At 33.8% G+C, this 72,089-nt stretch overlaps 3 protein-coding genes across 3 annotated transcripts in view; 1 reads left to right on the top strand and 2 right to left on the bottom strand.

The window, feature by feature from the left end:
• The window catches only part of LOC134276707 (RYamide receptor-like), an 11,209-nt gene extending 5,140 nt beyond the window's left edge, over positions 1-6,069 (bottom strand). Inside the window, exons 1-3 of the mRNA XM_062758967.1 lie at positions 6,015-6,069; positions 4,233-4,331; positions 1,873-2,670 (exon numbers count right to left, since the gene is read on the bottom strand). Of these exons, the coding sequence (XP_062614951.1) occupies positions 1,873-2,637 (765 nt within the window). The 5' untranslated portion in view covers positions 2,638-2,670; positions 4,233-4,331; positions 6,015-6,069. The remainder of the gene's footprint in view (positions 1-1,872; positions 2,671-4,232; positions 4,332-6,014) is intronic.
• Positions 6,070-35,219: 29,150 nt separating this feature from the next.
• LOC134276717 (ubiquitin domain-containing protein UBFD1-like) lies at positions 35,220-46,715 on the bottom strand. The gene is made up of 8 exons (XM_062758988.1): positions 46,654-46,715; positions 46,133-46,267; positions 42,178-42,315; positions 42,039-42,074; positions 41,758-41,933; positions 38,268-38,442; positions 36,325-36,407; positions 35,220-35,911 (listed from the first exon to the last, which is right to left on the bottom strand). Exons 1-8 carry the CDS (start codon positions 46,679-46,681, stop codon positions 35,801-35,803), a joined length of 882 nt encoding a protein of 293 aa, XP_062614972.1. The 5' UTR covers positions 46,682-46,715; the 3' UTR covers positions 35,220-35,800.
• A 5,425-nt stretch (positions 46,716-52,140) lies between these two features.
• On the top strand, positions 52,141-67,699 carry LOC134276716 (uncharacterized). The gene is made up of 26 exons (XM_062758987.1): positions 52,141-52,755; positions 52,996-53,013; positions 53,127-53,864; positions 54,004-54,179; positions 54,327-54,461; positions 54,624-54,787; positions 58,321-58,519; positions 58,969-59,081; positions 59,165-59,279; positions 59,689-59,889; positions 59,980-60,027; positions 60,224-60,403; positions 60,543-60,695; positions 64,066-64,269; positions 64,455-64,582; positions 64,704-64,833; positions 64,925-65,118; positions 65,213-65,306; positions 65,391-65,607; positions 65,735-65,916; positions 66,002-66,154; positions 66,227-66,372; positions 66,488-66,627; positions 66,730-66,827; positions 66,943-67,081; positions 67,385-67,699. The coding sequence occupies exons 1-26, from the start codon at positions 52,725-52,727 to the stop codon at positions 67,453-67,455; spliced, it is 4,167 nt and encodes a 1,388-aa protein (XP_062614971.1). The 5' UTR covers positions 52,141-52,724; the 3' UTR covers positions 67,456-67,699.
• The last annotated feature ends 4,390 nt before the right edge of the window (positions 67,700-72,089 follow it).

The raw sequence follows: 72,089 nt of genomic DNA, 5'->3' as shown, positions 1-72,089 counted from the left end.
ATAAACCGTACTGTATCGTTGATATTTTGCAGATACAGTACAGTTTCTGCTCATTTGCATAAGAAACGCCCACAAAAAGTGTTCTGTATCGCAGTTACAGTATGCTTGACTTCAAAGGAAAACTTGCCGGGTCGTGTCACAAATTAAAGTCCAGGCTTTTCGATATCATTGACGAACTGTTCTTTTTTTCAATAAAAATGGAACTTCTAAATTCACTTACCTTGTCATTGGTCATTTGCAAAATTATTTTATTAAAAACATTCTGATTGTACACACAAGTACTCTGAAGTCGACATCAAAAAGAAGCTTGATTTTCTGATTGACAATATCTATGTTGTAACTGGAGACCAGGTCTTCCAACAATCTATTAGAATTCCAATGGGTATCAATTGCACCCCGTTGTTAGCAGACCTTTTTGTATTCATATGAAGCAGAATTTGTGCAAAATCCTATGCGTGAAAAGAAAACACTTGCTATGGCCTTCAACTCGGCATTTAGATATATCGACGACGTATTGTAATTAACAATTGTAATTTCCATTCTTATGTCGATACGCTATAAGATAAAAGACATCACAGAGTCTGACACATCTGTTTCATATTTGGATATTTTACTTGTAAAAGACGTTAATGGCAGTCTTACCACCAAGCTCTGTGGTAGATGTAATGACTTTTACTTTTCAACCGTCAACTTTCCTCGCTTATGCAGCAATATACGAGTACCTTCATTACCTGCATATGGAGTTTATGTATCTCAGTTGATTCGATACGCAAGAACATGCTCTACGTATGAAGAATTTCTAAAACGAGGTAAATTATTGACAAACATCATGATGTAACAAGAATATCAGCAGTATCGTTTAAAGTAATCATATAATTATGTTCTATGGTCGATACAATGACCTTGTGAACAAATACAATTTCAGATGCTGACTGAGGTTTTTCATACTAATTGTTAATCCATTATTTATACATTGAATTGACAACAGATTTTCTCTATATTTTCCGATCATGGCGAGGAGCACACGGCGGATGTGACCGGTCAACAAGGGATGCTCATTCCTCCATGGCACCTGATCCCACCTCTGATGTTTCGGAGGTCCGTGTTTGCTCTGCTCCTATTTTGTATTGTTTTATGGACTTTTGATCTTGAATACTGTTCGTTATCTCCATATGTTTCTCTTTATTATTATTAATTGTATTCTGTCATTTAAACTTGTTATAGGTATTAAAAATTCAACTGCAGAAAATTCCTGTTTCCAGGATTCGGAAAATTAGCTGCATTTTTCAAAGAATAGTTTCAAATAAAGCAGTTACTAATTTCTTCTTTGTAAATCTTGTCTCGAAGTCTGTCGCAGCAGTCACAATGGCCAGATTAAAACAGCACATCAAATTTAATCAATGATTATTGCATCTTTTTTAGAGTGAATATTTGACCCTGTTCCCAGACTTCAAGGGAATATCGATGATCAAAACTGTGAAAGGGAAAATTGATGGACTGGTAATACAGGATGACCATTTGATTAATAGTGGGTCATAAATTTTGCAAATGGCCTTTCTGTTCTTTACTGAACCTAAAATAATAATTTGATTAATTCACGTTCAGGACAAAAAGGATTTAATCCAAAGCTTTGCTTTTATTATCGTCTTTTTTCATTATAGCAATTAAGATATCAATCAATATATATGTTATAAAAGTTTCTGCTCTGTAACGATTCTCACAGCTCTAAACAAAAACGTGTTAGTTCCATATATTTTGTCTGCGGGGTTTGTATCTTGATATGTACTTAGTTGTAATAAATACTTAGGAATTGCAGACAATAATTGTTTGATCTGAAAAGTCTTAGGACAACTACACATCCCTGCTCCTTACCTTTTTCTTTGATTCCGACATCCTCTGATCACGTGACGACATTGCCTCACCAGGGGTCTTTTTAACCCACATTGCGATGATGATTCTACCATATGCACAAATAAAGATAATGAGAGGAATGAAATACTGAAGTAACAATATGGCTACTCCATAAATGTACTCCAAGGTTTGGTCTTGCCAGAGAATTTCCTCACAAAACTCTGGTGCTGTTGATACGTTAAGGTATGTATGCGTCCGAGCTGTCAAGGCAGTCGGCATATTAATCACAAAAGAAAACAACCAAATCACTGATATCACAATAAATGCCTGCATTTTGGTCATCTTAGCTCGGAAGGGGTATATGATGGCGACGTATCGGTCGATGCTAATTGCGACGAGTGTTAGGGAGCTCAGAAACACGGTGACAGATTGTAGGAATGTTACGACGGGACACATCGTCTCCCCGAAGGGCCATTCATTGAGGACAAGGTTGGCGATAAAGGTGAAGGGGATGCAGAAGACCGCCATTAAAATGTCACTGAGAGCGAGGCTGACGATGAAGAAGTTCATGACTGTCCTCATCCGCCGGGCTCGAAATACTATGTAACAAACTGTCCCATTACCGCCCACTGAGAGAAGAATGGTGATGGAATATGCCGTGATGATGATGGCCTGGACATAGCCTGGAACTTTAAGGGGTTCGTACACAAATTCCCCTTCGGTGTCTTTTGTTTTATTTCCAACGATAGTACTGTTTGGTAACGAGGAATTTTCGTATTCCATCATTTAGGTAGATGTGGGATCTTCAGTGTTCATGATCTGAAACAAAATTGGCAATTTAAGATTTAACATTGTTTTCGTTTTAGCTTTTTGGAATATGAACACAACTGGCATCAGATCTGATATCACAGTGTAGAGAATATGTCATCCAGTGTTAACATTCTTATTTAAAATGATGTTAGCAATAGGTAGAAGTCACATGCATGACGTCATATGTGACGTTATAATAATTTTCCTGTCACAAAAATGTCCCTCGACCATTAGGTAAGGGAGTAATAAGAAAAACATATGACGTCACATGATGTGATAGCAACAACAAAAGTGAGCCAATGAACTTGTTTTGTTTCCACATTTCAGATTTCACCTGTTTACAAGTCATTCTTTTAAGATGCAGTATAAGAACACTGAAGTCCATGTCATCAGGATTGCTATTAACTGATATCTTGGCGTATCAGATCTCAAATATTTCAGATTTATGATTAATTGGGAAAATAACTTAATGCCCGATTTACGGAGGATGTCATATAAAAACTAATTACAATGTGGAAGACTACACTTGCCTGAAAGCATTGTACCTATGACCCATTAGGTTTAGTTCAAAAAGTCGCCTTGATGATCAAGAGGTAACTGATTAAGGGGTCGATAGTCGGAAAAAATATAAACTAAATTCTGAATTGGCCGGACAACTACATCTTTTTGTAAAAGGTTAAGCAGTAAAATTAAAAGATTTATTAACTGATATATTTCATAAAAATTCTTACAGCTAAATGAGAAAACCCCATAAATTACTTGAATAAGACAATATTGCTTTGACAGAGCTTAAAGGGAAGAAAGATTTGGTATAGTCGAATTGGAAACCTTTACAACCTTTAATATGGAAAAAAAATTGAATAGATTTGCTTCTAATCCATACGGATGGAGAATGCATTGTTATAACTGTTGTTCATGGGCGCACTCTTACAGACCTTTTTCCGGTACATCTGAGTTCCATTTAGGAAAACGTTTTAGTTCCTATGTTCGAGCGTGTTCCTATTCCGATAATAAAACATAATCATTAAGAAATAATGGGTGTACAAAAAACTTAATTGCATATAATACCACTGCAATGTGCACTGCTTTAAAAAGATTAACTTTAAGCGGATACATTTCTTTATGTTAACGTTCAGGCAAGAAGGTGTTTACGTCAATGAACACTTCCGGTTTAGTTTTATGTTTCCGAAAGTCATTTGGACATTAGCCTTAAATTAAACATCCGAAGTCGCCTGTCACATAATGGAACAAAATATTTCCTAAAGTGATCGTCCTAATTTTCAATTATGTTAACACAGCTCATTAAAAGAACATTTCAATACCCGGTCTGAAAAATACATTGACTTAGCTATTGACTTTGGGAATTAGAAATCGTAAAATTCTCCAGAACAAAATAATTACTTTGAATTCTCCAAAAAGAACAGTACGTCAATCGGGACATTTTTTTTTCTACTGATAACTATAATTTAAAATAAAAAAAACTTGAATCTATAAAAAAAATAAATTCAAATTTAAGGATTTGATTAAATAAAACAGATACATGTAATGCATAAATATATGATATAGTATACCTGTAGTTGTGTGCAGGTATCCAGAGGAGTTTTGAGGGTCTCTTGTCCAGTTTTTGTTGATGTTCGCTCCATAGATGACGTAGTTCATCAAATTCTTCACTGTAACCAATAAATGGCAAACATTTAATGTAAATAATGATTTCCCCCCAGGGTAACTCTTTTTGGTCCGTCCTTTAATTTAAATAGGGTGCATCATTTTCTTTCTCGGAGGGTGTTATGGTAAGGCGGTCAATGTTGACCAGTTTTAGATTAAAATCTTCCTTGGTCGCAGAATGGGGGTAAATTACACGAAGAAGTTAACACGGACGTATTTAAAAAAAATATACATATATTTCAAAACCTTAAAGAAAATCAGCTCGACAATTCTTGAAGTAGAACTTTGTTGATAGAATAGATTTATGTTAATGGTCTTCACTAAGAAACTTATCCTGAATGAACAACAAATGTTAATTTTACAATATAATACTAGTAAATGTTGACGGATTTCTTGATTTCGATATTCAAACAATCTTGTTGTCATCCGTCTGTAAAGAAATAAGCTTATCATTTTTTGTGTCTATATAAGATTAAAGTGATTTTCTGGTCCATCTGCATGAAAATCTTACAATTACATGCATTTATCTTGAAACAGACTTCATAAGCCAAAATCTAGCAATATTTTGACGGATTTCTATTTTTTCCTCGTTGAGGTGCATCATTGAAGTGTCCTTGAACATACAGTATTAACTCGGACGACATCTTCCATGTCACTGCATACGAGAAAGAGAAGGACCAATTTGTACAAAAAAATTAATCCTAACAAGTAGTCAGGTTGCCGTGCTCATTGCAGACTTAAATCTTATTGTAAGTTTAATCATAAATTGTAGGTTTTCGTTCGAGGATAAGACCGTTCAACTGAAAAAGTATTTTTGAGTATTAATGGACCTGTCTGCTTCCAAATAGCCCCAATAGGAAAAAATTTGATTTTGACTTGCTGTACCCGCTGATATCTTGACTGATATGACGTTTTAGTATTGTATTGTTTAGAGATTACATGCTAGCATGCCAAATGTTAAATCTAAAGCTTAAACCTTTGAACTTATCTAAGATAATCGAAGATATATGTTTAAATTTAGAGTTAATACTAGTATCTTGTTTAATGTAACACATTAATAGTGTCTAGTTTTATGCACTTTTTAGATAAGTCTTCTTAGGTTTTCACATAATTGTGTTTTTTTTTTGTTTAACCTATGAAAGTAACTTTTGTCACTCTTGAAAGAAGAAACAAAATGCCATGAATAAAAATTTTCAAATCTTTCGACGTTTATGCCAAGATTCTGTGCCATTTCAGACTTAATGTTTCATAGAATTCGTGTACAGTTAAATCATTCCGCGGACGATTACTATAAAGTACGTGAAAATGAGAACTGCGTATCTTCAAACCTAAATCGCACGTGAAGAGTATGCGACCTGAAAGATACAAACTTATTTTAGGGGTTGTCTTAACCCAGTTATCAAATATCCGGCACGAATCTGAAACAGACCATACTGCCCCGCTAACGAGGTTCGGGTGAAACGGAATCCACGCTTAATCTTAGAGAAATATTTTTTCTTAGAACTAGTTTGTCTATCCCTTCGATTAGATACTCATCAAAAGATAAACACTTAACTCGGGTTCAGGTGTGCAAAATCAACATGTAGCTTCTAAAATACATCGGGATCGGTGTAAAAAATAAATCATTAATTGACATATGTATGTATGAAATTAATATTATATATGTTAATCCTTTGTTCATTTGTTACCTTATCATTGTTGATTTATTTCTAGTTTGTACTTTTATGCCTCATGTGAGGCTCTAGCTAAAGTGAAATAAAATGTTCAAAATGAGTTCTTCACTATTTTTTTATTTACTTATATATTATACGAGTATATTTTTAAAATAAAATTTCATAAACATAGTTAGCTTTTATGGAATCATTTATATGAAATTAGTTAATATAACAATTGACACTAACTTAACTTATCCTTGATCCACACCTGATCGAGTTCTATGGGATCAGTATTAAGGACCAATCTATGCCGACTTTTTAAGACTCAGCTATACTAAATTTGAGGTATCCGGTTTTGGAGAGAAGTCTATAAAATATGTATTTTAAGTAAAGATTTCGTCAAGTATTGCTTTGAAATAGCAATCTAGGATAGGAATTGTTAATAGATATATTGCTTATCAATCATAGGGTGAAAGAAAGGCAGATCATGGAAGTGATAACTCTAAGACAACACTGTCTACAAATTAAACAATTCGCACACGATTAGATACCGTGGCTTAGGATTCCTTTACCTTCAGCTCTGTTAGGATCAGGAAGCTTCAATATTGATAAGACCTCTAATAGACAACATCCCATTCCGATCTTATTGGTGTCGAAAGTGAACAAAAAGAAATCAATGGATAAAAGTAAATAAGTCTCCCATACTCAGGACAAATGAGTAAATAATGAATTGACTGTAAAAGGGCGACGTTGTCTGTGGCGGTTTGATTGCAGACTTTTATGACAATACCCCCTCTCTGTAAGCCGCTCAGAGCTTCTCCGTGGAAAACTTAAGCTTCAATTTATAGGGTTAGAATTGAGCCTTCCTCTAAGTAGAGAGTCTTCAGTATATGATCCAGAACACTTTTAGGGGGAAAATGTTACATTTAGCTCTTTTATTGGAAATTATTTCTAATAAAAGTGTAAAATGAAACACGTTTTATTTCTAAAGAGTGCTTTTATTTTTCTGTTCATGTATTTCCTGAGGTTAAAAACAAACAATCAATGTATGCACAAAGAAAGCAAAGGAGATTTTAAATACGTGTAAAAATAAAAGAATTAACAAATGTTTGATTATGAATTAATCTTTTATATGTAAGGCAATATTGTTGAAAAGACTTTCATAAGTAATTACCTGTAATTTACAAAAGATTCTATACCAGTATAATAAAGAAATGCAAACAGTAATGATTGAATTAGCTCAATGTTATTTTAATTATATAAATTACAAGAAGAATTTTTCTTATGATATTTGAACAAAATTGCTAGAGCCTATATTTGAAAATATCTTTATAATTTAGAAATTTAATTTGACACACCTAAAAGTTAACCTATAAATATCTCTATCTTCCCAATTTTTCTGCAGTATAACACCAATAAAATAATCATATAGGTATCTACCCCAAACAAAGCTAAGAACTGAAACTGACCGATGATCTTACCGTTGAGGCTTGAGTATCCATCACACGAGCTGAAGAAACATGTCAGTACGTAAACAGAGGCTGAAGCAACAGGCCGTCTCCAGTGTTTCATATAGTCTCTTAACCAATTAGAATCTGGTAGGCGGTGGTGTGCTATAGTCGGGAGAAAACATCGGGAATGAAGCAACCGTACGGTGTACTAACATCCTCATATAAATATGTTATCAAAAATGTGCACTTTTACTTATACAAACGGCTCATCAATGGCAGTGTGGCAAATGCTTATTCATATTTCTCAGCGTGCTTTCTGATCAAAGTGAACAATAATGCTCTTGTTCATGTCCCATTCATGTTTTCTGATATCGTACTTATTTCTATGTGTATTATCTTATGAAAATACCATATGTTTAGGGCAATTTATTTACAAAGTGCACAATTTGCAGCATTAGGTATCAAAGAGACATAGGAAAGGTCGAGACAGGTGAAGAGTTTTTTTATATAATTATAGATTTGCAGGTACTCTGAACAATCGTTACGGCATACAGCCTCTATTGACCATTGACTGCAACTTACATCTGCTACTGACGTACATGTATGCTCCATTGTGTCCGCTGTCGGGTCAGATCAAGGAAGTTATCAATGACCGGATCTAATTATCACCGGCTTGTTTTTCTGTATGTTATACTCACTATATGAGTGCTCAAAGGTCCTACAACTAAAAAAAACTAGAACCGAGATACATACCGTAAAATAAATCAGTGCTTTATGAATGCCCTTTGTAAGGATTGTTGTGATAGGATTTGTTAATGATGACCCCAACTCAGGTAAAGGTGACAAGTTCAAGGTCACAGGGATTGGAGAGATCATTCTGACGAGGCACTTCTATTGTGGGAAAATGTTGAAACTTACTGAATACATGTACTTGACTTACAGATAAATTTTTTTCAGAGAATTAACCTTGTCCATAGGTCCATTTGATAAGGTTTTTAATTTACTTTGATTTTTCATTTATCTAAATTAGAGAAAAATAAAATATTGCTTTAAAAAGTTTTATGATGATTGTTTCAATGAAAACATCAGAAGTGTGACGATTGATTAAGTCGTCGACCAAAAGAAAAATCTGTATTATAGAAGCTATATTGGTATGTTCTGGTGTAAGTTTGAACTAGACGCAATAAGAATACATTTCTAATCAAAGTATGGAATGTAATTTTTCTCAAAAATCTTTGAATTAGTGTGTAATGCTTTATTTAATATTTGACTGTATGAGAAGAAAAGAATATTTTCTCATTATGAATGAAAAAAATATTTTCAACTTGAGTATTGTTTCACTAGACTAGACTTGTTTTCTATTTGAGGTAAGAGGTTGGGTGATAAAAAAAAGTCCAAGACTCTCCATTAATTTCATACTCTAAATAAAAAAAGAAGACTTTCATACGCTCGCTTGGCCACTTTTGAGCAAAAAATTAATGCGTAGACAGCCAATTAAAACTAACGACAAAAAATTAGGAAGCGAACATCATTGTACATTGCGCTTTTTGATATTTATTGTAGAGCTTCAGTTTTTCTTCCGTCGTGAAAAAAAAAATCAGAACCAAAATTATACGTCAAAAAGAAGTATTTTATCTTCATAATGTTCTTTACAATTTAGCCTTAATTTCTACTTAAATTCTAATCAGTTTGATCTGGGGGAAACTTTTTTTTTTGTCTTTTCAAAAAAAACGTGATTTTCTGCATTTTCTTTGTATGGAAAAAATGGCTGAAAAAATTGCTAAAAAATCTATTTATCGATGAAAAAATGACGAAACGTTCCTTAACAACAAAATAGAGTCAAACTGGACCATTATAGCTAATCTAGTTATGATTTTTGCTGTAAATGAAGAATATTAGATATGTGTAGGCACCCTTCAATTACTTGAATTATAGGCGAAAATCTAATCAATCACGCTCATTGAAGGAAGGGATGGTGTGTTCAGCTTTAAATGCTATTTTCTCTGTATTAATTTGAAGAATTGCGACAGAGCACATTGGAATCGATTGACTAAGTGAGACTCTGACAGAAAACAAACTCCATACAATTGTTTACAACTTATTAATGCCACATAGTTCTCTACGCAATCTTATCAAAACTGTCTTTCTACATTTATCTTGTCGTTTAAAAAGTACAGAATTCTTCGGAAAATCCCAGGTCACAAGGATTTAGTTTGCAATGCTTTAATTTTCTAGAGTAAATTGACAATAATATATGAGTGAGCAATAACGAATAAAGCCTTAATGACAAGAACATGCAGGGATTATATGACCGGGGTTCTAGCACCAGATCAGGACAGATTGCTTAGCTGAAATAAAAATTGTCACCGACAGACGTGCTTCTTTTCAATTAATCTCAGGATTCCGATTTTATGGAGTCTGTCGTCACTTACAAATAACCATAAGGTTCTGACTGTTCTTATTAAACAGTTAGGCTGCCTTATTTAATGGGAAGCTGATCATCAGCTCATATCTGTTGCTACCTTCAAAGTAGAAAATGGATATTAGCACTACATTGCAAGGGATACTTGCCATATTATGTAAAGCCTCGAACACATCTTCTCTTTATAAACTTTATCAATTTTTTAACCATGTAAGAAATTTACACTGCTTATATTTCCGACTCGACCTTGTTCAAATGAAAGAGTGCGGTTAAGGTCACCGTAATGGAGGAAATAAAATGGAACCAACATCTCCCAATTCATTTGATACTCTGAACTCAAGACCACGCTTCGAGTATGATCAGTTTGTGAACCGAGGCAGGCTACTGACACATGAATTGATGCTGCTGGGATTTCAACAACCTCGTTACGCCTTTATTTTGAATAAGGAATGTTCCATGTACCTGCATGATCAAGACATAGGGCTAATGGCCGGTGTGACCGGTCGACAGAGGATACTTACTCCTGTAGGGTATCTGATCTAACCTCTATAATATACAGGGCTCCGTGTTAATGCCTTCCTTACAGTTTCGTATTGTTTGTATATAGATTTGAGATCGATCACTGCTTGAACTCTTCACCCTTTTAATAATGTACGACACTGGGTGAGTGACAATCATTAATTTTACTTTTAAACATTGTTAGATGGTTTTTTAAACCAGAAGTCTCTGTCGAGTCAGAAGCTCTACAGGTTTGTACTTATAACAAAGGAAGAGAAAAGTACTTAAGCAGTTGGGAATTGAAATTTTACAACAGCAATAAATAGAGTATGATCCTTGATTAAGTCTCTTTATGTTCTTAGTGTAGTCTACTTGTATGCCAAATTATATTATAATCAAACTAAATCTGTATTTGGAGTAGCATTTTGAGAGTATTAATCAGAAATTTGTATTTTTATTAACCATAGCAACACCGATCATCGAAATCAAAAACTGATACACACAACTGAGTATCTTAGTGTAGTGTACTTGTGTGTCAAGTTATATTGAAATCAGACCAAAACTGTAGGAGGAGTAGCATTTTGAAAAATTGTTTACAGACAGACAGACGGACGGACGCCGGACGCATTACTATCGCATAAGCTCTGCTGGTCTCTGACCAGTAGAGCTAAAATGGTTGATTTTATGATTAAGGTGTTTTATTAGACTGTACTAAGGTGAAAAGATATTGAATGAATTTGTCAGGTTTCTGTAATTTGTTACAAACTAAGTTGATAGGGATTGTGTGATTACAATGCACACGAAATTTAATACCTCGATCACGAAATATTTAGTATTAAATAGATTTTGGGATGGTCCTCTGTAACATGATAATGATACAATGTCTTTTGCTTTGAATGAAACATATGGACATAACAGTATTCAAGATCAAAAGTCCATAAAACAATACAAAATAGGAGCAGAGCAAACACGGGCCTCCAAAACATCAGAGGTGGGATCAGGTGCCATGGAGGAGTGGGCATCCCATGCTGACCGGTCACACCCGCCATGTGCTCCTTGTTATGATCGGGAAATAACGGGATAATCCGTCGTCAATTCAGTGCATAAATATTGGACGAACAATTAGTATGACAAGTTGCTGTCCTTTAAAAAAAGGACTGCAATACGTGGACCATATGCATGTTTTTTCTAACTGATATTCAATTAAAAAAATTTCTAGGTGTAGGGAATATTCATGTAGGTTTTTTCACTTTTACTACAATGATCTGCCTGCTTAAAACTGATTGTAGTCTCAAAGCAAAATTGTGAAATTTTATCTCCGATTAGCGACCTTTATTATATAGTTTTGTTAGTTTTGTTAGTTTTGTCAGTTTAAAAAATCGGGTTATTTTGATACGTATAATTCATACTGGCTGGGACTTGACATCTGTTCTGGATTTATACGGAGGAAATTTATCATGGGAAATATAGAGATCTGATGGTTCATGAGTAGCACAGCTCTGTAGTACGCAGATTTTTTTTGTCAAAGCCCCCTCCACCCCCCCCCCACACACACACACACAAATTTAAAGCCCTTGCTACAGACCTTTATCAAACGATATTTAGATTGCTGAAATATTAAATTATTTTGCGAGCCTTGATGCACAAAACTAATTGCCGGTGAAAACTTGCTCTATATTTTAAAAGCTATCTCTATTCGTTGAGTGACGTTTTTCATTCAAGTTGGTAAGTTACATGTATCTATATATCGTAATTTCTTAAAGTGCTTGTACCATAGAATCAATGTTTAGTTTGTATATAAAAGTTTATGTAAAAGAGAGAAAAATGGATCTGCCAGTGAATATGTAAATGCGATGTGCAGATTTAATAAAAGCGCGATTTGCCAATGAATGGCAAAATTTTCATTCGAATAGGGCGAATTATTCTACGGGCAAGTTACCTAAGGTGCGAACTCTCTAGCATTCTCGCGCATGCGTATCCCGTCGTTTGCCCAGGGCATCCGGTTTAACCTCGTTTATATATTTACTGCGTGGACCTCAGGGTCCACGCAAAAAGCGTCAGTCAGCATTTGACTCATTGATAAATTATATTTGCTGACAAGGTCATTGTATCGATCATAGAACTTACTATATGACTTTAAATGAGACGGCTGAAATTTTTGTTTCATCAACTTGTTACAATCTACCTCGTTTTAGAAATTGTTCATACGCAGAGCATGCTCTTGCGTATCGAATCAACTGAGATATATAAACTCCGTATGAAGGTGATGAAGGTATATTGCTGCATAAGTAAGGAAAGTTGACGATAGAAAAGTTAAAGTCATCACGTTTATCAAAGAGCTTGGTTGATAGATTACCATAAACGTCTTTTTCAAGTAAAATATCCAAATATGAAACGGGTGTGTCAGACTAGGTTGTATCTTATCTCAAGCTCACCAGGATATATCGTATCGACATAAGTATGGAAATTACCATTGTTAATTGACAATACGTCGTCGGTGTATCTTAAATGTCGAGTTGAAGGCACAACAATGTTTTCTTCTTTTCAAACATAAGATTTTGGAGAAATTCTGCTTCAGACGAATACAAAAATAGGTCTGCTAATAGGGCGCAATTGGTCCCCATTGGAATTCCAATAGATTGTTGGAAGACCTGGTCTCCAAAAACAACGTAGATATTGTCAATCAGAAACTCAAGCATCTTTTTGATGTCATCTTCAGAGTACTTGTGTGTACAATCATAATGTTTTTTAACAAAATAATTTTGCAAATGACCAATGACAAGGTAAGTAAATTTACGAGATCCATTTTTATTGAAAAAGCAGCTGTCAATGAATTAAAAAGTCTGGACTTAAGTAATTTATATTGGGGATTGGTTGTATATAAAGCTGAAAAGTCGTCAGTGTTTAAGCTGTTGATTTTGGTAAAATCTTGTGATTTCAATTTGTCCAAAAGTTCCTTGGAATTTTTAAGTATCCACATCTGATTTACACTACTTATCCGATTTAAATGATTTTTCAAGATTCGGTTAATACGTGCATCTGGATTAGAAATTTTTAACTTTCTTCTTTTCAAGTCTTTCGAGCTAGCACCAACTGTATGCGGCACGGTACCTCGGTTTTTACGGTCTCATCCAAAGAACCGGTTGCTACGTCCACTGTGGGATCTGAACTCGCGACGTAAGGATAGCACCAACTGTATGCGGCACGGTACCTCGGTTTTTACGGTCTCATCCAAAGAACCGGTTGCTACGTCCCATTGTGGGATCTGAACCCACGACGTAAGGATCATTTCCCAACTCCGCGACGTAAGGATCATTTCCCTACTCCGTGACGTAACGAATAATTCCTTACACCGCGACAACAGAGTAAACGTTCTTAACACTGCGACAAATAAGGTTAGTTATGCAAGTAATGAAAACATGAAAATATGAAGAGTTTTGCAGATTTGAGTTTTGGGGTCGTGGACCGAGGTTCACAGTAGGGAGGAATTAGAATTAATCAATTTAGGTTAAAAGTAAATAAATTTCAAATTAAAGTATATGTATACTATGCAATGGTCTTTTTTTTTTAATTCGAAAAGGAAAAAAAAATGTTTAAATTTTAAAAATACAAATGAAAACGAATAATTTTTTTTTACTAGAACTCTACCCGGAAAAAAGAGCGCGCAGTGAAGAAAGTGTTGTCTATTGAGTTTATATAGAGTACCTTTTAACGAGTGTGCATGTATCTTCAGATATCAGAAGAGGGTGCTTGTCCCCTGAGTCTGATATATCTGAAGATGCACGAGTAAAAAGATACTCTATACGGCCGAGTTATAATAGGACAAAATTTGCAGCTCTCCATCGGCAAGGAGTGGCGTCTCCAAATGAGTGAAAAATTCTCGAGAGGGACGTTAAACAACATACAATCAATCCATCATATGTTTTGAATCATTGTAATGATCTATCACTTTCACGTTAATAGAACGTGATTTAACAATATTCCCAAGCACTGAGTTAGCCAAGATCTATCGAAAATCCATGATCATATGACCATGAAAAAAAGCACCTGATTCGAAATGTATAGCGCTATATTTCTTGAAATTTCTACACGTACCCCACCCATACAAGTCTGAACGCCATGGATGACGGTAGTGATTTTATGCTATAGCAATTATTGTATGATAGTTGCGGTGTTTACCTTTGAAAACAATTTTAATGACCTTAATCAGAATGAATTTAAAAAATGTCGTACAAAAGTTGACATTTTCCCTTGCGGCAACTTTTGAACGTTTAAATTTGCACATTTGGTAATTTTGCGAATGTTAGGATTAACTGACCTGTTGTTGCATCATCTCCACGGTGTGCTCTGTCTTGAAAGAGCATGGTTATTAGAGCACACTGAGTAAGTCGTGATGTATCAAAAATAAAAACACAATGGTCTTCAAAGGAAAAAAACACCACAACATATTAACGAATTCAACGTACGTACTTTAAGTATAGTCTGTGACAATTCAACGTTCACAATGGCTTTACGAAGTACGTGTAAATGTGCTTTCTTAAGAAGTTAAAATAGTTTATTTGTCTCTCTGTCGAGACTGTTGCTCTACAGGTTTGTGTTTAAAACAAAGGAAGACTGTATGTAATTTAACGTCCGATACGAGAATTTTTCATTCATGTAGAGACGTCACCATATACGGTGAAGGGCTTCAAATTTTGACCTTTACTCAGGGCCACTGAGCAGTGAGGGATCTTAATTTATCGTGCCATCGCATGCCGTGACACGGGACCACGGTTTTTAAGGCCCCATCCCATTGAAGGACGCTAAACTGTCACTTCAAGTGCCGAACACATGGCAAAGGAACAGTTGCTACACATTTTTTATCGACTTAGGTCAGTCGCGGCCGAGATTCAAACTTACAACATCCCGATCACGGAGCAAATGCTTTACCGACAGAACTACCGTGGACGGTAAAACAAAGGAAGAGAGAAGTAGCAGTTAGACTTGAAACTGAATAGAACAACGACTGATTGTCTCTTTTTGTGGAGAGATTGCAACCAGACTAAAACTATAGGAAGAGAAGCCTTTTATAAGAATTTTACAGAAATTTCTATTTTTAGCTACCACAGCAACACCCTTCACCGAAATAAAAAAAAAATCAACATGCATGTACATAATTAGGAATCTTAGTGTAGTCTACTTGTATGCCAATTTATATTGAAATCAGATCAAACTGTAGAAGGTACGGAAGCGTATTAGTGCCACTTGCACACTTTACTTTTTTTTTAATTACGACACTTTAATCTGTAAATTTTACAATTTAAAGTGTAAATTTTACAATTTAATCTATTTTACACTTTAATCTGCGGTATTAACTGTAAATTTTACATTTAAAGTGTAAATTTTACAAAATCAAATTTTACTTTGATGAAATTTTAATATTTAATTTAAGTCCTTTAATCAGTAAATTACACATATGCTGTAAAATTTACTTTAATCAAAATTTTACACTTTAATAATTTACACTTTAATCTGTAAATTTTACACATTAATCTGTAAAATTTACATTTATGTACGTAATGAAAATTTACACAAAATTTTACACATGACGTAAATTTCAGTTTTTTTATGAATTTTTTTACACATTAATCTGAAAAATGTACATTTTATTTCGTAAAATTTACACTTTAAAGTGTATTTTACACATTAATAAAATTTACACTTTAATCTGTAAATTATACACTTTAATGTGTGTTTTACACTTTAATCTAAAATTTGATATAATGTGTAGACATAGATAATATCACAAATCCTCAGAACACATTTGTAAGCCAATAAAATGTTAGTTTAAGCAAATTTTCTGAACACACAATTGTGTCATCCATATATTATTTATGTGAAAAAAGTCTAACAGGCCCTTAAATTGTTGAAATTTTGTCCACTTTATATTCAAAGAAAAGTTTTACTTTAATATAAAACATCAGAATTAAATTTTATCATGCAAAAAGGATGTGTTATAAAATCTATGTGAATAAACAAATAAAGTGTAAATTTTATAGTTACGTCACTAAAGTGTAAAATTTACAGAAATTAAAATTTACACTTTAAAGTGAAAATTTACACTTTAAAGTGTAAAATTTACTGGTAAAATTTATAATATTTTCTGTTAAATTTTACAGATTATGTAAATTTTACAGATTAAAGTGTAAAATTTATTGAATTCAGCACATTTCAAGTGAAATTTTCAAAATTTTTACTTTTGTGAAATTAAAAAAAAGTAAAGTGTGCAAGTGGCACTAATACGCTTCCGTAATATACCGTATAAAGTTTTTCTTTTTATTTTTCATATCAACAGCCACACCGTTCATCAAAATCAAAAACCGGTACAAAGAATTATAAATTTTAACGTAATATACTTGTGCCAAATTATATGAAAGCAGACCAAAACTGAAAGTATTTCAAGAGATTCCTAACTATTTATAACCATGGCAACACCGTTCATCGAAATCAAAACAGAATTTAAAATGCATCTTGTGTATCAAGTTATATTAAAATCAAACCAATACCGTAGAAGTAGAAGAGGCATTTTGAAAAATTATTTATAGACAGACAGGCGGACGGACGATAGATACCTTACTATCGCACAAAATCTTCTGGCCTTTGAACAGTAGAAGTTAAATTGAAAATGAATAGAAACACATACCATGTAGTCCTCAATAAAGTTACAATAACAGAAATACATGCAAGATAAATCTCTAAAGGTTGGTTAAATTAAGACCTGATAATGGCGGCTTGTGTACGCATTATTCAAGGACAGAAACCTTCCTTTGACGGAATTGTGAGTCTTGAATTTGCAGGACAATACCTATAAGTGAAGTTCTTGCTTTGTTCATTTCCTGCCATCCGTTTCTGTCTGACACGATTGTTTGCGACGTTTGACATCACCATCAGTATAGGCATGATGACGCACATTAGTACTCTAAATCATCAAAAAACAGAACTTCCTATTTATTTCACCGTTAGAGTTGTTGTCAAAGGTTCAATGAGATAAGAGTTGTCACTTTTTCTGATATACATATATAATCTAGTTTTTGCATGTTTTGGATAGTGGATGATGAAAAACAAAGTGTTTTAAATCTCACTTGAGTCATAAGGATCAAGCATGTTTAACCACCCGGTCTTCTTATGAGTCTGATTTACAAAAAGTGTAAAAATAGAGTGAGCCTTTTTAAATTCTTTTTTTTAATTTATTAGGCCAGGAAAGTCAAAGGATGATGAAAATTCAATAAAATCCTTTAATATTGTTTAAACTTTGGTCTCACTTGACAGACCGTAAAATTTGCGAAATGTTGACTTAAAGCGAGATTATTCATATCCCTTTCTCACCAACTTATTTACCAATACTTTGCCTAGTTCTTTCTAGAAATTTTTCTATTGTAGGACATGTTCTTGTATTTCGAACCAATCAAGAGAAATAAGCTCCATGTGCATGTGATAAGGATAAATTGCTATATAACAAAGAGGAGTTGACGGTAGAACTTTTTTTCTTTGATGTACATGTATCAGACTTTGTGGTATATATGTATTCTATTTAGAGTTAAAATGGATATATGGAATCAACAAAGGGGTGAAAGCTTCGTCGATATATATAACTGCTGCATTGAAGGCAACAGTTAGAATTTTTTTTCTGAACAAATGCTTAAAGAAAAAGATACTTAAATAATAATGTACAAAAAAAGGATATAATACGAGAATTGTAAATGATAGCTCCCGGAACATAGACACTCCCAGCTAGATTGTTTCTTTTAACTATATATCTACTATTATACTCTACACATAACAAGGCATGAAACTAGCATCCATGTTGGATTCCGTTTTGGGACTCTTAAGTCTCAACTCTGACTAATACCGCTTAGAATTTGTCGTCCAAATCGGGATTTTCACAGACATCGGAAGTTAACATTTATTGAAATACTTTTCTATCAAATCAGTTTGAATCTTGCAGTATGTTCGTCACATTGCGTGTTTCCTAACTTTTCTCTGAAATTAAAGATTTTTGGGGATTTAGACAATCCGATCCTCGTTTACCATCAGATGGTGATCCAAGATTTTGCTGCAGCCAAACACACACCAGGAAAGGGGAAAGTGGGTTTAGTTGAATAAATATAGTCTATTTGAATTAAAAATAGTTCGACAAATTACTAAAACACTTGGAAACACAGTGCAGTATTTCTTGGACAAATTGATAATGAGCAAAATGATTGAACAAGAACAATAACCTGGACAGGTACCTATTAACTGTAGTTTTTCTTATTTTTTAGCTTTTGATCGCTTACACACTAGGTTCACGTGTATATTAAATACTGTATAAAGATTAGATTAGGTATGTTAAGTCTGTTCTTTTTTTGTGTAGATCTATCGATATGTCATAATGAATAGCTAACATGAATTTGATGGAAACCTGTACGAAGTCATATAGTTTAAAGTGAGATGCGATCAGTTGGCTATCACCAAGAGCACTATCTTTTCTTATTATACAATTATTAAATGGTGCATGTTCATGACTTTGTGTCATATAGACGTAGCTCCTATGTATTAAATAAATGTATTTTGTTTTATATTATATTCGAGTGAGTAAATTTTAAAATTTCTAGACCAAGTTCCCAGACGTTTTTTTCTGTGCACTTAGCCTTTGTCATCCTTTTCATTTCAGTATTTGCTGTCAAGAAGACGTTCGTCAATTTGATGAGTATATTGATTTCATATTAAATCGCTTTCTGTGACTCTAGAGAATGGAGAGAAAAGATTTTTCTCGCACATTATACTTTTGTTTGGGGTCAGTCTCAGAATCCAAGGGGACTTTGGTTATGACAAGAAGGCCAATTATACGAAGCTGGGTATATTGTTGGCATTTCTCTTTTGGTATAATTTGACAAGGCGCCAAGGAGTTACCCAGATTAACACCAAAACAGACAATATAGCTTTTGTTAAGACAAGTATGTTCAAAAGCATTGTAGTCTTAAGAAGCATAATTGGATTTTCTTCGCTTATGGGATATAAATTTAATCTTTGTAAAAGTAAATTAATTCAATTGGCATAATAGGCCTTACAGAATGCAATATTTTATCTATGAACAGTTGCCATGGATACAAAAACAGAACTTTTTGTTGGATTCGTATTTTGTATACAAGTTTCGGTTAAATCACTTACAAAACTGTTTCTATCCTTTTCAGAGTGCCCAAACGAAAGAATTGCTCTATAATTTTTTTTAACGTATAACAATTTGAAATCACAAATTTTACCAATTTCAACAACATGAAAAAACTTATACGACTTTTCATCTGTATATACAACCATTCCCCACGATAAATTAAAGTCCTGGGCCGCGTTTCACAAAACTATCGTAAGATTTTAGATCTTACGATCATCAGTTATGACAATCATAAGATTTGTCACTGCTGTTTCACAAAACTATCTTAAGTATAAGAAATCTTTAGACAAGTCTTAAGACATGCATATTCCATACTTCAATATCAAAGGGGTTTTAAAAAAGTTTTCACGAGGTCTTTCTAAAATTTTCTGTGAAATATTGAAATAATGTGTGTCTCATATACTTTTTTTTTGCTGATAAACCCTCGAAAAAAAAAAACAACAAAATTTATTGCATCAACTAAAGATAATGTACTTTGTGTGTGTGTGTGTTGGGAAGGGGAGGGGGTCATTAAAATTAAATTTGAGTTAATTTCATCACAAAAAATTAATAAAATTTGCTGAAATGTCTTTTTGCTCGGGAAACAGAAGTTTTTGACAAAATGCATGTGATCACTTTTAATTAAAACTACTACTGTATCTGAAGCTTTGCAAATAATGAAAGATTTTTTCAATTAATCCATTTGAAACACCAAGTTGTGTTCAAAGTTCGTTCATAAAATTTATTCGATGCAGTAGCCCTTTTCGCAAAAAATCTTACAACTAAGAGCAAAACTTCTCCCCCATTCTACAACATTATTTAAGCTGCAAAAAATCTTATTTTCTAGTACATTACAGAAATATTTTATGAATAAATTTGATTCAATTATTTAGAAAAATATTTTTATCAAATTAAAAAAAGAAAGTGTGGTAAAATTTAAGTCTTAGTCGTAAATTTTTTTGTGTCTTTGAAACGCTTCAACTACTGCAACAAAATAACAATGCTAACAGATGAAGAAGAGAAACAAAAGAAAAAATTCCATTCAAAATTTCAGGGTTTCAATATTATTAAGAAAAAGCATAAAGAAAGCAAGTACATACAGCATGAAATATTACAACATATTGAATTGTCATACACATTCCTGTGGATTAATAAGGATACCTCATCTAATTTTGTACGACTGAATAAAATATTTATTTAAAATTAAATCACTACAGTTAGAAACATATAAAAACCATTTATATATTGTCTGCCACATTATAACAAAATAAATTAAAGTAAAATTCATGGACTTATCAAATCCATAAAAATACACATGGTCCAAAGAAGCATTTAGGGTTTTTGGGGTGTGCAAATCAGTTGGGAGGGGGCACAACCAAAGAAAATGTCTTGAAATGAATAAAGTGGAAATACATAAAGTAGGTACATTTTAGTTTCTCAATCGTATATTTTTTCGCAATTTTTTGGAGGGTAGGGGTGGGGTGGGGGTGGAGTGTCATTGTTCTGACTGGCCGGATATAGTCTAAAGGATTGTTCTATCTCTAAAAACCGTTTTCTTTAAATATCCTTCGGTTTTTAGCCAAAATACATACTGTCGCAAGTTTCACTTTAGACTTAAGACATGTATTTAGTTGTCTTAAGATTATGATCAATCTTACGATTATCATAAGATATGACAGTTTTGTGAAACGGCTATGGTGCAATCTTACGATAATTTTCGGTCTTAAGACAGATCTTAGTCATAAGATAGTTTTGTGAAACGGGCCCCAGGCTTTTTGACATCATTGACTGTTGCTTTTTCAATAAAAATGGAAGTCGTAAATTGACTTACCTTGTCATTGGTCATTCGAAAATCATTTTGTTAAAAAAAAAAATTCTGATAGTACGCACAAGTACTCTGAAGCTCATATTGAAGAGGATGCTTGAGTTTCTGATTGACAATGTCTGTGTTTTTGGAGACCAGAGCCCAAGACCATAAACTGAGATCAGACTTAAATCAATATTTCAAATCAGTATTACTTTTGACATAATTCTGATAGCGAAACAGAACTTTCAACATATCTTTGAATTTAAATATTATACAATTCTTTTATTCCTTGAGCACAAATGTTTAATAGGACTCAAGATATTCACAATCAAAATTTTGAACTAAGTCTGTTCTCAATTTATGGTCTTAGGGCCAGGTCTTCCCACAATTCGTTTGAATTCTCATGGGTACCAATTGCTCCCTGTTATAAACAGACCTCTTTTTATATTCACATGAAGCAGAATTTGTCAAATCTTATACGTGTGGAGAAGAAAACACTTGCTGTGGCTTTCAACTCAAAATTTATATAGATATATCGGCGACGTATTATGTCGATACAATATAACCCGGTGAGCTTGAATTAAAAGATACCACAGGGACTAAAATATCTGTTTCTTATTTGGATATTTTACAAGAAAAAGACGCTAATGGTATTCTAACAACCAATCTTAATGATAAACGTGATGACTCTAACTTTTCAATCGTCAAATCCCCTTAATAGTACACCAATTTACCAATATACCTTTATCACCACCTGCCTATAGGATTCATATCTCTCAGATGATTCGATACGCAAAAGCATGCTCTACGTACATGTGTATGAACAATTGTTTTAAACGAGGTAAGTTATAGACAGAAGTTGATAAGCAATAATATCAGCAGTTTAGCTTAAAGCCATCATTTCGTACGTTCTATGATCGATACAATGACCATGTCAGCAAATACAATCTGTCATTAAGACAAACGCTGACTGACGTTTTTCATACTAAATCTTAGACCATTATTTTCACACTGAATGTTCGACGGATTTTTCCGTTATTAACTGATCATGACAAGGAGCACACACTACTCCATGGCACCTGATCCCACCTCTGATATTTTAGAAGTCCGTTATTAGCTGATTTGTATTGTTTAATGGACTTTGAGTTTGTATTCGCTTCGTTGTCTCCTTATTTTTCATAAATTCTTTTTTCATGCGCCTTTCAGTAGCAAAGTATAAGCATAAAATCTTTTAATGCTTTTTCTGAATGTAACTTTGGATGCAATAAAAGCAAACAATGTAGATAACTGATCAACATTTTTTTCACGTTCCTCGAGGTGAAAAGCAATTACCTCGTTATCTTTAAATATTTTTATTTCAATTACTTTCAATGCTTGGGGCATTTAGATTTTGTGAAGCAAGTAATTTATTAAGGAACCATATTCTTCCATTTGGTGTATTTTCATACGGAGAGTGGAGTTTCATTGAATCCAACACGGCTGGAGGGGTCGGTATTTGAGGTGTACTGGTTTTATTTATTGTTTATCCATCTGTGTATACCGACTGTCACAGGGAAAACAATCAAGTGTATTCATTCCACTTTAGATATGGTTTATGAAAATAAATAACATCAATGCCTTTTCATTTGTATGGATTGGAATTGACAATATGAATGAAATCAGACGAAAGGAAAAATAATTGAACTCCGTAAATGTTTGCTTAAATTATTTCACGGTGAATGGTCATTGGGCGTCTGTGGCTGACCTAGATTTAAGACGGTGTCCAATGTCATATTCAAATGCTGGACTCAGAATTAAACAAGAATTTATGTTCCAATCAAGTTTTACTAAAAATGCTATTCATACATAAGGAAATACATAATCTATATAAGAACTGTTTTGCTCGGATAGCCTATATTCCTCGCCTACTCAGTACCGCGTGAGTATACGGTGCTAGTTTAATTTCTCTGAAAGCTGTCATATCCTTCCTTTCTACCAATTTAGAACAGAACATCCAGGAAACATATTTTTCGTCATGTAATAAAATCTGGTCTTCCTACTATATAAATCAAAAGTAAATTCTTATTATTACTAGTACGCCCCTATAATTGAAACTTCGGGGCATATAGTTTTTGTTCGGTCGGTTCGTCTGTCTGTTCATCTGTCTGTCCCTTCGGCTAAAGCTATGACTTTAAATAGTTCTTTTCTGGCCAACTTTTCAAAACTTTTACCAAACATTAACCTTGTTCATGACTCATGGATGATACTATGGCTTTCATACATCAGAATGTATTCTATAAGACAGAATCTGTCTTTGGGTACAAGTATTTTTGACCTTGAACTTTTATCTTTTGTACTTCACTTTTAACATTGATTTGGGTTGCTTAAAACTAAATGCAAAGCTGTATTCCATTGCCTCTAAGAAAGATGAGTTATAAAACGAAAGTGAAAGTTAATGAGATTTAAAGACATAGCTTTGGGAGCCGTTGTTATTTCATAAATACTTTGAATAGGTGATATCACCTATTCAAAATGATAAGGTGATATCACCTATTCGAATAGGAATCGCCTATTCAAAAGGAATAGGAGATACATGTACCACCTATTCGAATAAGTGATATCACCTTTCCGAATAGATGATATCACCAGTTGAATAGGTGATATCACCTACTGGAATACTTTAGGTGATATCTCTTTTTGGCAGTAAATACCAAAACGGCGCCTCATGGTATTCCATGTGACAGGATCTTTCTTTGGGTACAAGAATTTTTTACCTTGACATTTTATATTTTGGATTTCAATTTTAACATTGATTTGAAATGTTAATTTAGACAGCCATACGTTCCCTTCACTGAGAACTGTTTAGGGGAAAAAACTGACCTGCATATAAAAGTATGAGACCATTGAAGGTGAGTAAACTGATTGGCAACCTTAACTTCTTCCTCATTTTAACATCAAATAATGTTCAATAAATGTAAGTCTTAGTGTTAAAACCTATTTGATACTGACTGCATCACAGAATTTATTTCTTTCTGCTTCTATTTTAATATAGGAAATCTATTCTCGTCTGTATTAAGGAAATAGTTGCTGAGTTTGGAAACAATATACATGCTATTAATACTGTAAATCGTTTTAATTCCACGGTGTTAAAATTTCACGATCTTTCAAAGAGTTCCAATTGCGATGGTTTTAAATTCACGCTGCAAAAAATTAATTCAAATTTTCGTATAAGCATTTAAACGTTTGTAAAACTAATAATAGCATTCACGATGGGTTTAATTTTGCGGAAAAAAGATAAATCGCGAACATAGCGAAATTAAAACCAGCGTGATTATTTGCCAATCGTGACATTTGCACCAAAATATAATATTATTTTTAAACGTTGCTTACATCAATTCTTTTTTTTTCTTTCTTTAATTTTCTTTTAGACACCCGTTCAGTAGAATAATCTGAAATCGGACCTCACTTCGACATATTCAAAGTACTCTTCTAAAGTTCTTTACATTGTGAAAAGTTAAAATTAAAAGAAAAAAAAGATTATGGTGAAAAAATATCTATATCAACATGTCCTCCAGTATCCTCCATCACCACAACTCACTTATTTAGGTATTGAACAATATTTATTCATAGGTTATGGCTCAAATTAGCAATAGCAGACTTTCTAGTTTTTCTTTTTTGATTTGTTTTGTTTTTTTTGTTTATGGTGTGATATAATTTGTAGATGAGCTTTTATCAAGACTTATGAACATTCATTTGCTCGTGCACTGATTTTTATCCACAACAATACTAAATAAATTACTCATGATCACAGTTTAATTCTTTTCATTGAGTATCCATTTTCTTAATGGAGGGATTTAAAATTATCTTCACCTACTGACGTCATGCGTATGTCACTTATAAGGTATAACATATAATTTGCACAGACAAATGTTGATATGTACTGCCATGTTTTGTTAAGACAAAAATGTAGAGTTTTTCAAATTTATATCACACATCACATATCCTTTTGTCCATTTTATTGAGTCACTGAATAAAAAGGAAAACAGACATTCCTTTCTTGAATGTCTTTACTTTAGGGAATTGTATTTAGTTGCTTTTCGTTGATGATGCTTGTTAGAGTTTTGTGAACTGAGTTCCTATAATATTCATCCTGATCACAGTACCGTAGACCCTTTAAATAGTTTAACCCTAACGGGACTCGAAAGGTCGCCTGGCTTCTTTTTATAGTAAATATCGGCAACATAGTAGCGGGTCCATTTCCAATTAGCATGTTTCTTACACTCTTTGTCTTGTTATAATTTGCCCAATGCATGGAACAAAAAACTCCAGTCATGAAGACAAAAACGACGTGAATATTTTTTAAAGCTTCTTCGAAGCTTTCGAGGTTTTTGTCGTCGCTGAAGAAAGAAAATTCAAGCACATTGTCCGACATTATTTCTCTGACTTGAGACAAAAAAGCCTCTACGTCTGTTTTTTCAGTCGGGGCATGTAAAACAAGAATTTTTAAACACATGGTAACATCACTTTATTCAAACTGCACTTAGAAATCTAAAATCCTCTAATAAACACATGTATTTTTCTAAGTTTTATAGTATGTAGAAACCAGGAAAAGTTCACAAACAGGAAATTTTCGAACATGATTTTCTTGGTGGAAACTGTATTTTCATCCGACTTCTATTCATTGGTTGAATCAAAATTTCAAAAATATCGTGGGAAGACTTTTATAGAACGCGGAAGTTATTATCGTTGGTGCAAAGATAACGTTTGAATTTTTTTTAAACATAAAACACTATTTTGAAATAAAAAAAGAAAAAGATTATCAAAAATGATGGTTATTTTAAATATTTTTGTACTTTCTGTAAGTCGTGTTAAAATTTCACGATTTCTCAAAAAGTACTAATCGACACAGTTTAATTTCACGATGCAAGAAATTAATTTAAATTCTGTATAAGCATTTAAACGTTTCTTTAATAGCATTCACAACGGGTTTAATTTTGAGGAAAAATGATAAATCGCAAACATAGTGAAATTAAAACCATCGCAATTATTTGCCAATCTACAGTATTCCTAGCATTAACAATATTATTGAAGATCTATGGTGAATAAGAAAAGCGCCTAGATCCTTATGGGAACAACTCGCTTCTAAGCTACAGCTTTATATAGAAGTTGGATTTTTGACCATAGAGATCCACCCTCGTTTCCTCCCAAATAAAAGAGGGCGTTTTTATGTGCCATTTCCTGTTCAATTTTTAGGATATATTTTTCTTACATTGTGCACAGACCCAAGGTTTATGAATTGTTCCCTCAGTCTAAATTCTTCTGTGATATTTTAAATTAATTATTTAAAATACCTAATTGTTAAACATATCACTTCTTTAAATTTTTTACTTCCATTTACATATTCAGTTATACACAATGTATTTGTTCACACAAGAAGGCAGGCAATATACCTCAACTGAAGTGGAAACAAAATGTACAAGCTGCATGGAATTCTTCAAAAGTTAAAGATAAACATGTTTCACTCAGAATCATTAGAATACTTTCAATATCATTTTAAATGAGAAGGATATGGAGATAACGAACAGTATTCAATCTCAACGTCCATTAAACAATATACAAAATAAGAGCAGAGCAAACACGGACCTCCGAAACATCAGAGGTGGGATCAGGTACCATGGAGGAGTGAGCATACCCTGCCAACCGGTCACACCCGCCGTGTGCTCGTTGTCATGATCAGGAAATAACGGAAAAAATCCGTCGTCAATTCAGTGTATAAATAATGGACTAACAATTGGTATGAAAAACGTCAGTCAGCATTTGACTCAATGATAAATTGTATTTGCTGACAAGGTCATTGTATCGACCATAGAATTTTCGAAAATGATGACTTTAAACGAGACTGTTGAATATTTCATATTAATATTTGCAATCATCAAAGTGAATTTGATTTTCCAGACCTATTCTGGAATTTCCTATGGGCACTTATTGTGCTCCTTTATAAACTTAACTGTTTTTATGTTCCTTTGAAGCAGAATTTTTCAAAAAATTCTATAATTAAATAGAAGGAGAAAACACAACATGTGCGTATCAATTAGACATTCATATATATCGATCATGTATTGTTCATTTACAATATCTTAAGTTACTTGCATTCATATGTCGATTCGAAACATCCCAATGGAATTGAAATAAAAGACTCTACAGATCCTGCTACATTTGTTTTATGTTTGGATACTTTACTAATTAAAGACGATAAGGGTCAGCTAACAACAAAATTGTATGACAAAGGAGATGCCTTCAACTTTTCCATCGTAAACTTTTCTTATTTACCGGTTACCCTTGACTTTGCGTCCTAGATTTTAGGTCAGCAAACAAAACGTAAAGAGGTCAGGAGAAAGGACGGATATGAATCCTTATAATGATCAGCTGACTACAGTCATCAAGCCTAGTGAAAATGGTGATGATTCCCTTAATACGGTTATCTGTGAATGACAGAATCTGTTTTCATATTGTCTGGATCTGCTGGGTGAATTAATAGAATCTATTCAAACGGCGTCTCAGTTGCTCCTCAGCTTTTATGTTCCAAAACACACCCACCCAATCCTCATTCAGACTCAGAAAACGGAATAAGACATTCAGTTATTTTTTAAAATCTTGATGAAAAGTGCATATAATTTTTTAACCAGCATGTTTTGAAGAATTTATATCTTATCTTGAAATATCTCTACAGACAGTGGAAACATGCTTGTAAAATACTCCATTTTATGATCTGGCTGTCAATTGTATTGTTTGGTATGACTGAAATTCAGATTTATCGTTAAACTCTACTGGAGGCCTTGAATTGGTGTGAACCAAGATTCTCAAAAAGACGTTGCTTCCACTGTAAGCAATCAGAGCACAGTGCCCCAACCCAGCGGTTCCTCAGCTTACACACAAAATGGCTCAGAGATAACTTGTCAAGTACTTAAAACACAGCGGCTCTGGTCATAAACTGAAGGATGGATGTGCTTCTTGCATAACACAATAAAAGTCGAAATACGTATGTAACAAGGCGAACCCTTGTCTGATCAGTTTCAAACCAGTTTTACGAGTTCTGGAGATGGTAAACAATCAAGCAGTAATTAACATATTAGGTCAGTCTGTCAATAAAAATACTACAAAGACTTCCGAGATGTATCGAATGTGAAGTACTGTAAAACTCTAAAAACTCGGTAAATCATCAAGAAACGAATAAAATTGTCATCTTTGCTATGTTTTTACAAATGAAAGCTCTTTGAACAACTTACGATGGGAAAGCTTTTTTGTTGTTGTTTATGTAAAGTTTGCTTAATCGTCTTACAAGACGTTTAAAACAAGACAAAAATAAGGACAATTCATTTTATTGTTTCTTTACAAAATATTCTCATCAACGAAGACTCCAGTGGTATCTTCAGAGAAGCACGTCAAATTCTACTTTACAATGAAGTGTCTAATACTACACAAGTCTCTCTTTCGTGTGGGAGCAGGGCTTTATTTACACAGTTGATGTTTTTGTCAGAAGTGACGGTACAACGTTTTCATGGAGGGATATAATGATTACTACAATAAATAGATACTTATTTAATGTACATGAAATTTTAATTAATCAGCCGATCAAAGTCATGGATTGAGCAGCATGTTCACGTACATTTATGGTTTACTTCATACACTAAGTTAATGAGATATATGCATGAAGATATCGAACAGTATTCAGGGTCAAAGTGCATTAATACAATACAAGTCAGGAGCAGAGTATAAAAGGAACTCTAAAACATCTGCAGAAGCGAGATCGGGTGCCACGGAAGAGCGAGTATCCCTTACCGACAGGTCATCCCCGTCGTGTGCTCCTTGTCATGATCGGGGGAAAGGGGCTCGTCGACAATTCAGTATGTAAAAAATGGCCTAACAATTAGTATGAAAAATGTTAGTTAGCATTTGACAATTTGACAGGTTGTATTATTAATTGCTGACAAGGTCATTGTATCGAAAATAAAACTTTCAAACTGATGGGTTTAAACGAGATAGTTGATGTCCTTATTTCGTCAACTTGTTTGTCAACAGCTTGCCTCGTTTATGAAATTTTACCTATGTAGAGCATGCTTTTGCATACCAAATTAAATGAGAGACATAAATTCTTATGCAAGGTGATAAGGGTACATGCTTCATGTACATAAGTATAAGAGGGGTTGACGATTGAAAAGTTGAAGTCATTACGTTTATCATGAAGCTTGGTTGTTAGATTACCATAAAGTTATATCCAAAAATAAAATAGAAGTGTCAGATTCAGTTGTATCTTCTATTTCAAATGATACCTAACATTAAATACTTATTATAGATTGTTTTTTCACTTGTCTTCATCAATCTGTTTGATAAACATTTACATGTGGTATGATTATACATGTAGCATGTAAAAAATACCAGTTTTACTCTTACTCCTAACGAATCAGCAAACAGGAAGAATCAAAACGTTACGTAGTATGTAGAGTGTGTTTTATACAGTCTACTTTGGGAAATAATTGGGGAACATCAAAGCAAGACATAAATTTTCTCTAACCTAGAGTTTGAGGTTTTATCACAGTTAATAGGAAATAATAAAAGATCACAACAAATGATGGTCAAACAGAAGAACCTTGATTAATGATCGTTTAATGTATTTTCTGAACGAAGGAAATGTAACTAAGTATAGAAAAAAAAACAAAACAGGAAGATGATGAAGGAAATCAATGCATATTATAAAGTCCAGCTTCCTGATTACTAAATGTGTCCAACCTTCTGTTGGCATAAGTCCCATTGGTTTATCTTTTAAAGTGACTTACGAATAAAACCAAAATGTATTTTTCCAAATAACTTAAATTTGAAAATGGTTTTAACCTGTCTTCGTTCTGATTCACATCAAGAGATAACTTTAGGCAAAAATTTTCAACTAGTAAATAAAAGCTGAAGCTTTTGGACTTAATAGGAAGTTTTTATAAAACGCGACCAGATTCGTGCTGAACAAAAATTTAGCAGACTATATCTTTTTGGGGAGGAAGGAGGGTGAAAATTAATTAAAAAACAGAAGTAGTCTTTTGAGCTTTTAAATGATTTGGGAAGGTATTCATTTTTTTCAGATAATCACCTTTTATTTCATATTTTCCTGTGAGGCCATGTTTAAAGAACTTGAAGTGTATAAGAGCATCGATCAGCATTGTTTATATCACATCCAAAATATTTAAAAGCCAATTCTTTTTAAAAGTTTTTATCTTTGTTTGATGTTAATTATACTTTAGTTCATTATTTACATATAAATTCCAAAAAACTAGGTGTATAAAGATCTGTTAACATTAAGACTAGATGTCTTGCATGATAAAATTAGTTGTATATAGATCTCTATCTTTAAATGTTCAATTTTTCCGTGTTCAAATTCAATTACCGGGTAAGTTACATGTATGTCAATATCCAACTTTTTTGTTACAAAACCATAAAACAAACATAAAAAGAATGTTTTATATCAGCGAATAAAGATATATTTAAAAACGTTCTAAAAAAAAATGAAAGTTTCTTGACTTATGCAGCAAAAATTATTGACAATTTATGAACCATATATTTACTAAGTAATAGCTTAAAATATATTCTACAAATTAAAAAAAAAAGGGAGGTGGACTTTATTTTATCTTTCCGAAATTGTAGTTTGAAAAAAAGAATTCAGTCTGACGTTGGATTTTTTTCTTGACAATTACATGAATTAGGTTGACTTAAAGTGACTTTTTATCGATTTTGATCATCTGATGAAAAAGCAGCAATAACCTTTTTTATTTCATTCATTCCTTCTATAAAATTTAGGTGGTTGTGGAACATAAAATTATATTACTACACTACGGAAATACCAATCCTGTCTTATTAATGGCGTAAAAAAATCCTGCTCGACTGCAAAGATCACGATTATCGAAATTAATCAATTGAAAAAGAAGTGAAAATAAATCTCATAAACGAACCCCTAAAAATTATTGCCTTTGAGGTTGAACGTTAAAATTAATGTCGTTTTAGAAATACGATTTCTTTTCGGTTTAAGAATTAATCAACTCGGTATTCATCCGTCGATCTATGGTGTATAGATCAATTTTTAAAGTGTTTTGACATTTTTTTCTCCTCGATTTTAATTTTACATACTTATTTTTACGACATGAGGCCCCGAGATATCAAACAATATCCTGTTGAGGATCTACAGAATTGCATACATTATAAAATTTAATCGGTAAAATAAATTGTTTGAGGAAGATTTGTCTTAAAAAATAAAACAATCTTAACAAACAAGCAATAAAATGGTCAAACTGGTAATCTGGTTATCTGCAAAAACTCTTGAAAATTTATAGATCTTTTCGTTGTCTTTGTATGCCATTGATTCTTCCCTAGTCTACATGTAAATCATAAATATTGTTTAACCATATTGCAAAAGAGTACATAATTATCCTCTTCCGCGCAACTGATCTTTCCTTCTAGTTATTTCTGTATTATACATTAAATTTTCTTGTACATTTTTCTATGCAGATGACCTAATAATTACCTAGTTTACAGAAATTAATTATCATAGGATACAACTTGAGGTACTGTGAGCACTAAGCTCACTAAATAATACCCCGCCTCCCATATGATTATAATGGCGAAGTCCATGTTTTGTTCTGGGAGACCCGCAATAAGTGTCAGATCAAAAAGTAAAATAGGTGGTGCACAAATGCATAGACCTAAAGCGAAGGGTGACAACTGCATTCTGTAATTTGGAATCTGTGAAAGTATCATTCACATCCAGTGGTATAAGAGGAGTTGCGGATAGGAGACGGGTGCCCCAAAATGTACAGACAAACGGACATCTCGATCACTATATACCCTCCCACTTTTCAAGCGGGGGTATAATAAAAGGATCTTATGAAAAGGAAATAACTTCTGAGAAGAGTAAAAATGATCAACAGAACCCTGTCCTAGAACCAGAGCCCCAACTAAGGTGGTCATGAATGTCACAAACCTAATTAAAACACATTTTCTTATCGCAACAATGTACTTGATTAGTTTACCAGATAAAAAGAATGAGAAATAAAAAAATATTTTCACTTCATGATCAGTAGAGAGATTTAAAAAGATGTCAATAGCCCTTGACATCAAATTAATAAGAAATCAATTTTAGAGCTGTGCGTCTCAATGTAGACCCTTTTCTGGGACACATTTTGCCTCGAAATTATTTCCCTTGGCCGTCATCTTGTGAAGAAAAGTAGTCAGTTTTACTCTTTAAGCAACCAATTTTAAACAAACATGCAAGAAATATATGGGGGAAAATATTTACAATCTTAAAAGTATGAAATAATAGAGGCTTTAACAAAGATATATTCATCAGAAAAATAGTGTTATCTTTACCTAAGTAACCGGTTTAACAAATTGGAACTTGGTTGAATAATGAAAGGATCTGGGAATGTTGACCTACAATATGGCGGCCATGGAGGATAACTCTTGCTTAAATCATCCCAAAGGAAACACTCTATTGGTACCTTTTTACCGAGTGTGAATTGAGCTTTGACCTCTCTGTGAGCATTTCTGTAAATAAGAACAAGGGCACTACAATGCTGAGCATCCCCTCGCATGAAGCACATCGGTCCCGATGCTTGTCACTTCCGTTTAATACAGAACCAACTCACCCACAAACGAACACACACGATTGAGTTACTATATATTCTTCAACTCCATTGCAAGGGTTTAATAAAATTTGATTAAAATTGAGTTTTACGAGGGGTGATCAAAAAGTTCGCGAACTAATTGAATAACTTCCATAAAAGAAACAATATTTGGTTTCAATATTGATTATATTTTAAATTAAACCTTTCCGATTTTAATGCACATCAGCAGGCAATGCTAATTGTTCTGCATTGCAATGCATTACATGCAAATCACGTGATAAATTTATAAATGAATCCTGTAGATTTAGCTAGATATATTATTGAATCACGTTTTTGCTACTATTTTGCATGACAATTATTATGTGTTTTTTTAAGGAGAAGAACTAGTAAGTTGTTAGAACTTGTTTCTTATCCTTTTGCTTGACAATAAAATATGTTCAAAACAATGCTAGTAATGTGTAATGCCCAAAAAATTGCATTACATGTAATGGTAATGTAATGCATTACTTCATAAAATCCAGTGTAATGCTGGCATTACATATTTCTTTTGTAAGATGTACCTATTTTAAGAAATTGAAATTGACATGGATGATGGAAATTTTTATGTCAAATAAAAGTGTTAACCTATTTAGATATAACATTTCTGTATCTATTTAAATACACCTTTAAATTTATTCTGTTGAAGTACACATACATGTATCTTACATTTAAGTTTTCAAACTTATTTCAGATAAGAATTGATTTCAAAGAATTAAATGAAATTGTTTTAATAGTTTTAAAAGATCTTTTTTTTTTTAGATACATATGATACACTAATTAATGTACAAAAATAACTGCCACCTTTTAAATAGCTTGATTGTCATCAAGACACACTTCTGGGTTATATAACAACTAAAACAATGCATTGTTTGGAGAAGTGCTCCAAATTACCAGTCCTTTTCTCCTGACTGTGTTTATAAAACATTAATTAAGAGACCATGAAAATTCCACTGTACCAAAGAAAATAGAAGCCATGCAGGCATTCTATGTTTCACTGTGCTTAGCAGATCATAATGTACATCCTGTCTACTTCTTCAAAATGTTTGTCAATGCATTTATTTTTTTCATAATTATATCAAAATATCTTTATTATATGTTTAAAAGTTAAATTACTTCATGACTCTATTGTACATGTGTTATAAAACTGTAAACTTTGAACTTTCTTTGATTGTAAGTTAATGTTTTATAATAATTATATAATTATTGTTCAAATATTGCAAAGTTTTGTATAAAATTCTATTTTTCAAAAAGTGTAAATTGGAGGTCTTTGATAGCAAATTGCTTAATTAAAAACATATATCTCAGCCACCGTTCTGCAAATATTGCTTTCACTGGATTTTTCTGCTTTCCAAGATGACAAGAACAGTATATTTGTCAGAAATTTTCAACAGAATGGGTGGATAAAAATATCCTTTCCAAAAATAAGCATGCCATTAAAACAGAAATCTTCACTAAAGACCTTTATTCAAGGTGGATCAATCCATATCATTAATATGTTTAAAATTTAAACAATATCTGAGGTTTTTAATAATTATATAATTATTGTTCAAATATTGAACTATTTTACAAAGTGTAAATTGGAGGTCTTTGATAGCAAATTGCTTAATTAAAAACATATATCTTTTCAAACTTGCTTTCACTGGGCAAGATAACAAGTATCATTTTCAACCATCTGATATACCAATCATTAATTGAATTTATAGGAACTCATTTATCCTAAAAACTGTGTACAAATTATTATATGATACTGCAGAGGGATTTCCAAGATATACCATAAATTGTCAGTCGTTTGACTGAAACAACCATTTTTCATCACAAGTGACCTACATAGTGATGACATTTTCACATTGTGACGTCACAAACAAGGAGAAAAACTTTATTCAGCATATGCTATTTATTGATCTTGTGTATGGCTATGTGTGTACCGAATTTCATTCTAATCTGCATTGTGGTTTCGTAGATATAGAGATAGTTCCCGAACTTTTTGATCACCCCTCGTACTTCTTTTTCTTTCATATCCATAATATTATATATCTATAATTACTGCAAGTCCCTGCTCTGTGCTATTGTCTTTACAACCCTTCTTCGGAAAATGTGTAAGGAGGAATTTGAAGTTATTCTTCTGAATGAACTGTAAACTTTGGTCAGATTCCAACTACAACAGGTAACCAGGGCCTTTTATTTTTAAAATAACAGATATATGAACACCAAAATGGCTTTGCTTAATTTAATGCAAGAATTTTCTTGAAATCAAAATTAAACTTCTTGTACACAGAAAGAAAGCAGAGGGTACAAATAGAGATTGACTTTCTTGTCTTCCTATGGTAAGGTCAAACAATGCTATCACAACTGTTCTACTTAGGAGAAGTATTATTCTCTGAGGAAAACTTCTACAGTAGCATAGGAATCATGTTAAATACAGAAAGATATTTGGAATGAATTATTTTTCTAAAGGAAAAGAGATGGATGTATATGAAATTATCATGATGAAGTAAGTTTTAAAAAAAAAAGCATTCTTCCACCACATTCAAATGATCCCCAACATCTAATGCCAACAAACATAACCCTATAATATCACAACAAATGAGACTGTTATCTGGTCATTCAGCATTAAATAAATTACCAGGCATCAATAAATCCTCAAGCAATTAAAACATTTTATGCTATTTCATTGCCTTTGCAGATTCACAAAAACCTGGTAAAATAGATTCTACATTTCATTTTAATAATCATGCACATTTGAGCTGTTTGGAAGGAAAGCACAAGACCCACTGCCGAGTGACATGAGCAAGGGTCAGAAGTATTGCCACTTTCCAAGGATTGTGTCCTTGATTGCATCTACATACTGTGCTGGTACCCAGTATATCCAGTATCGTGAGGCCTCTGTAGGACCTAGCTGTATACCCTGTAAAAACAACACAGAGAACATGACAACATAGTTTGTATACCCTGTAAAAACCAAAAAGATTCTGTAGACAACATAGTTTGTATCATCTTGTTTTTATCAATACTCTTTAAGATTTCCTTCTCTTCTTTAAACTGAAATTAGTTTGCCCCACTGTGTCAAAGTTTTTGTGATTCTTATCTTTAAATATTGATGTCTGGATATCTTCCACTGTGATCCTGGACAAATTTGATCAGAATGTTAACTCTCATGAATATAAATGATTCCAGTAATCTGGTAAACAACCAAATCTTCAAATTAATCTACATGGGAAATCTCTGTAAAATTCTGACAGAGAGATCAATATAGAAAATGGTTCTCTGGGTCATAAATCACATTAAACTTTTCCCTAACCTTTCTGAAGACTCACTTACCAGCATGTGATATTCTTCATGATCTTTTATGGCTTCACTGACTACAGCTTTAATGGAATTCATTGGAATTTTTTCAGTTCTTTCTAAAAATAAATTAGATTTCTTTTTAACTCATATATTCTCAGAATGAAAGAAAATTAAGTGCAGAAAGATATGAGATTTAATTAATCAAGACACAATGACATCAATATGTCCTTTGGATCTACACTAAAGACAGATTACAATGCAGTATGTCCAATGCACTCTGAGAGTATAACATAAGTAAAATTAAGTCCCCTCTTTATATGGACCACTAGTTCAACTACTACACATATGTCCATAGGACATGAAAAAAGTTAAAGAGAAGGGAGGTCAAGGTCACAGGAAAGAGCAAGGTGAAAAGTTTTTGATGCAGTTGAATAGCTCTCATTAATATGTATTGGCATATTATGTTTGATGAAAATATCTTTAATGATTTATGTCAAACTGAGCTAAACACTTATTTAAGAAAAGGAAGGTCAAGGTCAAAAGAAAGGTTGAGGTCAAAATGTTTATGCCCCTCCCGAATATAATTGGAATTTTACTGAAGTTTGATTACAGTAACTTGAATGATGTATTTAAAACCAAGCTAAACACTAATTTAAGGAAAAGTGAAGTCAAGGTCAAAGGAAAGGTGAAGGTCAAAATTTGAGTTAAACAAAAAGTGTGATGGAAAGATAGACTGAAGGACAAAAGTGGACATGACAAACATTATATGCCCTAGCCATATTCATGATGTTATAAACCACAACTGTCGAGACTGAAGCTCTACTGGTTTGTACTTATAGCAAAGGAAGAGAAAAGTACTTAAGCAGTTGGGAATTGAAACTTTTCAACAGCAATAAATAGAATAATGATCCTTGATAAAGTCTCTTTATGTTCTTAGTGTAGTCTACTTGCATGCCACATTACATTATCAGACTAAAACTGTATTTGGAGTAGAATTTTGAGAGTATTTAACAGAAATTTCTATTTTTAGTAACCACAGCAACACCGTTCATCGAAATCAAAAACCGATACACAGAATTATGTACCTTAGTGTAGTCTACTTGTGTGCCAAATTTTATTGAAATCAGACCAAAACTGTAGGAGGAGTAGCATTTTGAAAGAATTTCACAGAAATTTCTATTTCTAGTAACCACAGCAACATCTTTCATCGAAATCAAAAACCATTAAATAGAATTATGTATCTTAGTGTAGTCTACTTGTGTGCAAAGTTATATTGATATCAGACCAAAACTGTAGGAGGAGTAGCATTTTGAAAGAATTTCACAGAAATTTCTATTTTTAAGAAACGGCAACATCGTTCATGGAAATCAAAAACCGATGCACAGAAATATGTATCTTTTTGTAGTCTACTTATGTGTCAAGTTATATTTAAATCAGAAAAAAATTGTAGGAGGAGTAGCATTTTGAAAAATTGTTTACGGACATGACAGCTAACACTATATGCGCATTACTATCGCATATTCATCTCTGACCAGTAGAGCTAAAAATCATAGAGGAAGAACAAAATGCAAACTTGATCTGTAACTCATCAAAAAAGACACAAATGGTAAAAAATATCTGTTCAAAGTATGAAAGGCATACAATCATTTAGAATAACAGAAGTGGGACAAACTGATTGAGAACAGTTGAAAAGATATCGAGGAAACCTATAGTCCCTTCAGTTTCACTGCTGACTAATAAGGCATTTTATTATGTCTTTTTTACATAACATAGGAGAGGGTTATGCTTGTCAAAATATTTGGTGTACACATAAGATGGTCACCTCTGTTAAGAGGACAAAATGTAATGGCTTAATTTACATACAGATTATTTTCCATTGCATTATAAAATTTTATATTGATGGTGGAAGAAAAGTGCTTCAGCAGTAATTATTGGCATTCATCTTAAACATTTTGTAGTTCACATGATGTCCATACCTTTTGTTCCCAGCCATAGCTGGTCGACCTCCAGTTTGAAGGTCAGTCTGACCTTGCCCCCCGACTTGTTGTACATCCCTGATATAGGGGTATGGGGTAATGGTTCCTTTAAATTCCTGATACCAACAGGTACATCGTCTGGTTTACCATACTTATCTAGCACTCTTTTATGTTCCTTCAATTTAAACAGAGTATCACACAGTGAATGTCTCATCAATTTAAAAGAAATAAGATTAATCAAAAGAACAAAACATAGGTAATCAGAGATTACAGAGCTCACCTCAACGAATGTTGTCTTTAAGTAAGGCAAATTAAGTCACACAATTAACCAACAAAAAGTGTACATCCAAAAATGCAAAATTTATGCAATTTTGATACTTTGGAATAGACCTATATATTAAAAACTTAAAACTAGTTCTTCATCATGAAAATGTAATTAAAATCCAGCATCTGAAGCAAGATTGAGAGTTTTCATCCCTCGATGCATCATTTGTGCAACTTTGGTTTATATAAGCCTTATAGTTTCTTGGTGATAGACCTGCACCCATAACTTTTACGAGGTATATTATCTGGAAAATGTATGTCGAATTCAGCATCTGAAGCAAGTCCATTAGTGCACATCCTAAGATGTATCATCCATGCAAGTTTGTTCAACACAGAGCTCAAAGTTACTTGGAAATGACATGTATAAAAATCTAACCTTTTCACTAATCCGGAAAATGTAGGTCAGATTCAGCTTCTGAAGCCAGCCTAGTAGAATGCACCCTTAGATGTACCATCCATGCAAGTTTGGTCATTATAGGGCTCAAAGTTACTAAATGAATCCTGCACCATAAACTTTAACCTGATTACTCGTCCAGAAAATGTAGGTCAGATTCAGCATCCGAAGCAAGTCTGGTAGTTAAGGAAGATGTACCATCCATGCAAGTTTAGTCATTATAGGGTTCATAGTACCTTGGAAATGAAACCTGCACCAAAAATTTTAACCTGTCAACTCAACCGGAAAATGTAGGTCAGATTCAGCATCCGAAGCAAGTCTTGTAATATGCATCCTAAGATGTACCATCTATGCAAGTTTGGTCATTATATGTCTCATAGTAATTTGGAAATGAAACCTTCACCAAAAACTTTAACCTGTTCACTCAACCGGAAAATGTAGGTCAGATTCAGCATCCGAAGCAAGACTGGTAGTATGCATCCTAACATGTACCATCCATGCAAGTTTGGTCATTATAGGGCTCATAGAAACTTGGAAATGAAACATGCACCAAAAACTTTTACCTGTTCACTCAACCGGAAAATGTAGGTCAGATTCAGCATCCAAGCAAGTCTAGTAGAATGCATCCTAAGATGTACCATCCATGCAAGTTTGGTCATTATAGGGCTCATAGTATCTTCGAAATGAAACCTGCACCAAAAACTTTAACCTGTTCACTCAACCAGAAAATGTAGGTCAGATTCAGCATCCGAAGCAAGTCTGGTAGTATGCATCCTAAGATGTACCATCCATGTAAGTTTGGTCAACATAGGGCTTATAGTTACTTGGAAATGAAATCTAAACCAAAAACTGCACCAAAAATGTTAACCTGCACCAAAAACATTAACCTGGTCATTCCTTTGCTTAAATTGCAGCATCTGAAACTTTGACTGGTACAATGAAACACATTAGAAACATCTTCCATGCATGTCTAATCAATATAGGACATAGTACTTAAAAAGAAAACTGCTCCAAAAAACTTAACCTTAACCCGGGACGCCGACGCCGAGGGTATCACATAAGCTCCCCCCAACTTCGTTGAGGTGAGCTAAAAATAAACATTTTCATGAATTCTTTGAAGAAGAGTATGTTAACCTGGTAGTTTCTTGTATATCAATTTGATTGTGGCTATGAAAATGAAGATTTTTTTTATCCAATATACATGTGATCTCATGCAGTACTGATCCCTATTGGTACTGGGACAATTTTCTGATAAGTTTATCTATCAATATGACTACAACCAGTTCTACTGTTTTCAAAAATTTTAGAAACATTTTTCATACATAATTTTTTTTAAACTCTGTAATGAGCTCTACTCTTGGGTTACAACTTTGTATCGTTTAATAGTCAACATTTTTCCTTAATATTCAAGTAATCTACTACCGTAACCACCACCCCCTCCATCTCACCCTAAAGAAGATGAATTCAACAATTCTGAATCTACACTCATTAAGGAGGACTTCTTTTGTCCTTTTTTTTCTGACCAAGTGCTTTTTGGTAAAAATGTTGAAAATGTAAAAAGGCAAACAGTGGACAAAAGAAATAAAACAGACAAAAATTAATAACAAAACTAGGATTAACTAAAACAACAAATCTACAATCACACTAATCATTAAAAACCAAAAGTCCCTGTCGAGACTGAAGCTCTACTGGTTGTACTTATAGCAAAGGAAGAGAAAAGTACTTAAGCAGTTGGGAATTGAAACTTTTCAACAGCAATAAATAGAATAATGATCCTTGATAAAGTCTCTTCATATTCTTAGTGTAGTCTACTTGTGTGCCAAGTTATATTGAAATCAGACTGAAACATTAGGAGGAGTAGCATTTTGAAACAATTTTACAGACATTTCTATTTTTAGTAACCAAGGCAACACCATTCATGGAAATCAAAAACAGATAAATAGAATTATGGATCTTAGTGTAGTCTACTTGTGTGCCATGTTATATTGAAATCAGACCAAAACTGTAGGAGGAGTAGCATTTTGAAAGAATTTCACAGAAATTTCTATTTTAAGCTACCAAGGCAACACCTTTTATCCAAATCAAAAACCGATATACAGAATTATGGATCTTAGTGTAATCTACTTGTGTGCCAATTATATTGAACTTAGACCAAAACTGTAGGAGGAGTAGCATTCAGTAATAATTTCACAGAAATTTCTATTTTTAGTTACCACAGCAACACCGTTTATTGAAATCAAAAAATGATACACAGAATTGTGTATCTTGGTGTAGTCTACTTGTGTGCCAAGTTATATTAAGATCAGACCAAAACTGTAGGAAGAGTAAAATTTTGAAGGAATTTCACAGAAATTTTTATTTTTAGTTACGGCAACACCGTTTATCAAAATCAAAAACCGATATACAGAATTATGTATCTTAGTGTAGTCTACTTGTGTGCCAAGTTATATTGAAATTAAACCAAAACTGTAGGAGGAGTAGCATTTTGAAAAATTGTTTACAGACAGACGGACTGACGCCGGACGCATTACTATTGCATAAGCTCTTCTGGTCTCTGACCAGTAGAGCTAACAAAACTATGTCTCAAAGTAATTTTTAAATATTGAAATTTTTTCCAGTGAAAACCAAATTAACTGAACAAAGTTCTATAACTCTTTTTTGTCTTATCTGAATTGTGAGCTTCATTCATTTTATTGACAGTAACATCTACACTTGATAACTGTGAATCAAGAAACACCTACAGTGTAGAAATGATTTGAATCCAGTATGTACCTTCTGTGTGGAGAGAGGTTCCTTTGTGACGGCCGCGGATTTACCGGACTCTTGGAGTTCTTTGGGGGAGGGTTTACTGACAGAGAGCACGTCATTTAACGTCGATCCTACGACCATTATCTTGGCACCTTTAGTTACTTTTAATTCCTTAAGTGTGGATTCATCTTTTGCAAGACCTGAAATGGAGCAATACTTCAGTAAGAATACTCAACCTTTAAATAAATATCCTTAGAGTATGATAATGCTTGTAAGAATTTTGTTTGCACATCTTTTGATCTTACCTTTATACATAATTTTCTGCATTGCTGATGGCACTCCTATGAAAAGACATAAGTAAATTATTTCCAGTACTCTGGCAAAATAAGCCCATTCATAACTTCAACTTGATTGGAAATTTATGAAAGTTTCTTTGAAGATTACCTGTCAGTGTTTGTATATGAGCCTTTAACTTAGCTATAGTGTCATTGGTGGGAAATGTTACATCATACTTTTGTTTATTGTACACAATTTTAAAGTCTACTGTTTCTACAGGATCCTGATCACCGGGTTTTGTGGAATCTGTTGAAAAATAAAAGTTAATATAGACAAGTATCATCAATTAACTTAATTAGTTAATACAGACGAGTATAATCAATTTATTGACTTTACCAGCAATATTTTATCTTGCAGTTATTATGTCACATCATGTCTTCTCACTGATTAATGAAATTTCTAAATTATACCTACTATCCCTATGGGATAAATATATCAGGATGCACACATTCAAAATATGATACACTGTACAGTGGCTGGAACGTTATTGTTGACAACTTACACGAACGATCACGTTACACGAACGATTCCGCACGATTAATGCACGATTAAACCTGTTACACGAACGATCTTTCACGTTCACGATTCTACACGTTACACGATCTTACAAGATTGTTAACTCAAACGCACGATTCTTCACTCAAAATAGTTCAAAATATTTAGGAATCAATATTTTCAAAACGAAATACGGCTTAATACTTATTTAAGATTTCAAAGAATTATCAATGTTATTTTATAGACTTTGAAGAAAAAAACGGAAAATATTTCCGTAACTAAATATTCTGTAACTATATATTTCTGATATTTCTGTAACTAAATATATGCAAGACTTAATATTTTAGATTAAAAATAATTATTTCTAAGGTAATTCTCCAATCAAAAAACACGGATTTTGTTCGTTCTATTAGACGATGTACATGTATGTGGGTAGTATAATTTGATTGAATTGGATATCATGATATGCAGAACGGGGGATACGATTGAACAAAAATGACAGCATGGAATGACTTAAATCATAAGTACAAATTTTATCCTTATGTTTCCAATGATTCAAGTCTGATAAACTTGCCAATTATTCAACTTTTTTATTTGCAGAAATTTAAGATTAATTAATTACAAATAGGCTCAAGAGATAAACACAGATAATCAAAACTCCCGAAAACCATGCCGTGTCCATGTATAATTGTCGACTAACTAGTTATGTAAGCATTGAGAAATGTTTATTTCTTTGTTATAAAAATCAGATTTTTCAAAAAGGCGTTAAAGATCTAAGTACGGTTTATCACAATATTGATCGCGCTAGCGCTATTTGACGAGAACTTAATATTGTACGACTTACTATATTGCTTGTTTACGGGCGATAATTAGTTCGTTCTGCATTCTATTATGTAAATTGCGTTTTTTCATTTTATTTGGATTTTGATTAATAAATTAAGAAAAACAAACAAGGGAAATGCTTCTTATACAAATAACATTCCGATAAAAACTTACAAAACGAAACTTACACGATTCTAAACGCACGATCTCGCACGATTAAAAACGCAAACGATTGAGTCTGATACACGAACGATCTTACACGTTAAACGAACGATCACTCACGATACACGAACGATTCTACACGATTGGTTTGTCAACAATAACGTTCCAGCCACTGTACGTGTAATCTTGTTGGACATCAGTAATTTTTCTGATTTATTTTCCCTCACTAGAAATATTCCATAGGACATGAATGCCCTGCCCATGGTATATTTACATTAGGTCCATGAGCCACAATGCTCACCTAAGTCAAACATGACTCTGCTGTTCTCTATCAAATGACTTCTTTCCCATATATTCCTATGTTAAACTTTGGTTCCCTATGTAAACCCATTAGGTGTCATGATTGTTTAAACTAAATCTAAACAGTCTGCACTAGGCAATCAGAACATCACTCGGTCTTTCTCGTCAAGAAAAACGACTTGACAGAAAAGGAAAAGTGATGTTCTGATTGCTATATGATGATGCTACGAACATCATATGACTCATCATGGCTTTGCTGTTTTCAATAGGAAGATTACCGGTATTACAGATGGGGCTCAATCCTACTCCCGAGGATCTGATCCGAACTTTGAGCAAAGTTCGGTTCAAATTAGCCCACTGATTATGGAAAGAAGTTGAAAATGTAAAAAGTTTACAGAAAGGAAAAATTGACAGACAGATGCCAGAAAAAATGGGATAAGAAAAGCTCATTAATGCTTCAGCTCAGGTAAGTTAAAAAATGCAAGAGTAATAGTTGAGTCGAGGTCATATGGAATCCCAGAGTTGAAGGTCAGAAAATGACAAAGTCAGTGGAACATTCAGGTCAGAAAATCATGACAGACTTAAATACTAGTTCTCACCATAATGAATCAGTGAGTGAGTTTGGATGAGATTACAATGAACAGTTTCTTCTTAAACTGTGAAAAATGCAAAATAATTAATAGTTAAGTCAAGGTCACAGAGCAAACCGAAACATTTTGACCTAGTTGATTAGCTCTCCCTGTATGAAGTTGATGAAGATAGTTGAAAATCTCCTATAAATGTTCCTCATTGTATGAGTTTTATTAAAAATATCTTGAACATTTTTCTAACTGAGCTAAACATGGAACAAGGAATACAAGTCAAGGTAAGAAAATTATGCAAAACAGTTGAATAGCTCTCAATAATATGTATAACTGTATGAATTTTGGTTTATAAATCTTCTTTAATGCTTTCTTCAAAACTGAGCTAAATGCAGCATAAGGGACAAAAACATATGGGTTTGTCTTCCACTTTTTGAAATGTAAAATCAAAAAAAATCTTAATCTTCTATAAAGAAAAATCATGTTTAAAAAAAGACATCTCACACCTAAATACTTATGCTCTATGAGGGACAAAAGCTGTCCTCTTGGAAAAAATACCCCCACACACTTCAGTGCCCATTTATAAATTCTAACACATTAATTCAAGTAAGGCCCTAAATATGAGATTTATTACACCAAGCAGCCTTTATTTGTGTCAGACACTTTACTGCAAATGATTCTGACATTGCTATCTGGTGAACTGAAAAAAATTAAGTCAGATGGGGAAAAAGTTTTGTGGTCTAGATCACAATTAGCAAAAATCAAAAAAAATATTTAATGTTATAAGCTTTTTTTTTTTTTAAATAAGAGTACTTTTATTTGTCATTTGGCTATAAACAAAAATACACAGGTGTATCATATAATAGTATACACTTATCCACTGGTTGTGAGTGGGATGGCTCTTTTATGAAACCCGCGACAGGGAACTATTCCCCGAGGGCTTGCCCGAGGGGAATAGTCCCTGTCAAGGGTTTGATTAAGAGCTATCCCACTCACAACCAGTGGATAAGCGTTTTTTTTATAGATAGTTTTCGATAGGCCTGAATTTAGCGAGTTACCTCCCGTTGGCCGCCATATTGGAGGTCGACTCGGTGATTTTCCCTCTTTGTCTTACCAAGTTTAAGAAAATATAGCAGAAATATTTGGTGGAAAATCTTTATCAAATAATTTTTTTTAAATAAAGGAGGTTCCAAAAATTTATATACTTCAGAAAAATAATGATTTCTAATTCAAAATAGCAAATATAAAAATTTTAAATTGGTTGAACAATGAAGGAATATGAGCATTTGGACCTCCAGAATGGCGGCCAACGGGAAGTAACTCTTGGTCAATTGAAAACTATCTATACTGATGTATAATATAATTTCTATGGTTTGAAATTTTTGGGAGTAAGATAATACTGGAAGAATAATCTGAAATTCTGATGACGTCACAATGCTACTGAAATCATTATGACAATTATCATCAGTCAATAGATTTATCGCTGGAAATCAAAATTGGAGTCAAAAATTGCATGAAAATTTTCTGAGGGTGGATAGCAAAAACTATACCCTGGGGTATAGCTTTGCTATGCCTGAACTATAAAACATATCTATTTTACCTTCTGAACTTTATATAGGAAACATTCTAACAGAAGTATAATAATGAATAATGTCACCATTAGAATCAGGAATTATAAATTTGGTATTTTCCCCTCAAGTCACCTGAATTTGTACTACTGTGGTTTTCCTCAATGTTTGAATTTGTTTCCTTGGTTTCGTCTCCCCCAGGATCTGATGGCTGTTTTGAGTCTTGTTTGACTTCCTCAGAATTGGATTTTTCCTCTGTTTTGATCACTTCTGAAAAGTTATTTCAGATAACTTTCATTGAAATCCACACAAAATTTAAACTATGCACTAAAAAAATTACCGAAACAAGCATCAATTAAAGAAACCACAATGATTTAGACCTAACAGACTTGACATAGAGATCCCTTAAAACTCTTCAAGGTCTCATTCGTAAATACACATATAGTGATGTACTCCCGTTTTGTGTCCCAACAATTTCAGTCAAATTACGTCACATGTATATATAGCTCTCAATGCATGATACTGGATTTTTAACATCATTACAGAAAATTTCTGATTGAAAAATATTACTGAGAAAAAATGATATCGTATAAAACGCTACTGGTATTAAAACCTATCTTATTCGTCTGTTTCTGTTGGTGAGAGATGGTGATTACCTGTTTCCATTTTTCGTTTCTCGGACATTATCTATCTTCGCGTTAGAAGAGTTCTAAATCAGATTTCGAACCCGATGTAAATAATCTCTCTCTCTCTCTCTCTCTCTCTCTCTCTCTCTCTCTCTCTCTCTCTCTCTCTCTCTCTCTCTCTCTCTCCATTTATCTATCTAAATCTCTTAATTTAATTCAAAGCATTTGCTGATTTTATTTTTTGATTATTAATAATTAAATTATTATTCTATGGGTTAATTTTTTTAACCGAAACAAGTACATGAACCTGTGGTCTGAGCCTCTTCCTGAATACTATCCTTGTTAATTTGGTACACGAGGCAGATAAATGCTTTTAATTCATAATATAAGAAATCTAACATAATCTTTCAGGAATTGTGATTCAGTCATATTAGGCACCGTTTTGGTATTTACTACCAAACAAGAGACCCATGGGGCACATCGCTCACCTTATTAACTTTAACCATTCTGTCATTTAAAAGATCCCCCCCTTGCAATACCGATCTTGACCTTGACAATCCTAAAGGGTCATGATTCAAACAATTTAGAAACTATACTGCCCAAGGATGCTTCCACGTAAGTTTCAGCTTATTAAGTCCATTTGTTCTCGAGAAGAAGATTTTTAAAGTTGTTTTCCCATATACTTCAATGTACATGTAAAACGTGGATTCCCTATTGTGGCCCCGCCCTACCCCTAGCGGTCATGATTTGAACATTAGAATCTACACTACCCAAGGATGCTTCCACATAAGTTTCAGCTTTTTTAATCTACTTGTTCTTGAGAAAAAGATTTTTATTATTGTTTTCCAATATACTTTAATGTTAAACTTAGATTCCCTATTGTGGCCCGCCCTACCCTTGGGGGTAATGATTTGAACAATTTAGAATATACACTACCTCAGGATGCTTCCACATAAGGTTTAGCTTTTCTGGCCCAGTGGTTCTTGAGAAGAAGATTTTTAAATTTTTTACCTAAATATTTCTATGTAAAACTTGGATTCCTTATTGTGGCCCCGCCCTAAAACCTGGGGGTCATGATTTGAACAATTTAGAATCTACACTACACCAGGATGCTTTCACATATAACTTTCAGCTTTTTCGGCCCAGTGGTTCTTGAGGAGAAGATTTGTAAAAAAAAAAAAAAAAAAAATTCCTATAATATATTTCAGTGTAAAAATTGGATTCCCTATTGTGTCCCCGCCCTACCCCCCGGGGTCATGATTTGAACAATTAAGAATCTACACTACATCAGGATGCTTCCACATAAGTTTCAGCTTTTTTGACCCGGTGGTTCTTGAGAAGAAGATTTTTTAATGACCTACCCTATTTTTGTTTTTTCTTGATTATCTCCCCTTATAAAGGGACTTGGCCCTGTATTTTAAGAATTTAAATTCCCCTTTACCCAAGGATGCTTTATACTAAGTTTGGTGAAAACTGGCCCATTGGTTCCTGAGAAGAAGTCGAAATGTGAAAAGTTTACAGACGGACAGACAGACTACAGGCAAAATGTGATCAGAAGAGCTCACTTGAGCTTTCAGCTCAGGTGAGCTAAAAATGATATCACCTTTTTGAATATGTGACATCACATATACTCAATTGGTGATATCACCTATTCGGATTTTGATTTGTTGATATCACCTATTCGAATAAGTGATATCACTTATTTAATACTAGTAGGTGATATCATCTATATTTGATATGAATTGGTGATATCACTTATTTGAAAGTGTGATATCATTTTTTTCGAAAAGGTGATACCACTTATTCAAATCTGTGATATTAATTTCTAGCAGGTGATATCATTTAATCTAATAGGCGTTATCACCTTATCGTGTTTTATAGAGAAACTCCGCCTTAACATCAAAAGAGTGAAAAGTATGCCACTCTGTTGTACCCCAGCTGGGTAAAATTTACAAAATTTATATACTTTAAAAGAATCCATAGTATAAGTTATTATAAAGTCTTAGATACAGGTGAAAACTGGGCAGTTCAAATTTTCTTTGTTCCACTGCGAAAATCTAGATAGTCTACGGAGCATTCAATATTTGTTGTTGTAAGAAACACAAATAGGTGTCCGACACGATATCACCTATTCAGATTGAATCACCGATTCAAATTGAATAGGTGATATCACCAATTCGACAAGGAGAAATTACTTATTCGAATAGGTGATATCCATATTCAGCATGAATAGGTGATATTACTTATTCGAATAGGTGATATCACCTATTCTTTTCCAATAGGTGATATCAACTTTTCGAAAAGGTGATATCACATATTCGAATAAGTGATATCACCTTTTTGAATAGGTGATACCACCTATTCAATTTGGGTGAGGGATATCACTTATTCAAATAGGTGATATCACCTATTCGAATAGGTGATAACACTTTTTGCCAGTAAATACTACAGTACCAAAACGACGCCTCATACAGTCATGACTACGGGTTTCTCAATCAATCACACTTTAGTTTCAGACATTTTAGCCGGGTACTGTGATTGTAAAGAATGATTCGTTAACAGCTGAAAGGCATTAGATATACGGGAATTTTAACTTTATTTTATTCATTACCCTAATTATTTAAATTAATCAATATTTCATTATTCAGATTAAATGGCCAATAATTTAGCATAAAGTGTATGCATTGCTGATTTATCATTATACGTTTGGATATTGATACGTTAATGCATCAGTCATCTTTCTTACATCTGACTGAGGTTTAAACTTTTTTAAATAAAGGGCTTGAGAAATGCCATTTTTAGAATTTTTACCAGAGATAGTATTATGACTCCAATACATGTTTAAGAATATCTATAAATAATACCACTCAATATGTACATGTAACTTGGATAACTTGACTTCTAAAACAAAGCAAATATTTTTTGAAAAACACTGATGCCTCCATACAATAGTTTTTTCACAGTAAGTAAAAGGTCAAGGTCACAGGGTCAAATATATTAGTACCACAGGAAAAATATTGTTACAATGGATACACAAATGCAGCACTTAAGAAAGCTATTGCACCATCATTTAAACATTATCGCCAAGTTTATAGCCAAGTTTTACGAAAGTACATATAACTCAAAGGTCAGGGGGTCGAAATAAAATAAAAGAGGTACCCAGAGGACGATTTTCTTCCAAGAAATACACATTTGAGCACGTGTCATGTTACTAATCTCTCAAAAGTTAGGCCAAGGTTAAAGATTGCAAATCAAGGTAACGATTCAAAAATATTGGTACCCAAAGAAAGGTCATGACATAAATACTAGTACATGTATCATACCACGAGGGGAGTGACTGTGAAAAAAGAGAACGCACTAGCATCAACAGTTCAAATTTTGTGACCAAAGTTTAAGTTTTTCAAAAGGTCAACTTCCGAGATCCAGATAAAATCAGCGGTCTTATTACAAGTAAGACACGTGCGAAAAGCATCGGCACTAACCATGCAAAAGATATGGCCAAGGTTAAAAATTGGTAATTTTCTGCAAAAGTAGTTCAAACGGTAATGCCAAGAAGTCAAATATGTTGTTCGATTACGGAAACATAAAAATGTTAGTATCATAATTATACTCATTTACATACGAAACTACAACAGAAAACACGCGTTTTATATAGATAGTTCATTCAAGTTCCATTTTAATCCAGTATTCACATTTTTAGGAGTGCCAGAAAAAGAGCTAACATGGATAAATAAACAGCGTCACTCTTATAATTCCTTATGGAACATTATAATACATTTCAAAGGTTACTAAGCTGTAGCGTCCCACTTTTGGTTTGACCTTTAATCAAAATTTAAAGAAGGTCCACCTATATCGTAGTAAGTAAATTAAGTCATTGTTCCCCAAGCTGTTAAATTTTTCGTAAAAAATATTTGTGTAAAGCATTAAACTGCAACAATAGATGACATGAGAACACGAGCTTTGGTCTTCTCACACCTCAGACTGGTCAAGAAATGAATTATGACGTGAAAGATTTTGAATCAAAAGTTGTTTTAAAGGTTTATTTTTCGAAGATTTTAAAGGCTGCTTCAAATGTTACATTTTAAAATTTATAAAATGCACGCACCTCGCATGTTAAATCGACAGTAACATGACTCTAGACTATCCAAACTGTTGCGTTGACCATGATAGCTAAAAATTGTTATTTTCACGTTATAATCTAAGTTTTAACATTGTGCTTGATCAGTTGGTCAGGTTTTTCAAAATATAATTTATCAACATTAATTTTTCTTTTAATCTTCTTGGATTATATAATGAAAAGAACATCGTGAAAGCTTTTAGACTCATTACTCCTACGGATTTTAACACTAAGTCACATAAAATAGTTATTAACAATTTTAAAACTCATGTACAATTCTTTTAGTTCTTGAATTGCCTCATTTTAACATTGCGTTTTATATTCAAATAAATACGTATATCTAAAAATTTCAATGGTCTACCATTTAATATGTGTCAAACGATAAAATTCTTCATGGCATTTCATTTAAATTAAAACACGACAAGTAATGTAAACCCATAATAGGATTTCTTTCTTATTGTGTACAGCACAGGATATTTACATGGTCTGAATTACATTTTAAATTGTTCTAATTCGATACCAACATAATATTGTTTTAGGCTGTAAGCCCATCATTTCAACAAAGGAGACAAATTATGTATTGATTTTGGGTATCCGTCGTCAAGAAAATTTAAATTTATTTCATATGAAATTTAGTGACGGCGAAATGTTTTGGATCACACTTTACTTTCATCCACTTTACAAATGAAGACAGCAGTATCTGTGGAAATTCAAATTTAATTTAAAAATTATGTAGACTCTATTATGAATTTCATGCTTGAACTTTTTTCCATCCTGTAAATTATTTATAGATTCATCTAAAGGTGAAATTATCAAAATTGTTGATCCCAATCAAGGTCTAATTGTTATCACAATCCATGTAATGTCCCACAAGTGGGGATATTAAGCTATGCTAAAACACCCCCTATCAACATCTTAAATCTTGGCAAAACTAACTATTGCATATTTAATTATAAATCAAAAATTATAATGTTACCTACTTATGTCGTATATGAACCCCACTGTGGGGCATGGAGACCGGTACTCCAGATGAGACCATATAAACTGAGGTCCCGTGTCGTACAGGTGCTGGCACGAAAAAGATTCCTCCCTGCTCAATGGCCGAGCATTAAACAAAATTTGCAGCTCTCCACCGGCAAGTGATAGCGTCTCCATGTGTGAAAAATTCTCGGGAGGGACGTTAAACAACATACAATCGACCAATTAATCTTATATAAGTTTTAAAGTTTATTTATGAAATTTAAAAAAGATATATGTTTCACCATATCTAACAAGGAATCATTTTTCGGCAGAATATTGAGAACAGAAAAAATTAAAACGCATTGCCGACAAACATCCCCATGGTTATTTTCTTCAGGACAAAAATTTTGCAGCATTAATAGATATGCAGACACGTAAAGGTTATATGCCTGTTAATCATCCTATGAACCATTTTGAACAACATATGAAAAAGGCTAAGTGTCTCATTTTTACATACTGTACTACTTTTGGACGTTGAAGATAAATAAGTGGAGGGGACTCTGTGTAGAGATTGATTTAAATCAGGGTGATGCGGAATACAAACACAAAAGTGAAATATCAATAAATTGTTTATTCATACGACAATAAAACTAGTCATAGTTTTTACTAAGGTACTTTTATATAAGTTATTTCAAAAATCTGAAAGGTCATAGAATAAAACGGCGAGAAGTTATTAAACTGAATAGCTGTACAAATCCATGCTGTCTACAACCTCCCAGATGTTAAGACACACAACAAAATACACCGCCTCAGACCAGTTCCCCTGATTTTCCAACTCTTACCGCTCCATTGGCGCAGTTGCCGATTGCATTAAACATCAGACCTATATACAAGTGTATATATACCTACCCTGAATCATGACTAGAAGATTAAGAGATTGGGTATATATATCGATCACCGAGGACTGTTCTGGCAATAGACGCTGTGCGTTCACACGGGCACCTGCTGGACGGGAGTCGCAATCATGAAGACCGTTACATCACTGATCCTCCTCGGTAAGGGGATATCATTTTGATATTATTTATTTTTTAAATAAAAAATTAGGAAATGTGAACTCATTTACCAGTTTCTCGTGTTATTGTGTCGAAATGCAATCACTAATATATGATATTGAACATTTGATATTTTGCTTTTTGGAAATATAAAAATTGGATCAAGTTTAGGAAAATTTCTTATTCTTTAGAATAACAATCATTAATTATTAACAATGTGATTTTTTTCTTCTCTCTCTCTAGTTTGCTGTTGGTCTATGGGTAAGTAAGTCAAAGAAATTTTGTTCCGATTGTATTGATTTAAATAAGAGGCTACGAAAGTAACTCTATTACGAGATTTTCGTATGGTACTTATTTTCCTGCTTCTCATTCAGCAATGGTCCATGGACAAAAGGGGCCCACATTACCGGGCATGACCAAGCCGCCATCAACTGGAAAGACCGGGTCTTCTGGGTTCGTAGGAGGCTTTACCCGTCCATCCGGGTCCGTAGGAGGCTTTACCATGCCAGGAATGACCCGACCTTCTGGGTCCGTAGGAGGGTTTACCCGTCCTTCTGGGTCCATAGGAGGTTTTACCCGTCCTTCTGGGTCCGTAGGAGGCTTTACTCGTCCTTCCATGCCAGGAATGACCCGTCCTTCTGGGTCCGTAGGAGGGTTTACCCGTCCTTCTGGGTCCATAGGAGGTTTTACCCGTCCTTCTGGGTCTGTAGGAGGCTTTACTCGTCCTTCCATGCCAGGAATGACCCGTCCTTCTGGGTCCATAGGAGGCTTTACTCGTCCTTCTGGGTCCGTAGGAGGTTTTACCCGTCCTTCTGGGTCCGTAGGAGGCTTTACTCGTCCTTCTGGGTCCGTAGGAGGTTTTACCCGTCCTTCTATGCCAGGAGGAATGACTCTTCCCTCCATGGGCACTGGAATTGGCGGGTTTACCCTTCCACCAAAACCCAAAATAGACTTCCGTTGTCCGAAAGAATGTCCAGTTTGTCAAACATTGAAGAATCCCCTGTCAAAGCCCTGTACAGCTGTAGACGAGTTTGGGGACATTAAAGCAGATTTTGAAAATAAATTGAACAGCAAACGGAAGGATATTCTCCAAGAAATCAAGGATTTAGGCAGTGAGTACATTCTTGTGATTTTTTTTATGTTTCATCTCGTTCTGTAACAAATCTGGATAATGATATAGTTTATTTCATATCAAGGGCGTAAAATCAGTATAAACATTAAATAATCTGTTTCTGTTATCCTTCGAAACAGCATTCAAAGCTAACATGGATTCGCGTACGTGCAATGGAATGATTAAACATATTGACATATATGGCAAGATGGACAGAAATACCAGGGATAAACTGAAGAATTTCATGCAAGACCCATCCTCTGTCAGCTCTGACGACATGAAGAAGTTCCCCAAAGAAGTCTTCTCCTCCCTCAACGTAAGTCATCCAGCATATACTCCGTTATCGGATCATCTTTCCTGATGCTGAACTTAAAACTAAAGTTCAGCTGCAAACTGAAAAGTGTTAAGTTTATATATTTGTCAAACTTATATATACATTTGTTGCAATTTTCCCCCCTACCAGGACAAGAATGGCACTTTCGTGTTCCAAAACATGGACGCCAGGCAAAAAGTGGAGCTTTGTAAGGATGTCAGGTATATGGACTGCATGACCAGATCGGAGATTACCAAAAAGATCAACTGCGCACGCGCATTAGTTGTGAGTATTACGAAAAGTGAGAACTATAAACACAAAAGAGTTTTGCCTCCCAAAAAAGTGAAATCTAAGGAAACTACTAAAAATGTAAAATATTCATTAAAAGTTTAGAAAGTCAGATACATGAAATTATAATTAAATAAATGTTTTTTGCTTTTTTGACAGGATGGTGGGAAATCCATTAGCAAACAAGACGCCAAGAGCATGATGGACGTTAGAAGTTGTTCAAATTGGGACAGGGAAAAGTGGAACCTTACTCTCCAAAACTTTCCGGAAATTCTCAAAGCCGATTGTCTTAAAGCTGCTCCTACAGACCTTCTAATGGACAAGTAAGTGTTGGCAAGACGCCACGTCCAGGAGGTCAATTTTAATTCGAATTTCCAACAATGTATTTATGTATCTTTTATATTCCGTTTAAAGTCCACCTGAATATACAAAAAAACTGAATAATAGCAATGTAATTGTTTGATCTTTAAAAAAGTGCATGAAGTGACCAGGTATTAAACACTAACTCGCAGACTGCACGATTTTCCAATACAACTGTTAAAGGTCAAGTTTTAGGTTCAGAAACTGGTTCGAGTAAAATTGGATAATATCCAGCTTTTATTGATTATATATGCTACTAATTAAGTGGGGTTTTATCTTACTACCAGTTCATAAACAGAAACAGTATAATAGTTTAATTGTATTAATATCATATAACGAGGGAAAAATAGATGGTGTCATTTGTATTAACTGTTAAATAGAGAAAAAGTGTTACATCAACATGTATGACACTACGGATAGTATTTGACTGAGAACTTCACCAGATTCAAATTATAATACCATATTTGTCTTACAAATGCCTCAATGCTTTGAACTGTGTATTTTATCGAAAAGGTACAAAATCTGCAATTACATGAATTTGTTATTATTATTAACATTATCATGGATTGTGATAGCAATTAGACCTTTAACATTATTATTATCATTATTAAAGGATCTTGTTTTCTTACGTAGAAATAGATCACTAATTTCATAATCAGATAATTCAGTTATAAGAGACAAAAAATACCGAGTCTGTTCTGACATGAAAACTTGTATTTGTTGAAGTTACTTGTTCTTATCACTTCCGTTTTGCTCTTAAAAAAAGAAAAGAGAAAAATAAAATAAAATCTTAAAGAAATAGAGCCAACAGAGAATATATGTCCTACAAATATTGACCTTTATTCAATTGTACTCGGCGGAAATTCAGTTATGTCTAAAGAAAAAAGGCGAAGATTTTTTTTCTGCTTATAATATAAATACTGAATAGCTTTTCATTAAAATGGCAAACAATTAGCAATATCACATGGAAATTTAAGGCTTTTGAAATCCATAAACCAGAAGTCTCTGTCGAGACTGAAGCTCTACTGGTTTGAACTTATAGCAAAGGAAAAGAAAAGTACTTAAGCAGCTGGGATTTGAAATTTTACAACAGCAATAAATAGAATAATGATCGTTGATAAAGTCTCTTTATGTTCTTAGTGTAGTCTACTTGTGTGCCAAGTTATATTGAAATCAGACCAAAACTGTAGGAGGAGTAGCATTTTGAAACAATTTCACTGAAATTTTTATTTTTAGTAACCACGGCAACACCGTTCATCAAAATCAAAAACCGATATACAGAATTACGTATCTTAGTGTATTCTACTTGTGTGCCAAGTTATACTGAAATCAGACCAAAACTGTAGGAGGAGTAGCATTTTGAAAGAATTTCACACAAATTTCTATTTTTAGTAACCTCGGCAACACCGTTCATCGAAATCAAAAACCAATACACAGAATTATGTATCTTAGTGTATTCTACTTGTGTGCCAAGTTATACTGAAATCAGACCAAAACTGTAGGAGGAGTAGCATTTTGAAAGAATTTCACAGAAATTTCTATTTTTAGTAACCACGGCAACACCGTTCATCAAAATCAAAAACCGATATACAGAATTACGTATCTTAGTGTATTCTACTTGTGTGCCAAGTTATACTGAAATCAGACCAAAACTGTAGGAGGAGTAGCATTTTGAAAGAATTTCACACAAATTTCTATTTTTAGTAACCTCGGCAACACCGTTCATCGAAATCAAAAACCAATACACAGAATTATGTATCTTAGTGTATTCTACTTGTGTGCCAAGTTATACTGAAATCAGACCAAAACTGTAGGAGGAGTAGCATTTTGAAACAATTTTACAGATATTTCTATTTTTAGTAACCACGGCAACACCGTTCATCAAAATCAAAAACCGATATACAGAATTACGTATCTTAGTGTATTCTACTTGTGTGCCAAGTTATACTGAAATCAGACCAAAACTGTAGGAGGAGTAGCATTTTGAAAGAATTTCACACAAATTTCTATTTTTAGTAACCTCGGCAACACCGTTCATCGAAATCAAAAACCAATACACAGAATTATGTATCTTAGTGTATTCTACTTGTGTGCCAAGTTATACTGAAATCAGACCAAAACTGTAGGAGGAGTAGCATTTTGAAAGAATTTCACAGAAATTTCTATTTTTAGTAACCACGGCAACACCGTTCATCAAAATCAAAAACCGATACACAGAATTATGTATCTTAGTGTAGTCTACTTGTGTGCCAAGTTATACTGAAATCAGACCAAAACTGTAGAAGGAGTAGCATTTTGAAAGAATTTCACAGAAATTTCTATTTTTAGTAACCATTCATCGAAATCAAAAACCGATACACAGAATTATGTATCTTAGTGTAGTCTACTTGTGTGCCAAGTTATATTGAAATTAGACCAAAACTGTAGGAGGAGTAGCATTTTGAAAAATTGTTTACAGACAGACGGACAGACAGACGGACGGACGCCGGACGCATTACTATCGCATAAGCTCTTCTGGTCTCTGACCAGTAGAGCTAAAAATGGGGGAAAAAATATTTTTTCACTATGTCTCATCCTCTGGCTTTATTTGGACTTTATATAAACAAAATGAATAAAAATACTTTCTACTTTTGAATGTTTTAGAATACATCCGGTCGTCAGAATTTTCAGAAATTGTTTTAATAAGTAACTGTTGTTTTCCTATGTTACCATTTTAAAAAGTGCCAAATAGCTATCCAATGCATGAATTACAAGGTGGTCTTTTTCATCAAATTCCCATTGATTTTCGATAAATTCCGGCAAGGCATATTACCTTTATGTTACCAGAACAATGAATATCACATCCTACTATTAATATTTACAAACCATTAGACAAAATATTGAAACAAGTCTGTACCACAAATGAAAAACAATGTTTCCATCACTTCGATAAAACTTTTGTAACAAACATCTCTATTACAAATAGTCCGTTTCTATAGACTCTAATTTCAAAGAACAAAGACCTCCTAAATATATACAATTGATATTTGATGATTTCATGTTCAATCAATTCTTTTTATGGCTTCACGGTGTTATTAATCATCCATGAAGGAGACAATAATACAATCAGGCCACCAAATAAACCGGAAGTGCCGAATTCTACACGTCTCTGACTTTCATGGGGCCGTTTTTTTTTTTACAGATACTCAGTCATACTATTCTAAACGTAGAAGAATTTAGCTAAATTATAGTCAAGTAAAAGGAATATATAAAAATTATTCGATTCATGCAAATGCACAAGTTCACAAAGTGAAAAAAAGTATAAATATCATCTCAATCACTTGATATCGTTGTCCTTTTGTCAGAAACAGCGGAAGTCAAACTGAAATTTAAGGACACATGCTACCAACAGAAAAACTTAGCTGCTATATTAATAAATAAAACACCAGTCTCGAGATGTTCATTATGCATGTTTTTCAACAAGTAAATGAGAGTGCTTCAATAATTCCTTTTTAAGCATGGATGTGATGAGCGGGAAATGTAATGACTTCAGTAAGCGGGACATTCAGGTCTTCGCCAATATAACTAGTGAAAAAATCAAGGAGAAGAAAAACAGAGGTCAAATGCAACAGAAAGAAAAGAATGACTGGGTCAACCTTCTCTCCAAATGTGGCGCGGATCCATCATTTTTCAAAGATGTTTTAGATCCTAAAGAGGTAGGTTTATATTTGTTAAGTAAGCACTGTGCAAAACGGGAAAGAAATCATGAGTATATACTTTATATAGCATTACCTCGTCTATCCAAAAAGCTATGAATGTTTGCCATGCAATTATTTTTGCAGCATTCTCTTCTTCTTGTATTTTATGGATATACATGTACAAAAGGCAATCTTTAAAACGTATTAACGACCAATGAGGTTTTATTTGATAGTGATATACTGCATAGGGAATTTGGTATTGCAATTTTTTAATTTTCACAGTGATGCTTCAAATAAGACTTTAAGGTTTTGTACACTTTTATAATTGAACATAAAACCATAGCTTTAACAGATTTTTACCTAGTACTGTTACTATAGAAACTATAGCTATATTCACAGCTGCAAATCTATTATAATGAGGGTCAGTTTGTAAGTTTGAAATACAAGAATCGTAATATGATTTTCAGACATTGAGAACTGCTGATTTGAGCAAAGCATCAAGGGCAGAAAAAATCAAGTTTGTAGAAGATGCTTTGAAAACCGTGAGACCCTCTGAATTCTCCAAGGACGAAATTGCAAAGTTAGTATCAAATCTTGAATAATAAAATAAATTGTTGACTTCTTAAGCTTAGATATTACAGACTTGTCTAATTCTGTCTACAGTGCTGTTGGAGCTCTGGCTAATGACCGAAAGGTACTCCGACAAATGAACGCCTCGGCAATCGAGGGAGCGGCCTGTGACGTATGCAGTAAGGCCGACGAAATTGACAAATCCGACGTAAGTCAAACGATCCAATATGGATGATTTCAATTCAAATCCGATTTTTGAGTTGAATAATTCAGAATAAGTCAAACAAGTTTGATGTAATTTATACAACAGATTAAACCATACAGATATGTTGATCTTAGTGTCTTAATGTATTAAAAAAAAATGTAATAAATTTGACGTCAAACAAATTATGTTAGAGGGACAAGTCAGACCTTAAAGAGATAGCAAGAGAAAAAAAATTGAGTTGCTTGGAATTAAAAGAACAATAAGATGACGGCAAAATGTTTCAGAACCTGTTTTCATAACACTTAAGATCAGCATGAATATTACTACATTATAGAACGTTCTCATATACATACAATTACTACATGTAGTATACATACTCGTATATAATCAATATGACCCCATGTCTTTGTAGTTAAGGAAGTTTTCTGAGGTTGTGATGGAACAGCCATCTTTCAGAGATCCCTCTGCCTTTGACCAGTCCACTATCGCCTGTATGGGATGCATGATGCCTTACATGAAGAAAAGCTCTTTTGATAACATCCCTGAATCTGCTTTGCGGTCTGCCCTTACTTCCGGCAATGTGAAGGAAATGAAGATGACTTCCAAAAAAATGGTCCGTGGAGCCTTCAAAACAGCAAAGTTTTAATCATAAATACATCTGAATAAAATATATTTAATTGATATAAAAAATCGTATTTTTCAGGGAAAGAAAGTTCTGGAAAATGCCTTGACAGCTTTTAACAAACCAAACGTAAGCTCACATTTTTGGATACTAACATTACAAAGCTATTCAAACACACCTTTTTAAAAAAAAAATACCACCAGTAACTCTTAGAAAAAATGTACGTCTTCTCTCCAATTTAAAGGTGAAGATAAAACATGTCACATACAATATAAGGTTCGGATTAGGCATAAATAACCGCATGGACATCTTTTCTGTAATTTAGGGCAGATTCTCTGACGCTGATTTGAAAAAGATGAAGGGAGCCCTAGGATGTTTTGAACCAGCTGACATTGACAAGATTCCGGACGCCTCCTTCACAGCTGATGTTCTGACCGACTTTGAGTCAGCCTTCTCCGCAGACGACAGGCCCAAAAAGTCCCTCAAAATGAAACTTGTCGACAAAGTAAGTCCTAGCCTTAACTTTAATTTGTAAACTTTATTATTGAGGTGTACAGTATGTGAAAAGGAAAATCTGAAATTTTAAAATTCTCTTAAAATTCATTTTCATGACTTCATATCAATATTTTATTAATGCTATCCAGGTCAAAAAGCAGTCTGGTGGAATAGCTAAGTTGGTTGCCAATGGTTTGGGTAAAGAATTGTCAACTGCCGATTTGGAAGACGCCCCCATCTCAAGCTTCCCAGATCTTACTGGGGATAACGGCGAGAGTACAATCAAGTGCAACAAGAAACAGGTAAGATTTGAAAGGGCCTCATCCTATAATAAAGACATCTAATCCTACCAAAACGATCTCGAATTACGTTTTTTTACGATTATCAAATACTATTCACACCGTGTACATACTGAATTCACGACGTATAAAAATTGTTGAAGCATAACAAAATAAAGATATCGAGATTAATGAAATCAGAGTTGTTTCTATAATGAAAAGAAAATGTTAGATTCTTCTGATATCTCATATATTCTTTTGAGTTTGTGATTAATTATTTATCAAGGCTTTCTAGATGCGGTACATTTAGCTTAATAGAATCCACTATTAAAAATTCTCTCAGGTCTTTGGAAACTCCATTGTGACTTGTTTCCGAATGTTTTCAAAAGAGTTTCTTAAATGATTAAAAATGTCAATTTACTAAGGTTTTCTGTTTGGTTTTTATATATATTCATTAGAATTTCAAAATGACGCCCCAAAATTAACCTTGAGTCTGTAGATCAATAGACATGAAACTTTTAAAGTTCAGACTCTGCAAATCAAATGAGGTCTGGAAAGTCACGTGTTGTTATCGTAGATTGAATGAACCAATGTTCATTGCAGCTCACAAGGAAAAGGTTGTTTAAAAGGAATGTGATAAATAATAATGAATATTATCATAGAGAGCATATCTTCCAACCGTTCTTTTTTATCTAGACGAACCGTGTTTCTCCATTTAGATTAACAATTAACATACCATACTACTTAAAAGTCTTTTTTTAAAAAGACTATTCATGTTTGAGACTATGGGGCTGTTGATCTGTCCTAATGGAATAAAACCTCCAATATTCACATCAATATCTTTTAGATTATTCAATGGTACTACAGATCTAATGAATTCTATCAACAAATATTCCCCAGAATTAATGATTACAATAGCATTCATTCAACTTCAAGGGTGGACATAACGGTTAGCCTGTCGTTTGTAACATCTACATTTCGTCGTGTGACTTTTGACACTTGAAAATGAAATACAACCGCTCTCTCTACCCCTTACAAAAGTCATAACTGCACATGGTCTCGTTTGGAAATAATATGGTCGGCATGGATGCGCTGAACATTTTGTGGAATCTTTGCGTAACGTCATTTGTACAGGGTAATAGACATACCTCTTGTAGTTCTTAGGAAGAATCCAAAAGTCAAGTCTTGCTGTCAGAACGTCACCTTTCTTATATGGATTATTAGTTAGATTGACTGATTGATTGTTTGTTGCTTTAAGTCCCATTCAAGTTCTTTTCACTTACATGGACAGTGATGGAGACGTCACCACACGGCACACGCCGTCAAAGGGCATCAAACTGATTACGACCGCTTATTTATTAAATTGACAAGTGGAAGAATTACAACGAGCAGCAGTTTCTTCTTACCTTACACTGATCGAACGTAATAAACCAAGTCAAACCAAGTAGCAAATCGTCAAGCATCGTCTCAAGCCACGGTCCGGAGTCCGCATATAGCTCTCTTCTACATGGGAGAGGATCGTACATTTTGGCCGTGGTTTGCGAAGATGATCGTCCAGATACTTCAACTAAATTGGGATGAACTTGTTTGTATTTGAAGCATCATTAATTTCCTAAGCAATTCTGAACTGTTTTGTTAAAATTATTAGACGTAAGAGACGCTTATGTTCGAACACGTGCGAGACTCAACTTTCCTGTACCCCTATTGGTCTTTGATAACGTGATTTGAAAGAATTGTCAATTATAGATCTAGTTATAAGTATTATTTAGAAACCACAGGGCGGGGCTTGAGGCGAGAGCGATAGCTCGAGCCGGGCCCCGCCCTGTATCTCTGATACAGCAGAAACGAGTATTCTAAATGACTTGTGACATGACCTTTCTAAGGACCTCACTAATTTACATGCGTATTTGGGTGTATACCTCCCAACCAATCAGATAATTTTGCAGAAAGTTGATTTAGTATCCCATTTTAAGCATTCTCAACTGAAATGCCGAGCGAGATGGACTCAGGTCTCATTTTAAAATTATTTAAGAGATGCATAAATTAATTTGTTTTCCAAAAATTTTAATTAGATTTGATTGCGCAGGGTTTTTTTTCTCTATGCAGCTCTTGCTGATCTTTTGATGACATTTTTTTTTTCATTTTAAGCTACGATTTAATGCAAAACATTTTGATATATAAGAATCATGTGGGAATATTTTTGAAACAAAAATGCTTCGGGAGATCGTAGATTCTGAGAGAAATGTCCGACAATGTCCCCCACCGGTCGTCATACACAAAATTTAAATAAGCAGATGAAAGGAAAGGGGGTGGGGGTATTTTACTTCACGTTTTCATTAAAATGTAGAGTAACCAAACGGGGATACAACACTCACTGGTGCCCCATCCCACCTTTGAGTTTTTTTTCTTTTTCGCTTTCTTAATTTTTTTTTCTAAACTTGTATACATACGGTTTTTAATTCATCAACAAGTAACGAAATGACGCACATAGGTGTTGGTTGATTATAAATCTACCCCCACGCAGGCACGTAGTATCAGGGGGGGGCATTACCTTTACTTACTGAAAGGAAGGTCCTAGTGTTATAAAGAAAATTTACCCCCAAAAAGTTTGAATTGAAAGATAGTTGGTCTTGTTAAAAATAGGATTTTCGACTTTGGGCAACTTTTAATATTTCGTTTTTTTTTTTTTTTGCTTGTCAACTTTTTCAGGTAAGTAAAAAAAATTTTTCTCAGGTTGGCCCCCCCACTTTCAAAAACGATGCTACGTGCCTGCCACGGAATACGATTTTCCGTTGTTTTTTTTTTGTTTTTTGTTTTTTTTTAGGGGGGGTTCAAAGTAATAATTTGTGAACTGCCTCACTCCCTCCTTTCTAAAATTTTTGAATCCGACATTAATACCTTTACGTTGTAAAATCTTATTTTTAATTCACCTCAATTTTTGAGTAAATACGAACAGCTCTATGGCGAATTGAACGATTGGTATGTCTGTATACGGATACAGCTTTCCGTCATCGCTAAAAATAAACCGTACTGTATCGTTGATATTTTGCAGATACAGTACAGTTTCTGCTCATTTGCATAAGAAACGCCCACAAAAAGTGTTCTGTATCGCAGTTACAGTATGCTTGAATGTCACAACAACAAAAAATCAATGCAATACAAAAACATATTCACTCATCAAAATTTTTCATCATTTACTTACAGCTTTTAGCATGTTCGTAACTTCGTTTTTGTAGGTTCATTCATATATAGTGTGTTAGATGAACAGCCAACTAAATGATAGGCCAAAACATTAAGCATAATATTGTCAAGCTCATTCTGATCTAAATCTAAGCTTCCAAGGATATACTGACTTCCATTAAGATATATTATCGGAATGAATTTGTACTTGAAGGCCCGAGTTTACATGAAGAAAGTGAAGAGCGTCCTTGGAGACATTAACGGTACCGACTCTAATTTCACCCTGATGAGACTGGCCAACATGAAGCCATTCCTTAGCGGACTGGAGGATAAGGATATGAAGAATATCGAACAAGACGGAACATTCTCCGACAAAATCCACACCATCGCCAAGGCCCCCGAAATGTCACGTGAACAGGTCAGCTAAAAAGCATGACATTAGATTACTTTCATATAGATATACCGGTATAACCAAATAAACAATTTCTTGGGGAAAATAAGTCAGATCGATTTTTGCACTTTCAATTTTTTTCCACTCAAACGTTTTACAGCAGAATATTATTTTAAAAGTAAAGTTTTTCAAGTTGAATTTATTTATTATAGTTGAAGACACTGACTGACTTGTACAAATCTTACTCAAAAATCGAATCCACAGACGAATCAACGTTCTCCTCCTCCATCGACAGCAACACAGTCGATAACATGGCGCCCGAGATTCTCGCCAAGTTGAGGTATAGTGTACTTTTCATTTACTGCAAACTTATATATATATAAGTAAAACTTAACTGGAATATAACCATGTGTTAAGATAAATCTTCATCGGTTTCATTAAATTGTGTTTCTTTTTGATAGTAAAGCCGAGTTGAAGAAGTTCGGTACAAGCAACTGTGACGCCATTGTTCAACGTTTGGCAGAAGCAGACGACAAAAGATTGACAAAGGACGAGATCAAAGAAAAGTTTGAGTTCATTAAGGAATGCAAGGTAACTTTAACTCACCTAATTCATAGAAATAATTGGAAAGCCTTCTAAATAAGTAGTTGCCATACATATACGTGTGTGTGCTGTTTTGTAGGGAAAGACTACCGGAACTTTGACCTCTGATGACCTCTCAGAGGCGGGAAACATGGTAGGTGGTCTTTCTTCGTCTGATGCTGACAGAATGGATGCCGATGCACTTGAAAAAATGGGACCTACTCTTCAGAAATGCAACTTAGAATCCGCCACCAGGAAAAAGATTGCCTCAAATATGATCAGCAAAATGTCCTTGTATGTTAAAAATCTGCTTAGACCTATAATTTCTTCTTTATAGTACAAAGAGGAGAACTAACATTTTATTTTGATTTGCATATTTTCTTTGTAGGACAGACACAAGCCAGATTACGTCATCTGGGTTCATGGTTCTCGGAAACTTTATGACAGAACTCACCGACACCCAATTGGCATCTATGAATAAGGTTTGTTGAAGTTTAGGTGTAAATAGTGTTAAGTTACTGGAATACTTTTTTTTATCCATCATAACGTTAACTTTGGGGTTGCAGGAAACAGTGAATGATGCAACAGATAAGATCATGGAGTCCTTCAAGGAGAACGAGGACAAGAGGAAAGAGAGGAAGAAGAACGCAGTGTCCAAGGAATCCGAATCCACAGAAGATGACAGCTTCAAGGCTGGCAAGAAGAGGATGGTGAAGTTTATTGTCGGCGTAAAGGAGAGCTTAGGCGGACAGCAGGCGTCTGGACGTAGGAGGCGATCTACAAGTATGTCCCATAATGTCTCACTGTCCCATGTGACCTTAGACAGCCTAGTTTTATAAAATTAAGAAATGTTCTAATCTTAAAGAAAGTGTCTTGATTCAATCAAAATACTGATGCTTCTTGCTTGTAGCTCCTTTGACATGCACGGATTTGACAGCTATCGGAACAAGCGGATTATCAGCCCTGTCTACAACACAGATCAGCAACATTCAGGATCAGGACTTTAAGGACTGTGCTGAGCTGTTAGGATCAGTCACAGACTGGTCTGACGCACAGAAGGAGGCTTTGGTGGCAGTGGCTAAAAGATCAACAGTAAGATTCCTATTTAATTTCTGTCCAAAGTTGCCACTGTTTTGATTTTATGAGTCTGGTATCCATTTTTTCTAATGTATCGTAGGTCTGGAATACTCCGTCAACTTGGACCACCACTAATGTTTATTCCGCCGGATCCTTCATTGGCGGATTGACTACCGCTGAGATTGACAGCCTCTCCATCAATCTGGATGCCATATCTCGAATGGGAACTTTCAGTGATTGGGTTGACAGCAAGGTAACTATAGTTCCCTTTTTATACGAATTTTTGAAAACTAAAACGTTTGTTTAATGAGGTTGTGTTTTGTAGAAACAAGCAGTATTCAGTCGCTGGTTGGCCTATGAAAAATCGTCAAATCCCGCCACCATTACCTCCAGTGAGCTCCGATCTCTTGGTCACATGACCTGCGGTGCCAGCACGGGCCATATTGCTACTATTCTCTCTTCAGTTTACAAGTAAGAACAAAGACGATCGAATTGCAGCTTGTATTTTTCTGTGCTAATTTCGAGTGGGATAATGTATGTGGGTTATGTTTCAATAAAATAAAGCTTACTTTATTTCATTACCCAGGGCATCTGCTGACACTGTTGGTGAGGTCACAACTTGCTCAGAATTTCAGCTGCAGTCTTGGATTGCGCATGCCAAGACCGAGTACGGAACCTACACACAGTGGGACAGCGCCACTATATCCAGCGTGGGCATTGTGATGGGTAAATCACTAAGTGTCTGAAATGTTCAAAGTTTCTTTTTATTAAAAAAATTCCATTTGTCGACACACATTTATGATAAATCTGATTTTCTTTATTTAATAGGTGGTTTGACTGCCTCTGAGATCTCAAGTCTAACGGAAACTCAAATTGACAGTATTTCCGCTTTTGACATGTCCCATATCCCAGCCACAGCTTTTGCAGTACGTTATTAAAAGTCTAAGGACTAGTTAGATTATTAATAAAAATGTTGATATTGTGTGTATAATACTTTTAATTACTGGGTTTTTATACACATGGAATCCCCCCATTTTTCAGGGTTTTAGCAGCACCCAGATTTACACCTTTGACCCCGCCCAGGCCCAGGCCGTGACCGCGTCACAGAGGGCCGCCCTCAGCTCCTCCCAGCTCTCAGCCCTGTCCTCCGTATCAGGAATCAGCTACAGCAACACCGCAGGTCAGAGTTAATTTTTACATAGAAATTAGAAAATCTTCTCATTATATCCAATATAGTTAGAAAAAGGCAACTTACGAATATCGCACTGTTTGGAATAAATATAAATTTGAATGTTTAAACACCAAAATTTTTATTGATCCATATTTTTATCAACTAATTCCCGACAAATGAGATTATTTTTTATAATTTTTTAATCGTGCTGACTTGACACTTGATCAAACGTTCACGTATTTTATATCAGTATGCTAGATTTCTAGTACTGTTTTATCAGTCCAAATGATCTGATTTTCCCGTCTTTTGCAGCTGGTGCCCAGTGCTCTGTATTCTTGGCTATCCTGTTAGCTTCATTGGCTCAGTTTATCAACATGGCATAGACGCAATCTTCCCTCTCTTTAGATGTGAAATTTAGCTGCTATCAAATAAATGTTAGTTGTTAAACCATTAAACTCGGCGGTTCTTATTTGTTGTACATGTATATAATATTTGGTGACGAACTTTTGGTCGTACTATCGTTCTTGTTACAACAGAAGAAAAATCTTGAGAAAGTGCTTATTTTTTTATATATACCTCTTGTTAGATACTTTTATTTAAATTTTATATTAAATACTTTTCTAGAAAGAGAGTTGTCTTTCTTTATACAAAAGCTAAAGGTGTTTTAAGGACATGTTACAAACTTTTGTCAAAAAATTTGAAAATAACAGCTTGGGTCATGTTTAAATGAGTTAAATGAATAACTTTCACCGCTTAGTTTATAATTTTTTATTCAAATTTTCACAAAAATGGAATTTGAAGTGAAAAATATTTGAAATGTATAAATTAATCAGGACGGTTTCAGAAGGGTAGACTTTTGAACATCACAGAAGGTTTACAATTTCTTTATATTCTAGAAATTTATTATTTGCGTCATTTGCAATGAAATTAGGCCAAAAAATCCATACCAATCCAGGCACCATTTCTTGTCTGTATACTGTCCTTAAACAGCTGTTAAACTTCCTAAGTTTTCCACATTTTCTTCCTCAGGTATTACTTATTTACCCAATACAATAATATATATACAGAGGACGTGATTTAATTTAATTTAATTTCATAAAAGACAAACTTATGAACAGTAACTTTTGCTGATGGACGCAATATTTTTTTTTACTATCATAGAATACTAGTGAGAGATTTTTATTCTCCAGATTTACCGATGTCTGAAGTTACAAACAAAACCAAACCCTGACATCTCCAATAATGCCGTAAACATGTTAAAGTGACATGCTAATCTATAATTGCTGCAGTTCATTCCCATAAAGAGAGCACGTACATGTACTTCGCTTTCAGATTATTCAGAACTAACTAACCCGTAAAATATACAAAGTGTCCAATCAAATCACGTCCTCTGTAAAAACGTATATTTTGAGACGTGTTAAATACGGTTTCATAAAAGAGCGCCCAAAATAAACACTACGGTTATTCTGGGTTGAGCATTTTCACAACATCAATGGCAAGTGAGGATATAGAAAGTGGATTCCTTTACGCTCACCACATGCTTAATTAAACTTCCACACAGAGTGCAATTTACCGCAGGTAATTAGCCGACATGTTGATTGCATCATCACCTAATCGTCAAAGGTATCGGAACGGGAACCATATGTAACGATAGAAAGGTCACTAATGAATTGACCCTGCGCTATCTCTGCATGTACTATCTACCCTGTCCTGCAAGTGTTTGTTCCCGCGAGTAATAAGGCGTCAGTTAGTGCACATACTGTTTCCTGGTTTAGACGCATTTCAAGTACAGTTTGAAAAAAGCTAGCTTCCAAAGATTTTTTCAACTAACTTAGGTTAATAAGGTTCATTTGCAACATTTTTTCAATCACTTCCTGTCTATTCCAATTTAACTTGGAACTATTGCGAAAAAATAATTTATTTATTTCCGAATAGTTATTTTAATTTTCGGTGAAGAAAATCGAGTTTACACTTGCTTTAGGTGAAATCCTTACCAATAAAATCTTTCATTTTTTCAATTAAATAAAATATTTTTTTACACACTATATAGGGCTATTGTCTTTCACATTCACCCACCTTCAGCTTCTTTACTGTACTTGCTCAATAGCACGACATGCCAATGACCTTGAAGGCAAGACGGGTCATGTAGGACAAAATTTAAGAATTCCCAGCAGAGCTTCGCGTATTAACCGTAAATCATCCCTCTATTCTCTTTATATTGATATTCACGTCAAACTAATTAAATAATAATCTGTCAAAAACAGAGCATGTATTGTTTGGGTTTTAGAAAAATTGCGCACATGTGACTACCACTAAATAATATATAATAAAAAATTAAGCCATTGAAATGATTGATTTTCAAACTAATGGAATTTTGTAAACCTATATGAGAACTGTTTTGAAATATTGTGAAGTAATGCAGTGAAAAATGTGTCCGTTTTGAAAATGGTGCTTGAAGACTATTTCATTAATTAATAAATAACTAAATAAAACATGCCAATGTAACTTTTGATTACTGTATAATATAAAGCTGCCGATTGCGGATAGGACATCAACGATGACGTGGATGATTACGATGTCGTGAGAGACGCTGCACCGCCGGAGGTTTCTCCGAGGATGAATCAAGTCCGCCCAAACTAACGCTATACAACGAACAATCCATCATATGACCTATCTCACACACACCCACTTTTACCTCTATCATTTCATTATTTGCAGTCGTCCGTTATTTCTGAACTTAAATCGAACTAAAAAAAGCACGATCCAGATGTGCAGATGTGAGCAAGATCAGGCTGGTTAACTGTGTACGTGCATCTAATCTAATTTTCAACAAGTTTATCTTAAAAAGAAACAAGAAAGGCGAGAAGCATGCATCTTTCTAAATAAAACAAATACATATACTATATCAAATTTTGAAAAGGTGTACTAGATAACAAACAGTGATCGATTACAGGAAAACTACCACCGATACAATTCTGTGAGTAACCCATAAAACACAGACCCCATTAATTCCAATGGTGGGATCAGTTGCCTAGAAGAAATAAACATCTCCTGTTGACCGACCCCCCCCCCCCCGTAATATGAGCATTTAATGAAGAACATGCAATACAAGTATTAGACAACTATAAACAATGAAACACAGATTACACTTTACCCCACCTCTGTTGATTTTTCGAACGAAATCCTGGCTAACGATTGGTTGAAGCCTGTCACGTGAAGGATACAAGCACTAGACATTATTAACAACGATGAACAAATAAAGCTAGAGACATTTATGAAAGTTTTTCACAATAAAGAAAAAAAAAGTTATCCCATACAAGTACTAGGCAGTTCTTAACAATAAAGAAAAGGTTGGAAATATTTTTAAAAAACAGTCACTGCATATTAACAATAGGGTACACTTTGTCTCATACATGTATAGTGATGACTGGTCTTATCACCCGATCTCTGACAAGATATTGTTCTGGTCTCTGACAATTTATTGTTCGACTTTGTCAAGAAGTTATTAATTTTATTTGGGGAGAGAGGTTGAGAGTTTTTTTGCAGCCCGGAGGACCGGGCTGCTCTATACATATAAGTTTAAGTGTTGGTGTATGGTGATTGGGGTGGGAGAAGTTATTTAGAATTAAAGGTTTTCTAAACATTGAAAAGGTTGTTAAACAGAATGCTCTTTCCGTTTCTAAATTACTAGATACATAATATATTTACTTCCATAAAGTGAATATGTAAAAATAGATATGCTTTACATATTTAATATATAAAGTTGCTTATCATTTTTCCTAGTCGAAAAAACGAAAGATTCCTTTTATTTATGTAACATCGAATTTTACTTCTCGCATAAAAACGTACTCTACATAGTTCATGTTTTATATTCTAAAAATTTAAAATTAATACATTTTTGAATATAGGTGATACATGTGTCTTACTTTAATTTATATTTTATGTAGCAAACAGTTACATGAGTAATTGATCAAGTTTAAAATGGTATCGTTTTTGTTTGATTTTTATCCGACTATAAGTTTTCAAAATATTCGCGACTATCGTCGCCATCAATTAGACACATGCCTTCTCACACATATCAAAGCGGTTTGATGATCAAGACTCATTTCCATTGTTTACTTTATATATTTCCCGGGCGACAATTGACAGTTACATCAATGTTTACTTGTTTTCTTTGTATTGAGTTTTGAAAACTTTTAGGGTAAAATTTGCTTTTCGTTCAAAGGTCTTCTATACTATTGACTCAAATTTTGCGACTGTTATCTGTATCCTGCAAAAGATCTATATAAGATCTATATACATGTATATATAGAAATCTGAGCAATTGACGAAGGTGGATAATGCTTTAGCCAATCTTAATGCCTGGATCTTAAAAACAAATTTTTATTACATTTATTCTATCAAAATATCATATTCTGTCGTTGGAGTTTGGATCAAAAAGAATAAACGAAGAAAAAATCACAACTAAATCTGCATGACTTCGGGTTAAAGATCAATTTGGTCGGTCGGTTAGAAGAGGCAAATTTCGCTGGGGAAATTTATTTCTCAACAATTTATGGTCGCGTTTGATTGTAGAGGGCAGGATATTGTTTGCTGGTCGTCTATTGTTTATTGGTATAATATACATGCCAACTTCTAGGAAGACAGTCGTAATGTAGATAAAATGGTTTTCCAATAGTCATTTTCTCGTTCCGTAGTTTCTGAGACATTTACAGCAATAAATAGGTTTCTTTTTTGTTGCTTAAATAGGTTCGACTGATCATTCGTCGTAGATATTTGTCCCTTTCTTATAATTTCTCCAACATTTATTATATACAGATCTTTATCATGATCTAAAACGACCATCTGATGTAATTTTATTCTATTGATTTGCTCCTTATCTATCACTTATAACCAGCAAAGTTCGCCAGTACACCGCCATCACTCGAGGCCTCGGGCCACGTTCCTTTGATGGGTAAAGGACAAAGACTTACCCGATCTAGGCTGATGATCAAACTCGTTCTTTCTACAAATCATT

The sequence above is a fragment of the Saccostrea cucullata genome, unplaced genomic scaffold (assembly GCF_032062105.1).
Source record: "Saccostrea cucullata isolate Sc308-1 unplaced genomic scaffold, CSIRO_AGI_Scuc_v1 ctg869, whole genome shotgun sequence".
Taxonomy (NCBI): domain Eukaryota; kingdom Metazoa; phylum Mollusca; class Bivalvia; order Ostreida; family Ostreidae; genus Saccostrea; species Saccostrea cuccullata.
This window is presented reverse-complemented; position numbering and strand designations above follow the sequence as displayed.

Bases quoted from the DNA above. Each gene is read 5' to 3' on its own strand.
- LOC134276717 (XM_062758988.1), bottom strand. From the start codon at position 46,681: ATGTCCGAGAAACGAAAAATGGAAACAG. The intron at 46,268-46,653 runs GTAATCACCATC...ATAACTTTTCAG, and splicing joins GAAACGAAAAATGGAAACAG to AAGTGATCAAAACAGAGGAA. The intron at 42,075-42,177 runs GTAATCTTCAAA...GTCTTTTCATAG, and splicing joins TCATATACAAACACTGACAG to GAGTGCCATCAGCAATGCAG.
- LOC134276716 (XM_062758987.1), top strand. From the start codon at position 52,725: ATGAAGACCGTTACATCACTGATCCTCCTCG. The intron at 58,520-58,968 runs GTAGGTTTATAT...TATGATTTTCAG, and splicing joins ATGTTTTAGATCCTAAAGAG to ACATTGAGAACTGCTGATTT. The intron at 60,404-60,542 runs GTAAGTCCTAGC...AATGCTATCCAG, and splicing joins AAATGAAACTTGTCGACAAA to GTCAAAAAGCAGTCTGGTGG.